This window comes from Notamacropus eugenii, chromosome 1, assembly GCF_028372415.1.
Source record: "Notamacropus eugenii isolate mMacEug1 chromosome 1, mMacEug1.pri_v2, whole genome shotgun sequence".
NCBI lineage: Eukaryota > Metazoa > Chordata > Mammalia > Diprotodontia > Macropodidae > Notamacropus > Notamacropus eugenii.
In genome coordinates, this window is record NC_092872.1 from 138,578,368 (window position 1) to 138,650,456 (window position 72,089).

The following is a 72,089-nucleotide window of genomic DNA, read 5'->3' on the forward strand; positions in this document are numbered from 1 at the left end:
TCCATGGGGACAGGTGCCATATCTAATTTAAAATTTGCACTTCTCTCCATGCCTGATGCAGTATCTCTCATACAATGTGCTTAGTAAATATTGTTGAATTGGAATTTTGAGTAAATAAACAGCTCAGTCAATCAATGGTGTAACATTTTGCTGCATGAAGAGAAACCTAGGAGAAGACCTTAAGATCATGCAGTTGCTGTCTTCATTTCATGCACCTGGTGCCAAAGGCATCAGGGCCCCAGGAAGAAATTGCAAAAGAAAAAATTCCTTAACACCCACTTTGTAACAGCTGTTCTAAGAAAAGCAGGAAGAAACAAGCCAACTCTCCCTTGAGATGTGCAATGGAACTTTGGAGTGGGCTGTGTTTGAGGACTGCAGGGAGAGATGGGCTGATCCAATTGTAATGTGCAAACAAAATGGTGACCAAAGACAGGGGACCAACACAACCAGCATCCTCAGTGTTGGGCCAAAGAGAAATTTGGAACATGTGCCGACTTTCTTAAGCCCTTACAAACAAAACTGCTGGGAAATTTGTTGTTGTTTTTTTAAGTGAAATTCCTGAATGTTGGGAAGAACCATGTAAAAATTTGTATATAGAAATGGATGATGCCAAGTTGTTTTGTGGGATGAAAAAACTAATGGGATAATCACTATTTCTAAGGTCTTTGGGGATGGGCTATATATTTAGATCTAGATCTCAGAACTCAGTATCTCATTCAGTAATTACTGCTGAAAAGATTCATGTAGGGCAGTCATAGGATGCCAGAACTAGAAGGCAAAATGGAGATCTTCTTGTCCAATCCCTTGATTCAATTCAATTTTAAAAAGCCTTTATTAAGCATGCATTCTATATTTGACACTGTGTTGGACATTGGGTGTGGGGGAAGTTAACAAACAGAAAACAAAGCAAAACAAAACAACAAAACATCCCCTGCCCTCAAGAAGCTTATATTCTACTTTGGTGGAGGTGGGGAGTGAGGGGGAGGAAGGGCTTATTCTCTTAGAAACATCATTCCAGATGAGGAAAATGAGGTTCAGAGAAGGGAAATGTCTAGCCCAGGGTCACTTTGTGAGTTAGTCAGTTAGCAGCAGATCTGAAATCTAGAAATTAGTTTTCCTTACTCCTGGACTTCCTTCCTTCCTTCCTTCCTTTCTTCTTTCCTTTCTTTTTCTTTCTTCCTTCCTTTTCCTTTCCTTCCTTTCCAGATTATGAATAAAGAGGATGGAGAAAGTGAAGAATGAGTTAGTTTCTTAATTCCTAACAAATTTTCCATATTGACTTGGCTAAAAGAGCTTGCTAAGAATGGCAACCTTTGATATATTTCCTATTTGTAACAAAAATACTTTGGAAAAAACATTTATTTTTCTTTTTTTAATTATTATACACTTCTTGATGAAGAAAAGGATCCAAAAAATGCAGTATTTTATGTTAGCTAAATAAAACAATGTAAATGTTCATTTTGGGGGTGATGGCTATTGTCTCTATAATACATCAAATATCCAAAAGATCATAGGACTTTATAGCGAGCAAGAACTATGCAAGTCATCTAACCAAATCCCTCATTTTACAGATGAATAAACTGAGGTTTGAAGAAAGGAAAATGATTTTCACAAGGTAGTTCAACAGAAGGGCTAGGATCAGCGATTGATCCATTAGATTAGAGGTGGCTCACTTCCTAATAAGTTTCTGCTTGATTTGACTTTGGGAAATTGAAAAACAACAGTCAGCTTTTTAACAACAAACCTATGGAGTTTTGGACAAAGACTCTCAATATCCTGAACTTCAACCCTCAGGGTGAGGAACATAACTGAAGTCTCTTTCCCTGACACTCCATTAAAAGGGATACAGCCATCTAGAACAGAATAGTGCCAGGTCTGTGGCAGATGGAGACATTCTGACCTTTAGATGCAAGAGTCATTCATTTGAAAAAGAGAATTGATTTCTTTCATCCTCTCCCAGCCAGAGTAGAGGTTTTCAGGATTTGGACCTTTCAAATTCGTGAGAGTAGAGCATCCAGAGGGATGGTTTTACTTATGTCATTCCACAACATTTGCACAATAGAATAACTTTGGAGTAATCTGTAACAAATCAGTTATATACACAAAGTCCATTGCCTACCCATGAATGCCAAACCCAAGTTTTAAGAGTGGCAAACACATTTTTTCAAGCTTATGAACCTGCCAGGACAACTCTATTACTTCTGAGTGATGCATTGACTTTAGCCAGAAATTGGCCACACACATTTGTAGGTCATTAGGGATTATTTCCATTAAAGGCATGACAACTATGTGACCCTAAGTTATATCTGGTTTAGGTGCTGGGTGTCCGTGTTCATAGTGTCATTGATATATCTGAGAAAGGGGTGGGGTGTGGCTAGCACTCTCAAAATAAGAGGAAGCTGTCTCAAATGGAGATTTCCTAAAAGGCAAACTTATTCATGGTACCTGGTACTACTGCCTTTATACTGTTACCCAACCAGCTTCTAGCTAACTCCTCCATACGTCTGACCTTCAGTGGATGCTCTGATGTCAAATGGGCCATCTCTAGCTGTCTTGATTTATATCTTGTCACTGAACCCAAATAGCTCTGGAGGAGAAAGTGAGGCACAGCTCTCCCTCACTTAAATTCAATTCACTTGCAAATCATGGCATCACTTTCCTGATGCCTTGGTCCTCTTTGAGAAAGAAGGACAAAGGAACAATACCTCCTGGATTTTTTATATTGGTGAATTCTAGAAGAAAGCACATTGTAGGAGAGATACTATTTCAGGCATGGGGAGAAGTGCAAATTCCAGATTAGAAATAGTAGTAGTTGTAGTAGTAGGAGTAGCAGTAGTGCAGTAGTAGTAGTAGTAGTAGTAGTAGAAGCAATAGTAGTAGAAGTAGTAGTAGTACTAGTAGTAGAAGCAGTAGTTCAATTATTCTTTTCCACTCACTGCTCAACTGTCTTTAATCACTAATGTGGTCCTCCTAGAAGGCAAAGAGATAAATCTTAATTCCCCAGATGCAATTTTTCATTCTCTCTATTTTTATCTTCATGACACCATGCTTCTATTCTCTACTTTCTACCTCCCACCTGGCTCTCTAGCTCCAATCCTGGAATACTGGTTTTCTGATTACTCACCTAAATCCATCACACTGCTGTTCACCAACCATCTTCATGCTGTGTCTCTGAGTACATACCCTTCACCCCCATCCCTTTCCACAATCAATTGTCCTGTGATTCCATTTACCTTCCAAGCCTTTCTGGCTACCACTCCCTATATGTGTTTCTTCCCTTCTTGGAATATAAGCTCCTTGAGGGTAGAGTCTGCCTTGTTTATTGCATTTGTATCACCAGTGCTAAGCATAATGCCTGGCACATAGGAGGCACTTAGATGGTTTTGTTATTATTATGGTTATCATTCATTTTTACCACTAATATCATTAGTAGTAGTGATAGTCAGGTCTCTGATTTGATTTCATTAGTGAAAGGAGCTCCTGAGCTTGGAAACTCTCTCCACCAAAGCAGATCTCTACATCTATCATTCAAAATCTTACCGGGTTATCTGAGGGCATTGAAAGGTTAAATGACTTGATTAGCCCATGATTATGTGTGTGTGTGTGAGAAGTAAGGACTGAATGCAGGTCTTCCTGACTCCAGGATCATCTCTCCATCTCTCTACCCACTATTCCACCACACTATCCCTCGGTATATATGCATATAAATATTATCTCTATACACATAAACATTGGATGCATGTATATGTGATTTACATATATATATGTACTCCTTTCATCTAACATTCTGTAAATTTCCTTATATAATAAATACATTGACAATATTTTAAGGATGAGGCAATCTAACAAAGTCATGCAAGATCCTTTTAATGAAGAAAGACCAGAAAACTCAAGTCAGCAGGCCGAATTTCTACCCCTCTTCAGTGGAGAAGTTAGTCCCAAACCTGTTTTTGCTTCTGGGGAGATGTGATTTCATCCTTCCAACCTCAGCCATTTTCTTTGTACCCATGAGAATAGTTGGATAAGGGTGGAAGAAGCTTGTTCCACCACATTAAACGCTGGCAGAGACGTTGTTCCAAAGTTGAACTGAATCAAAATGTTTTTCCAAGTTGTTTAAGGGTTCAGTAAAGCTGTTTGTTTGTTTGTTTGCCTTTAGATGTTTCACATTCCACTCTGAATTCCCTCCTCTGCTCAGCCAGAATAGGAAGTAGATACACCACATTACCAAGCAAAGAACACAGGTCTTTCAATAATCACAAGATGCTGGAAAACTTGAGGAAATTCTTCTGGGGGCAGAGATAAGAGAAAATGTCAAGAACAAAAATACAGAAAAGACGCTATGATTTAAAGTACATGGCCAAACTAAGTCATCAGTATTTAAGCAATATAGGTACTGAGAGACATTTTTTATTTCAATCCAGTATATTTTGTTTACAATTCAATAAATATTTATTAAGAACCTACTATGTACAGAGCTCTGGGAAAGATAAAAGATTAAAGCTGTTAGTCTAGCTGGAATATGATAATAACCATAATACAAATAACATAGAAGTGCATCTAAAATGTGAAAGTACAGAACTATGTAAAGTCTGATGGAAGAAAATTTCATTACCAACTGGGGAGAGGGTCAGTGAAGGTTTTATGGAGGTGTTGGTATTTGAGTTGGTATTTAAAGAATTATTAGGAATTTAGCAGTCAGGAAGAAGGTCATTTCAGGCAGGGGAAATAATGTGAGCAAAGATGCTGATGAAGGATAGTTATGCTAGGCCCGTTCCGGAAGATAAATGACAAACTGCAGATAGTGACAATTGAAGATGGTGATAAATATCTGATAGTGTAGCCCTCGCCTCCAAAGGAATTCTTCCAACCCTCTGTTTAACCTTATCTGACTCACTCATGAGTGGTGCATTTGTAACCATTGGTACATTGTAAGAAGAACCAGATTCCTTTGTTTACGTTAGTGTAAAATTTTAGAACCACTAGCATTTCTGGTCTATCCAGAGATTGGGCCATGCCTGGATAAAACCAACTTCTTGGGAACTGAAAAAGACCAAGGTCAATACCTAGAATGTAGCTATGAGGTAGAATGCACATGTCCCTTGGTTGCATTCGTGTACTTTACTCATGTACAGTGTGTAAGTCTACTTAGATTGTATATCATTCAATAAATCCTATAATTAGGTTATTTATCAGGTAAGATTTTCTATTTCGTGAAACCTGGGTCCTGACTAGCACAAGTACAGGCAAGTAGAAAGGAGGATAAGCAGTCTAGTTTGGGCTAAGGATATAGGTCCAGAGCTCAAGAAAGATAATCTGCTAAAAGCCTTCTGATTGGACCTCTATTCTAAGATGACTATAACTGCTGAACTGGTTATTGTTATTAATGATCCTAAATAAGAACGTTTTGCTATCGGCACTTTCAGACGTTGCTTGGAGTGAGGGTTTGCCTTCTGAATCTGCCATTTATCATTTGTATAACCCTGGAAAAATCTCTGATTATTTACTAGTTTTAGTTTCTTCTTCGTAAAATGATGCTAATGATATCTTTGCTTTTTCATTATTTACTGCTTTGAGGCAACAATGTGTCACGTTTTATAAGTAGTACAACATCCATAACAGACATAACGAAATGCAGGACCATGTTGTGCCTGCAGGAATGACAGTGGAAGACTCCACACCAGCACTGGGCATCTCCTTGAGGGTTAGCAAAGTTCAAAAATATTTGACACTGTACAATGGGAATCAAAGGACCAACAAAAAGATATTAATGTCTTTGTCTTTCTTCCCAGAAAAATGTAGTCATAAGTGCAGCTTGCCCTTGAGGTGGGAAAAGCAAAAGAAAATTACTCACCCTAATCCAAATAGAAGTCAGGGTTGGAGACCTTTGTGAAGAGGAGTAAGGAAGTGTCTCATAACAATTATCTCAGGAGTACTTTTGAGAGTCACTTGGGTGGAAGTGTTCATTGAAGTTTCTCATAAGAAACTGCTTGAGAGGCCATTTCAGAGGCTGAGCTGGAGGCAAGGGGGAAAGGCAGTCTAAATATATGGGTCTTTTCAAAGAGATCGCAACGACTCACATTTTAAGCACCTGCATGACAATGTTTAAATTTCTCCCAAATCCTCCAATACATAACTTGTCTTTCTTTAGGGGGAAAAATGTTTAAATTGAATTATGTAAGATTCCCTTGGAATTGTTTTAGTTTACTTTTTCCTAATCATTAGTGATTTTAAATTTTTCTGGAAATTAAGAATTTGTGGGGTTTTCTTTTTTTGTGTTTTCAAGAAATGTTTTGGCTAGCTCCCAGATTATGGGTTCCAGATGGTCCCTATAATAGCAAATTCTAACAGAACTTTAACAGGGTCCTCAGAAATCATACCTTTTGGGGAGGCAGGGAAGGGCTATGGTTTTCTCTTGTTTTATGAAGAGTTAAGAATGGTTTTATTGCAAGGATTTTTCTGTAAATTATATTTCATTAGTATGATCTTATAGGATGAGAGATGGTGTGCTGGAGTCCTATGAACTGACTGTTAAATTATCATCATGAGCATTTAACACTTCAGACATTGTCACATATTTCAGATGAGGGTGTGATTTATTGGTCTGTCGATTGTCTGGACTTAAAAAAGTGATGGAGAAAATGTTAAAGCAGATTAAACTTACAAGTTTTTAAACATTTGCCAGCACATCCCTGATTAGAGATCTAGGAAAAGGACCTTTAAGATCATCTAGTGCAATCCTCTCACTTCACAAATGAGGAAAATGAGGCCTGAAGAAGTTAATTGGCTTACCCAAGGTCACACAGGTAGTAGGTATAAAAGGAATGATTTAAACCTCAGTTTTCTAACTTGTGAGTTAAATCCTTTGCCTTTTAATTTCTGGTGATTTGTCTGGTCTATGAGTAGAGCTTGCTCTGGATAAAAACTACCATCCTTGAACATTCAAACCAAGCTTCATCATGACAAACCTCATGCTGGTGTGGCATGCTCCTGTTGCCACACTAAAAAGTAGATATCTATACCTTTATATATACATAAATATATATATATATACTTCAGATCCACTCAAAGCATCTATGCACTATTTCCTGTATTTGGAAGAAAAGTATGGGTGCAATAGAATAAATGTACAAAGACAAACATCCCATCAATTTGCTGTACTAGGTATGGAGTATAGAGGGCAGAGTTCTATCGTGGGGATGTTCTGTAGAGGACTTTTATACTCTAGGTGACAAAGCCTATTTTAGCAGAAGAACATGAAACAGCTATAATTCAACCAGCAACTATTTTTGAACCTCTATTCTATGCAAGGCATTGTGCTAGCTATTGAGGTGGAAGAATAAGATACTTATCCCTCCCTCTAAGGACTATACCACCTAGAAGAAGAAACAGGACATGTACACAAATAATTATGATAAGAAATAGAATGTGAAAATGCAGTGAGAAGGTCATCTCGGGACTTCCTGGCATCTTCCTGGCAGCCCCGGGCTCTGATGTGCCCATGAACTAGTTTGTTTGTGCACAAATGAAAGGGACCAACCGTTGCATTTTACAAGCCATGTGGTTCTCCCACTTAGCAGCTGGAAACAAATTTGATTCCTTGGCACACCAAAAAGCACGATTCGAGTCCCTTCTTTAAACTCCCCTTCTATCCAACATTGCTTTCCCAACATTAAACTCCAAAGCCACTGATTCTATTGTGTGCACTTTCTTTTCTTGTGGGGGAGAATATTTGCACATTATTGGGGAGGATATGGGGAAAATAAGTTAAAGTAAGCAGAAAGGAAAAGTACTTCGATTCTGTGGAGTGGGGTGGAATAAATGTTTGGCTGAGCAGCTTGAAGCCCAGCTGGGAAAAGGCCAAGACTAATTTAACCTTTGGTCAAATGGTTGGGAGTTAGCTAGTTTCCTTTTTCCTCTTACATCACTCTCAGAGATTCAGACAAAAATAATATGGTCCCGATTACATGACATTACAAGCTCTGAAAATACACAAGGGAGGATAGTGTTGAAACCCCTCCGAGACAAATTAATCCTAGGAAAGCAACAGCTGTTAGATTGATATAAACGGGGAAAACAATGGCAATATTGGCTCCAGGTTCATTTTAAAGATGTTTTCAATCCAAACAACAAAAAAGGGTTAAAAGGAATAATTTGGGAACAATAGTATTACTTTATAATGACCCTTTAAAAATACCCATCAATCCTTCTTGAGTTGCTGTCTACCATTTGGCACATTCTTGGTCATAATCTTTTTTTTCTCTTTAAAGCTGAAATAAATTTGAGAGTATCCTTGAATTTATCTCCATTGAGTCTGAGCTCAGACATCAGACTACCTGTTCAGCACTCATCATCATTTCTCTTGGCCATTGTCAACTCCCAACTTAAGCAGTCAGGTGCTGGGCACCTGCTCTCCTCCGAACCATCTGCAGCCATAGAGGATGCTTCAGCGTTTCCTGGAAACACAGCCTATAGACCCTGGAGTACAATCTGCAGAACTTATATGCACCATTTACACTCCAAAATCAAAATGTTTCCTCTCTCCAGGACATAGCCCTGCTTCCTCCTTCTTTCCCCACCTCTCCCAAACCCCCAACGTTATCCCTAGTTGCTTTCAACTTGGGTTCTCCCTGGAATCCCAGATTGAACCCAATCCCTGAAATCACAACTGCAGCTGAGCTAAATGGAGAGTAAGGCACCTTTTAGTGATATCCATATGTAGAGTGGGATTAGCAAACTGTGCCTCAGAGATTTGAAAGACAACAGAACTTTTTAAAGTTACCCTCAAGTTTTGTGTCTGGTCTTTCTTTCTGTTCAAAGAAGCAATAGCATATTAAAGCTGGAAAGTCATTTTTGATATTGTCTAGTCCAACCACTTTATTTTTCAGGTCATGAGACCTACCACTGGAGAAGGAAAAACCAAAATGGGAATTCACTGTTTCCTTGTTCTGCGCTGTTTCTTCAACTCTATACATTTCTGACTTATAGATTTTGTGGTCAAGAAACTTAGGAATTAGTCCAATCACAAGGTGTCATTCATAAAATCAGGAAAAAATGTCTCCAAAGGATAGGGAACAGAGTAAGCTCTGCGAGGGCAGCTGGCTTGCTTGGGGAGATACAATTTCCTCAATGGAAGATGGTATTCTGTCTTTTCTTTAAAGGATTTTCCCTTCTCTCCCTTAAAATATATGTGTTTGTGTGTGTGTGTGTGTGTGTGTGTGTGTGTGTGTGTGTGTGATTACATTTGAGAATGATAAAAAACTTTCAGGATAATCCTTTTAATGCAATTCAACAATCAATATTATTAACCAATAATTAAGCATATAGAGGCATGGGTCACTTGGTAATAATACAAAGAAAAAAAAACCATCCTGAAATAGTCCTTGCCTCAAAGAGATTACTTTCTTTTAGATTCAATTTAGCCAATGTTGCCTCCCCATGGTAACCAACTCAGCAGGCCTGCATGTGCTCTGGTCAGTCACTTGGATGAAGCCCCAGCTAAGGTGACTGAAAAAGGGGAGGTCAGAGAGGTAGTAATAGAATCAGGATAGAAAAAGGTCATGGGAACCTAGAGACAAGAGATAGGAGAGTGATAGAAATGTCAGAGGCTGCAGAGAGGTCACAAATGATAACTGTTAATTAGTCTAGATCATTGGTAACTTTGGAGAGAGAAATTTTGGTTAAATAGTGAAGCCAAAAGCCAGATTGTAGAGTTAAGAGAGTGAGAGGAAAGGAAATGAAGTCATTGTGTGAAATCTGTCATCTCAAGGAGTTTGGCTACAAATGGGAGGAGAGATGTAGGATGAAAGTTTAGCCAGGATGGATGGATGAAGCAAGTTTTTTTTTGAGGAGAGGGTGACATGGCCATATTTGTAGGCAGTAGGGAAATAGTCAATGGACAGCGAAAAATTAAAGATAAGTTGCAAGTGGGGATGACAGAGGGACCAACCTTATGGAGAAGATGGATCGGACAGGGTCATTTGTGCATGTAGAGGGGTTTGCATTTGTAAGAAGAATGGCCTGTTCTTTATATGAAACAGAGGTGAAGGAGGAGATAGTTACAGAAGACATCAGAATAGTGAGAGATGAGGACGAAAAGACAAGAGGGAATTCTTGGTATTTTTGGAATTTTTTCAGTGAAATGTGAGATGAAATTTTCAGCTGAAAGCGTTGGGGGAAAATATGGACAGGGTATGGGAGGCTTGAGGAGGGATAAAAAAGTTTGGAAAAACTGGTATGATGAGGGAGACAGTGAATTAGCTAGGAAAGTATTAACTAGGACTTGGCTTGCAACAATGAAGGCCCATTTCAGCTTATGGAATATAAATTCATATGATTTGCAGATTCTGTTTGCATGGAATATGCAGATTTCATAATGTTCTCCAGCTTTGTTCAACAGCATGTGAAGGCAATAGGTGGTGGAAGTAATCAAAGGCTGGGGCCTGACAGGACAAGATCTTCAACAGAATAAAGAGGCAAAGGACCAGAGTAGAGAGAGTTCACCAAAGGATCAAGATGGAGATAAGAGGAAAGTATAATCAATACATGGGATGATGTGGTCTATTGAAGAACTGAGGGGTTGAGGGATTGGGGGGGAGGGGGTCACAGTGAAGATGGAGAACAGGGTTTGGGGTTACAAAGCAGAGGGAGAGGTGGGATGACAACAGATTGTGATTAGAGAAGGGCATATAAGAGTTCAAGAACACTAAAATTGTGCATTTGTGGCTGATCTTGGAATATGACCACCTGAGTGTGTAGCTAAGGTGGGATGGAAATGTAGGTCATGGGAAATGAATAAGTTGAGGAATTTGGAGGTTAGTCTGAAAGCATGTCAATATGTATGCTGAAACCTTCTACTATAAGGGTATGAGTTGTAGAGGAGAGAAAAACTGAGCCAGACACAACTCATTGAGCAAAGAAGGCAATAGACAATAGTTACCAGAATTTTGATTGGCTGGTAGATATGAACTGAGTGAACTTTAAAAAAGGAGAAGAGGAAGAGGGGGAATTTGGAAGTGGCAGTGTGAAGCAAGAAATATTCCAACTCCCCTCTCTTGCCCAATGAGTCAGGGGAAATGAGTAAAAGAACAGCCAGTGCTAGAAAGGGTGGTCATGGAGACTGTGTGTCATCAGGAGGGAGCCAAGTCTCAGAGAGAGTCAAAAGATGGAAAGCGTGAGAAAGGAAAAGATCAATGAGTCAACATTTATTAAGGACCTACTATGTGCCAGATACTGGGCTAAGTGCTAGGGATACAAAAAGAGGCAAAAGATAGTTTCTGCCTCCAAGGAGTTTACAATCTAATGATGTCTCTAATGACTTGTAGGGGGTTCAGAATCAGTGTGATGGTGTGACCAATTGGGAATTTGTTAATGATTATCAAATTATCTCGTGAGGGTTATCAACATCCTTAGGGGTTTGGCTTTTCAGGCAAGATGTAAAGCAACTGAGGCGTGGTAATAGAAAATAATCCTGCAGGTAGATCAGGCCAAGAGACTGGCTGAGAGAGGATAATAGAATGGCACCTTTCTCTTCCCTGCAGTCAGGAAGATTTCAGGTTTTACTTGAGTCTAATGCATTAATATTCACATTAGGATATATCTTCCTTGAAACTGATAGTCTTGCTAAGACTCCCATTCACCCAGCTTTTTTATATTAATTGATGCACCATGAAATGATTAGAACTAGGAGAGGAATGCATATAAAGATAACGACACAGTAAAGACAAATCTTTGAAAGACTTAAGAACACTGCTCAGTGCAATGACCAGCCACAGTGCAGGGCTCTTAAGCTGAATCATGTTACTCATCTCCTGACACAGAAGATAGTCTTAAGATGAAAAAATCAGACAGCTAGAGGCTATCCTCAAAGTTTTAGTGCAGTTTCAGCTATTAAGGCTTAAAAGTGCACAAAGAATTTTGGGACATCTGATAGTTTTGGAAATCGTTCATGCAAGAATTTGTTTTGCTTGATTATGCATATTTGTTAAAAGAGTTTTGTTTTTCTTTTTTCTTTTCAATTGAGGGTGGTGTGGGAGGGAGAAAAAAACAAATACTTATTAACTGAAAACAAAATAAATCGTTTTCTTTGTGTGTGTGTGTGTGTGTGTGTGTGTGTGTTGCTGGGTTTTTAAAAAAAAAAAAAAGAATCTAAGGTAATCTCCTTTGAATAGAACTTTAGCAAAACTATTCCTTTTTTCCCTGAACCTATGATTTCAATGGCATAGGGAACTCCAAGTAAGGAAATTCCCTCTATCAATTTATATCAGCACCTTCTCTACAACCTAGGGTCTTAAAGTGTTGTTGAGAGGACTGAAAAGTCAAAGGACTTAACCATGCAGACATGATGTGCAACTAGTGGGATTTGAACCTAGGCCTTTCTGACTCTGAAGCTCACACAAGTCCATGAGGTAGGTAGTGCAGAGATTTGTGTAGCCATTTTATAAATGATATAAATGACCTCACTTTGACTTCGTGGCATACTCAGTTTTTGGTGGGTGGGGTTACAGAAAGAACCTTATTTAATTCCAGATGCACTAGATAGTACTCTGAATATTTCTAGAAACCAGCAAAAGATATGGCATGACAAGAAAAACCAAGGTGTGGAAATATTGTCCAGGGGCCACTGAGATCTAAATCCATGTGTGATTTACCCCTAACCTCTCCAAGACTTATAGAATGAGTAAGATCATCCTTCACATCCCATTTAAGCATCCATCTAGGACATTTGCTCTGCCCCCTCATACATACTTCCTCCCGTCAACTCTGGGCACAGAAATCTAATAAATTCTATAATTTTTAATCAACTCACGAATATTAGTAGGAATTTTTTTCACTTGCCTCTCAAACACTTAAAAAATGTGTGTTGAGGAAGGGAGGGATAGTGTTGGAAATAATAGCAGCACAAAGCAGTTCCATTTTGAATGCACTTGAACCCAGAGAGAGGGTAGTATTCAGACCCAAGAGAGCTCTATGAATCAACTCACCATTCCTGTGATTCTCCAGAACAAAATTCTTTTGTTCCGTTGTTTTAGTTGGGTCCAACTCTTTGTGACTGCATTTGGCAAAGATACTAAAGTGGCTTGCCATTTTCTTCTCCAACTCATTTTACAGATGAAGAAACTAAAGTAAAAAGGGTTAAGTGACTAACCCAGGATCATACAACTAGACAGTATCTGAGGTTAGATTTGAACTCAAAAATATGAGTCTTTCTTACTCCAGGCCCAACACTCTATCCACTGGACCACCTAGCTGCCCCCAAATTCCTTTACCTGGCCACCATTCCCCTATATAGATTGCCTCAATTTTGTATTTGCATGCCAAATACTTATTACATTGCCATGCACTTAGCACTTAATAAATGCTTTTACATTTATCAATCCATTAATTCTTAGTTTGGGGAAAACCAGTCCTTTAACTGGGAATTAAAAAACAGACTTCAAATGGTACTATCTCTAGGTAAACCCAGTGGCTTCTCCCCTCCACACATCTAAGTGAAAATCTTACTCTTGCCTGAGCCTTTCTCCACAGGATCTCTGGGTTGCTTTCAGTTTTTTGAAGTAAGTGGTTCTCATTTCCCCATCGGCATCCTCTCTGAAGTGGGATGTTTGGGAATGTTACATAAGAGCCCTTCCTTGACTCTTGCCCTGAGACACATATTTATTTTTGCCTGTGGATTCTCTCTCCCCAACAGGATGGGTGTGTAGCAAATGACCATATCAGATTCAGCAAAATGAACCTTCCAAGTACCTGCCTTTGCACTGAGGGCAAATCTGGACTTGGTTCCCTTGAATGGAGCATGGACTTCAAAAGCTAGGAAAGGAATTTGGGGCACTAGAATCCTCCTCCTCCTCCCCAAAGGTTCAGACCTTTGCGGCTTCAGCCACAATAGACTCTTGTAAGTTTTAGAGGAGAGAGAACCTCTGAGAGCAATGAAGAGAGAAAAATAAAGCAAATCAGTGAAGTGCTTTCTTTCTTAATGCTAAGTAAACTCTGCCCTAACCTAGTTGTGGTCCTTCGGCTCTTACTCACAGTCCTTTTTTTTTTTCCTACATGATACCATCTTTGTATGGTTCTTTGCTTATGATTCTTTTGTCCTTTTTTCTTACTTCTCAGAGTTTCATTTCTCCATTGTTTTCTTATAATTTCTTGGTTCAGTTTCTCTGTTTTGCAGTTGGAGCTTTTAGGTTCTGGTTGCTACATATTTTTTTCTCTCCCCTCTCTCCTCTCCTCACTTTGCTTCTCTCCTTGTCACCATTTGTTCTCCATCACCCTCCTTTTTGGCTGGCTGATGTTGGAAATATTTCAGGAATTTTTAATTGGAAATACCATGAGAACTCTTATCACCACTGTTTCATTGGGGAGAGAACAAACGCCTGGGAGAAGATGGCGGGTGATTCCCAGGGTGGGTGTCGTTCAGTATCTCACCCAGGTTAACTGAGGCAGCTGGGATCTTCAAACCTAAGCCTTTGGGTGGAATGTGAGAAACAAAATGTGGTTAGTGGGGAGAAACGGTGTGTTGAGAAATCAAAAATTTCTCTAAAGACTGTGAAGGTGGGGGCAAAGCACAGAATGAAGAAATGGATAAAAGAAAGAAAACTGATTATATACTTTTCCCTTTAACAAATTACCTCATAGCTTTCTGTGAGAGAAATTAACTGTAGTCTGGAACCCAGAGAGAAATCAGTAATACCCTTTTCTCAAGGTCACCTGCCCTTCTGATACTTATTACTTATCATGGTTCTATTTTCTGGACCACCGGATAAAACTGATTTATTTAGATCTCATTTTCTGGAACATGACTAATCCGCTCCCCCCCCCCCCCCCACTTTTAAATTAAAGCTTAAATTATATACAAGAGAACAGAAATATAACATTTTTTCATTATGAAACATATTATTTGATATTTCCCTTGCTAATGTCCTCATATACATATTCTTTTCTTTTCCTAAAATTCATCCTTCTATCTAAATCTTACAAGCAAATTCTCAAAGTCCTCATCTCCTGTGCATATTAATTTCCTCTTCAGAGCCTTCCGTCTCCATTTTCTTTTTCATTCTGTTTCTTACATTCCTATTCTTCTTCATTTTCACAATAATACTCTTCCAGGGATAGTATATGATGATTATGAGCCACAGAATACCACAGTCTCCAAAGGGAAGAAGTTGAGGGTCACACAAAGGTCAATGGAGAAGAGCATGGCGGCTGTGAGTAAACAATTACAAACAAGGGACTGGGTGAAGGATGTGATTACATTAACATATGTCTAGAAAAAAGAGGGTTTGGTTATTTAGCAGAAGTGAGGAATAATCAAAGGACTACTACCATGCTCCTTTGATATCCACGCAATATTGAGAAATCTACTTAGTGGCCTTTACCATATTTAGTGGACCCTCTATGACAAAAAGGGAGGAAGACATGAAAAAGAGTAATATTTTTGTTGGGATAAATTCAGAAAGTATGAATGGTTTATTTATTATCTGCATGGGTTAGGGGTTAGGGAAAATACCCATACAGAGATAAATGAGAAGGGGGGAGGAGCCAAGATGGTGGAGTAGAAAGATACAAATAGGCTTAGCTCTTACCCCACAGCCCATAAAATACCTGTAAAGAAGAATTCTCAACAAATTCTAGAGCAGCAGAAGCCACAGAACAACAGAGTGGAGGAGATTTCTGTTCCAGAGAGACCTGAAAAACCAACGGGAAAGGTCTGTCACTCACTGGGACGCAGAGCAGAGCCCAGCCCTGCCTTGGCCACGCAGCACTGAGAGGAGCAGATTCGAGCAGGTTTCAGGGACGGAATCTCCAGCAGCAGCACAGGTCCCTCAACCCACAGGCACCAAAGGTCAGTGACAGGGTCTTTTCGGCTGGCCAAGAGGGAAGTGGGATGTCCCCATAACTCAGGCCCCCTCAGGAGGCAGCAGTAGAGGCAACAGCAGATGGGGCTCCCAAAGCAGGCAGTAGCCCGCATCCATTGTTGGAGGTCTCACTGTAAACCCCCTGAGGGAACTGAGCCCTGTGTGGTGGCCCTGCCCCCACCTGAGCAGCTGAACTTAATCTCACACTGAATAGAAGCCCTGCCCCTGCTGAAAACCATTAAGGCTTGGGAGCAGCTCATTTGAGTCTCAGTCCCCAAGTGCTAGCTTGGTGGAACTGGAGGAGAGGTGGTTGTGGAGAGGAAACTCAGAAGTCAAGTAACTTGCTGGGAAAATGCCCAAAAAAGGGAAAGAAAATAAGACCAGAGAAGGTTACTTTCTTGGGGAACAGGTGTCTCCCCCCATCATTTTGGATGAGGAAGAACAAGGCATACTGTCAGAGGAAGTCAAGGCCCTTGCCTCCAAAGGGAACCTAAACTGGACTCAGGCAATAGAAGACCTTAAAAAACAATTTAGCAGCTTACTAAAGGAGAACCAAAAAAATGCTGAGGAAAATAACAGCTTTAAAAAGAGGCTAACTCAATTGGAAAAAGAGGTCCAAAAAGCCAGCGAGGAGAAGGAGGTTTTAAAAAGCAGAATTAACCAAATGGAGGAGAAGGTTCAAAAGCTCACTGAACAAAATAATTTGTTGAAAGAGAGAACTGAGTTAAGGGAAACGAATGACTATGAGTTAAACCAAGAAGTTAGTAAACAAAAACAAAAATTTGAAAAAATAGAAGATAATGTGAAACAACTCATTACAAAAACAACTGACCTGAAAAATAGATCCAGGAGAAATAATTTAAAAATTATTGGACTACCTGAAAGCCATGATTAAAAAAAGAGCCTACACATTATCTTCCATGAAATTATCAAGGAAAACTGCCCTGATGTTATAGAATCAGAGGGGAAAATGGATATTGAAAGAATTCATCAATCACCTCCTGAAAGAAACTCAAACAGAGAAACTCCTAGGAATATTGTTATTATTTTGTGGTCAAGCAGTCAAAATTCTAAGTAATTTCTTAGGATGGTCAGAACTTTATGGCAAAGGTATATGAAGAACCAATTACTTATTCTTGTCACTTCCTCTTTCCCTGGAGGTTAGTCAAGTAGCTGTGGCACAGCAAGGGAAAGGACATTATCAAGGACAGGGCCATGGCATCATGGAGCTACTCAGACTTCTCTCTTCCTCATAATCTCTAGATACATTCACAGGATTAGCAACAGGTAGAGCTGGTCAAGACATAGTCACGAACACAATATCCTCTCTGTTACTGTGGTCGACTGGAGAATACGAGGCTCCTTGACTTATTACAAACCAAATAGCTTTATGCCTAGGAGAGGAATGTTTTTGGCATATAGGTACATACACATATATGCATATACATACATATTTACATTTATATATATGTATATATACATATACATATATATTAGTTGTGTTAGAGATAAGAATCAAAGTTACAATGTCATTGCTAAAGGAAACCTCCAGATTGAGGAAATTCTTTCTGTAATTGAGAGTCTTAGTTGTCTAGAGCAGACATGTCAAATAAACAGCCCACAACAGCCTATAACAAATGTTATAGGAACCAGATTAAAATGTAATTGGGAAATATTAATTAACTAAATTACAATATAACATATATAATGTTAGTCTGTGGTTTTCTAAGTCAATATGCTGCCTTCAGGGATCCACATTCTATTTGAGTTTGACACCACTGGACTAGAACCCTGAAAGTTTAAATGACTTGCTATCAGTACATAGCTGGGAGATGGGAAAGGCAGTATCAATCTTTCCTAGTTTTGTAGCTGATTCTCTATCCACTATTCTATGCTGCCCCTATTTTGTAAAATGTAATATTAAAACCCAATTCTATTACATCCTGAATTAAGTCATGAGAAGGGAGCAGGCACACTTCAACAAACAATATCCTATAACAGATCACATGTTCATATAATTGCCTGAAAAGTGCAGAGAATCCAAGATTCCACTAAGCTTATGGGTTGCATTCTATGTTTTTTAAATTAATTACAATGATTTAGTTACAATACAAAATTCCCTTAAGCAAAATGTCTCCAGGGCCAATATCAAAATCACGGAAGATTTCTTAACAGATACAGCAACAGAGATAACTTTACTTAACAACCCTTTGATTATTAATATCAAGCAAGGTAGACGACATAGAGACATATGCTCAAAAAAAATGTTTGCTGAACTTATGGAGGATGTTCCTTGAAAGTACAAATAGAAAATATGATTCCTTTTATATATGATGAAGCCCTCCACATGCTGCTGTCTGCAATTCTTGATACTTTGAAGAATTGGTTTTTTTCAGTTCTGCTCTTTTAAAATTTTAATTTATTTATTTTCAGTTTTCAAATTCACTTCCACAAAATTTTGAATTTCAAATTTTCTCCACATCTCCCCCCTCCCACAACCCAGGATAGCATATATTCTGATTACCCTTTTCTCCAAAGCACCTTCCCTTCTATCACCTCCCCCCATCCCCTTCCCTTATATTTTCCTGCAGGGTAAGATAGATTTCTGTATGTCATTGTCTATATATTTTATTTCCTAATAGCATGTAAAAACAATTTTTAACATTTGAGTTGCGCTTTCTCTCCTGTCCCCCCTTCCCATCCACCCTCATTGAGAAGGCAAGCAATTTGATGTAGGTTACACATGTGTGGTCTTGCAAAACACTTCATAACATGACTGCTATGAAAGACTATTGTTTCCCTCCATCCTGTCCCACCCTCTATTTATTCTATTCTCTCCTTTGACCTGTACCTAAATAAAAATGTTTGCTTCTGATTACCCCTTTTCCTAATCTGTCATCCCTTCTATTATCACCCCCCCATCCCCTTCCCCCTTGCTTTCCTGTAACATAAGATAAACTTCCATAACCAACTGAGTGTGTATGTTTTTCCTCCTGAAGCCAAATCCAATGAAAAGAAGGCTCACTTACTCCCTCTCATCTTCACTTTCTTCTCCTCCATTGTAAAAGATCTTTTTTTTTGCCTCTTTTGTGTAAGATGATTTATTGCATTCTACCTCTCCCTTTCTCTTTCTCCTAGCACATTCCTCTCAATGCTTAATTTTCTTTTTTAGATATCATCCCTTCATATTCAGTTTATCCTGTGCCCTTTGCCTCCCTCTCTCTCTATGTATATACACATATACATATATATACATACACATATTATGTATATGTATATATACATGTGTAAGTGTATATATATATATATACATATACATATATACATATATATACATACATATATATATATATATATATATATATATATATATATGTATGTATTCTATTCAACTATCCTAATACTGAGAAAGGTCTCATGAGTTACAAATATCATCTTTCCTTGTAGGAATATAAATAGTTCAACTTTAATAAGTCCCTCATGGCTTCTCTTTCCTATTTACCTTTTCATGTTTCTCTTGATTCTTGTATTTGAAAGTCAAACTTTCTATTCAACACTGGTCTTTTCAACAAGAATGCTTGGAAGTCCTCTATTTCATTGTAGTTCCATTTTTTCCCCTGAAGTATTATACTCAATTTTGCTGGGTAGGTGATTCTTGGTTTTAATCCTATCTCCTTGGACCTCTGGAATATATCATATTCCAAGCTCCCCAATTCCCAAATGTAGAAGCTGCTAAATCTTGTGTTATCCTGATTGTGTTCCCACAATACTTTGAATTGTTTCGTTCTGGCTGCTTATACTATTTTCTCCTTGACCTGGGAACTCTGGAATTTGGCTACAATATTTCTAGGAGTTTTCCTTTTGGGGTCTCTTTTATGAAGTGATTGACAGGTTCTTTCTATTTCTATTTGACCCTCTGTTTCTAGAATATCAGGGCAACTTTCTTGATAATTTCTTGATAGATGATGTCTAGGCTCTTTTTTGATCATAGCTTTCAGGTAGTCCCACAATTTTGAAATTATATCTCTTGAATCCATTTTCCAGGTCAGTTGTTTCTCCAATGAGATACTGCACATTGTCTTCCATTTTTTCATTCTTTTGGTTTTGTTGTATAATTTCATGATTTCTCATAAAGTCATTAGCTTCCATTTGCTTCACTCTAATTTTTGAGGAATTATTTTCTTCAGTAGTTTCTGAATCTATTCTTCCATTTGGTCCATTCTGCTTTTTAAGGTATTCATCTACTCATTGGTTTTTTGGGCCTCTTTTGCCACTTGGATTAGTTTAATTTTAAAGCTGTTATTTTCTTCAGCATTTTTAGGTTCCTTTAGCAAGCTGTTGACTTGTTTCTCTTGCATCACTCTCACTTCTCTTTCTAATTTTTCATCCACTTCTCTTTATTTTCAAAATCCTTTTTGAGCTCTTCCATGGCCTGAGACCAATAATTCATATTTTTCTTGGAGGTTTTGGATGCAGGAGCTTTGGCTTTGTTGTCTTCTGGTTGTATGTTTTGATCTCCCTCATAATCAATGATGTGAGAAAATGGTTCTTCACAGAAAAAGTAAAAATCTATAGACTGTTTCTCCCCTCTACACACACACACACACACACACACACACACACACACACACACACACACACACATACACACACACTTTTGCTCATCTTCCCAGTCAATTACTTGACTTTTGAGCTCTTTGTTATGTGGGAGGCTGCAGAAGCAGTCTCTACTTCAGTAGTGGTTGCAGCTGCCCTGGAGCTGGGGTTGGGACTGGAGCCAGGGCAGGGCCAGGGCTGGGACTGAGGCCAGAATATACTCTCCTCTCAGCCAGATGAGAGACCCTTCCCATTGACCTTTGAAGCTGTCTTTAGCATTTGTGGGTTGAGAATTCTGGAAACCATAGCAGCTGCCAGCAATTCAGTCTGCTACAGTCTGCTCCAGTTCTGTCCATGCTGGCGTGGCCCATGCCCAGCCACTCTCCACTCTCAGTGCAGTTCAATAGATGCTTCCTTTAGATCTTCCAGATTGTCTCAGCCTGGAAATTTGCTTTAGTCTGTCATTTTGTGGCTTCTGCTGCTCTAGAATTTGTTCAGCATCATTTTTTACAGGTTTTTTGAGGAATTTAGGGGGAGAGTTCTAGCATGTACCTGCTCTGACTCCACCATCTTGTTTCTACCCCTCCAGTTCTGCTCTTTTTTTAAAAAAAAAATTATTTAGTATTTTATTTTTCCTTAGTTAAATGTAAAAGCAATTTTAGCATTCATTTTAAAAACTTTGACTTCCAAATTCTCTCCCTTCCTTCCTCCCCACTCCCCCTCATTGAGAAGGCAAGCAATTCAATATAGGTTATACATGTGTAGTCATACAAAACACTTCCATAATAGTCATGTTGTAAAAGAGTATATTTCTCTCCATCTTATCTCCCCATTTATTCTATTGTCTCTCTCCTTTCACTCTGTCCTTCCTCCAAAGTGCTTTTTTGAGGGTTTCCTTTAGCAAGCTGTTGACTTATTTTTCATGTTTTTCTTTTTCTTTTTTTTTAAATTCTAAATTATTTATTTATTTTTGGTTTTCAACATTCATTTCCACAAGATTTTGAGTTCCAAATTTTCTCCCCATCTCTCCCTCTCCCCTCCACCCACCCCAACACAGCATTCATTCTGATTACCCCTTCCCCCAATCTGCCCTCCTTTCTATCATACCCCTCCCTTCTCTTATCCCCATCCCCTCTATTTTCTTGGAGGAAAATATAGATTTCTATATCCCATTGCCTGTATATCTTATTTCCCAGTTGCATGTAAACACAATTTTTACATTCCCTTTTAAAACTTTGAGTTCCAACTTCTCTCCCTTCCTCCCTTCCCACTCATCCCCACTGAGAAGGCAAGCAATTTGATATATGTTATGCAAAAGACTTCCATAAAAGTCATGTTGTGGAAGACTACCTATATTTTCCTCCATCCTATCCTGCCCCCCCCCATTTATTTTATTCTCTCTTTTGACTCTATCCCTCCTCAAAAGTATTTACTTCTAATTATGCCCTCCTCCCATTTGTCCTCCCTTCTATCATTCTGCCCTCCCCCCTGCTTATCCCCTTCTCCCCTACTTTTTTTTAGGGCAAGATAGAGTTTTATAGCAAATTGAATATGCATGTCATTCCCTCCTTAAACTAAATGTAATGAGAGTAAGGTTCACTTTTTCCCTCTCACCTCCCCTCTCTTCGCTTCCATTGAAAAGGCTTTTTTCAACTCACCCTGTGCCCTCTGTCTATATGTATATAATCCCTCCAGCTACCCTAGTACTGAGAAAAGTCTCAAGAGTTATGAATATTATCTTTCCATGTAGGAATGTAAACAGTTCAACTTTAGTAAGTCCCTTATGATTTCTCTTTCCTGTTTACCTTTTCATACTTCCCTTGATTCTTGTGTTTGAAAAATCAAATTTTCTATTCAGCTCTGATCTTTTCATCAAGAATGCTTGAAAGTCCTCTATTTCATTGAATGACCATTTTTTCCCCTGAAGTATTATACTCAGTTTTTCTGGGTAGGTGATTCTTGGTTTTAATCTTAATTCCTTTGACTTTTGGAATATCATATTCCAAGCTCTTCGATCCCTTAATGTAGAAGCTGCTAGATCTTGTGTTACCCTGATTGTATTTCCACAATACTCGAGTTGTTTCTTTCTGGCTGCTTGACCTGGGAGCTCTAGAATTTGACTACAATATTCCTAGGAGTTTTCCTTTTGGGATCTCTTTCAGGAAATGATTGGTGAATTTTTTCAATATTTATTTTACTGTCTGGTTCTAGAATATCAGGTCAGTTTTCCTTGATAATTTCTTGAAAGATAATGATGAGGTTCTTTTTTTATCATGGATTTCAGGTAGTCCTATAATTTTTAGATTGTCTCCCCTGGATCTATTTTCCAGGTCAGTTGTTTTTCCAATGCGATATTTCACATTGTTTGCTATTTTTTCATACCTTTTATTTTGTTTTATAATTTCTTGATTTTTCATAAAGTCATTAGCTTTCATATGCTCTGTTCTAATCTTTAAGGAATTATTTTCTTCAATGAGCCTTTGGATCTCATTTTCCTTCTGGCCAATTCTGTTTTTTAGGGCATTCTTCTCTTCATTGGCTTTTTGGATCTCTTTTGTCATTTGAGTTAGTCTATTTCTTACAGTTTTATTTTCTTCAGCATTTTTTTTGGGTCTCCTTTACCAAGTAGTTGACTCATTTTTCACAAGTTTCTTGCATCACTCTCATTTTTCTTCCCAATTTTTCCTCTATTTCTCTTACTTGATTTTTAAAATCCTTTATGAGCTCTTCCATGGCCTGAGACCAATTCACACTTTTCTTGGAAGCTTTGGATGGAGAGGCTTTGACTTTGTTGTCTTCTGTTTGCATGTTTTGGTCTTTCTTGTCACCAAAGTAAGATTCTATAGTTTGATTCTTTTTCTGGTTTTTGCTCACTTAACTGGTCATTTACTTGACTTTTGAGCTCTTTGTCAAGGTAGATCTCTGTTTGCAATGGGGGTGGGGGGAGTGTACTGTCAGTCGCTTGATTGCCCCACAGTCTGTGGTCCTAGAGCTCCAGAAACAGTAGCTGTCTCTGCCACTGCTGTTGCTGTAGCTACTGTAAGGTTCTCCATCCCCTCCCCCATTCACTGTCCTGGGGCTGGGCTGGACCACTGCACTTTCCCACACTGGTCCCATAGGTTTTTTCCACTGACTTTCCAGTATGCCCTCAATGTTTTGGGATCCTGAAGTCTGGAAATTGCCACAGGTGTGAAAGATTCAGTCTCCTCAAAGCCTGTTCAGGTCCTGTCTGTGCCAGCACAGCCCATGCTGGACTGCACCCTGCCACTGCATGGCATGATAGACACTTCCCGGAAACCTTCCAGGCAGTCTTGTGACGAAGATTTGCTTCACTCTGTCACTCTGTGGGTTCTGCAGCTCCAGAATTTGTTTAGAGTCATGTTTTACAAATATTTGGTTGGGCTTGGGGACAGTGCTATAGAAAGTGCATACTGTTACTCCACCATCTTGACTCTGCCCCATTTTTCTTATTTTTCTTGGATCACTCTCATTTCTCTTCCCAATTTTTCTTCTACTTCTTTTACTTGATTTTCAAAATCTTTTTTGAGCTCTTCCATGCCCTGAGAGCAATTCATATTTTTTTTGAGACTTTGGATGTAGGAACTTTGATTTTTTCTTCTTCTGCGAGTGGGTTTTGATCTTCCTTGTCACCAAAGTAAGTTTCTATATTCAGAGATTTTTTTCCCATTTTTTGCATATTTTCCCAGCTTATTACTTGACTTGTTAACACTTTGTTAAGGTAGGGCTCTGCTTCCAATATTGAGGAGAAACTGTCCCAAGTTTCAGGGCTTTTGTGCAACTGTTTTCAGAGATACTCCTAGGGACCTGTAAGTTTTGAGTTCTTCCAAGGTGGTATGATCTAATGAGAGGTGTTTACTCCTCTTCAGGCCTATGCTTTGGTCTGTGAACAACCACAAACACTCTTTCCTGCCATGAAACTATGAGGAGGGTCCCCTCTCCATTGCTGCTACAAGCTCTGTTGTGCTAGTGTTCTTCCTAGCCCAGAAACTGTCACCCAGGACTGCTCTCCAGATCCAAGTATGGGCAAAGCAACTAAGTCCTGCTTCAGTGCTAGCAAAGAGCCCCCTATAATCTCCTTCTGATCAGTTGCTTCATCCCATTACTGTATGTGGGCTGAGAGCTCTAGAAGTAGGCACTGCCACTGATGATTCAGTCATTCCTAAGACCTGCACCTGTTTTGCTAGGGCTGGAGCCATGCTGGCATGGCCTGCACTGAACTGTGCTCCTCTCTCACCTAGGTCTGTCAGATCTTTCCTGCTGTCTATGATGTCTGCTGCCTATGATTCAGTCCCCTGAGACCTGCTCCAGTACAGGTCTGTACTGGTAAGGCCTGTGCTAGACTGTGCTCCTCTCTCAGCCTGGTGCAACAGACCTTTCCTGTCAACCTTCCAGGTTGTCTTGGGCTGGAAATTTGTTTCATTCTGTATTTTTGTGGGTTCTGCTGCTCCAGAATGTGTTTAGAGTCATATTTTTGAAGGATTTGAAGGGCTTGGGGGAGAGCTCAGGAGAGTCCCTGCCTTTACTCCACCTTCTTGACTCCACCTCCTGAAGAATCTTTTAAATGAAATCCTTGCTCACCTGGAATGATCCAGATTAACTAGCCACAGTGGAAAAGCCAAGTGGATGAAGACTTATCTGTTGTCCAAACTATCGTATTCAGTTGGATGGACAACCCAAAGACCTGGTCCGTTATGTGTATACATAAGCATACATGTATATATGCACAATACATACATACATATATATGTACATGTGTGTACACATTTATGAGTATGTATACACAAGGAATGAGCTCTTTGTATATATGTATGTATGTATGTATACATATTAGACAGTCTGATTCTATGTCCAATAAGCTAGATACAGAACTGAACAGGAGGAAGATGGTGGGCTGCATTGTCTTTAGGAAATTGTGTAATAATTTTAACTTTCTTGCTAAAACAAAGATCCATCTTTTTAACATTAATTTTTGGTGATACAAATTAACTACAAATCATGGAAAACCATAGTCTCTAAGAATTTAAGCTGTAGGTCACCCAAAAGGCAATGGAGAGGGTTATGGTGAGTTACAAGAAGCTAATAACATGTGAGTAAGAGTAAAGGAGAAACAATATAAAGGACATCAGGGAAAGGTGTGATCAGAAATAGTGGTATTTTGAGAGTGAAGGATAATCAATGGATAGGATGCATATTAACTGGTATTCATGCCATGTCAAGAGACCTAGTATATAATGTTAAGGGAATCTGGAGATCTTCCCTGCCCATTAATAGGGCACATAGAGCCCTGACACAGAGCTAATCACACTCTGAACTACAGGGAGTTTCCAGTTGATGGGACACAAGGATTTTCAAGCCCCTCGACACTCAGCCAATCAGATGCCGAGTCTTTGTTGTATATTCTGAGAGTATGGTGTTTTGCTTTGGGGGTTTCACTTATGAGGACCTTTTGATTTCCTGGATGGCCATTTTGCTAAGACCCCTCCCCCCAACTACTCAGCTGTTGCTGATGTTCTACCTTCCCATGGCATATGAAGGTTGTTGTATACTTTGATCAGACAGTAGGAGACCTATCTGTTGAACCTATGTGCTAATTTCTCTGCTTGTATTTTCTATACTCCTTTCTGTAACTACAAGAAGATTGTTGACCCCTTTAAAGTTGTCTTTCCTTTAGCAAAGCAGATCAAAGATCCTACGCTAACAGCCATCCTGGATGTGCTAGGGTGCTTGTTGTTATACCTAGTCGAAGGCCACTAGCATGTTGAATAGACTTCTTATAGAGTGTTTATGAGGCAACATATACAACTGTCACTCAGGATGAGGTGCCATGGAAAAATTGGTAGCTGTACCATTGGAAGAATTATTCACCCCAAAGCAATCACAGATTCTTTGAAGTTGGCAGTATCAAAGTCCACTGCATCCCTAAGCATGGAACATACTATGTGGTTCCCCATTTTGTCTACTCTTAGTTTCAGATCTAATGCCAGAAAAACTGTCCCTTAGTCTCTGAAGAAATTAAACTAGAAGGTACATTTTCCTAGGACCAAACCATAGACCAATTGCCAAGCAAAATATATTACATTGTTATATATGTTACAAAGAAATATAGAAAGTACTACTATCAATTTGCATGTAGCCAAAGCAATTCACAAAACCATCTCTAGGACTACATAGTTCATCTAAATATATACGTAGAAAATCCTTGTTCTTGGAACAAGCAAAATCTGCCTGGAAATACCTGCCTATCTAATACATCTTAGCACTGAACCAGCATTTAGACTGAGGCATGTCATCTTCCATATTATTTTAAGGGCTTTACAAAGTTCATAGTGCACCTTCTCACAGTATTCTAGGGAAATATTTTATAGAAATGGAGTGAAATCAGGGACCATGAAGTTAGCCTGTTAGTATTGACTTGCCAGCTCTTGCTGTGTGTTAAAGTCACTTAATAATATTTCAGTTGAGTATTTTCAGATCTATCTCCTCTAATTTATTTTTTTCTCCTATAACTTATTAAGAATAGGACTTAGTCTGTGATTTTACTGATATAGGAAACTCTCAGAGGAGGGAATTGACTTTCCTAAGGCAGGTCATCACCTTCTCTGCCATTGAGAGACTTGTAGCATTGCCTAAGGCATCGAGAGACTCTCTGATTTGCCCAGGGTCATGCAGTGAGAAAAGGTCAAGGTGAGATTTGAACCTAGGCTTTTCTAGCTTTCCTTTACCCTATGCAGCTTCTTATTAAATAAGAGTAAAACCGGGAATAAAATGAATGAAAAATTGAGAGAAAAGGGAAAATTCAAAAGGACATCATATAGAACAAAACAGTAATGCAAGAAAATGAAAATTCCAATAACAAGGATATTGTTTAGTGTATAAAACCAATCATGGAATGTTGAAGCCAGACAACCTTTAGAGAACATTAGGTCCAATTCCATCAATGGCTTTCCCATCCAAAGACCTCAAGATAGAACCTTAAGGACTTAAAACTCTGCCTAGAACACTTGGTCAAAGTGGGACCAGCATTACTTCTTCACTATATCGTCTCTAACCTAGTGTGTCACGTGGGTTACTATGCTAACACATGGTGTTTTCTTTTTCCTGAAACAAAATATCATCACCTGATCTTAGTTAAGTAACTGTGAACTTGTAAAAGTCTGTTTGTTGCTCCCCAGAGAACCATTTGAATGGGTTTTCCGATGAACTTACACATACAAACACTTTGCAATGTTTGCTTAATAATTTCTCACAGCCTCATTGTGAGGGATATTCACAGTTTCCTCTACCTAACTATTTTACAGATGGGTAAACTGATATCTCGAGAGTGGGTCATTGCCAAGTCTTCCTAGGACCTCAATATGAGTGACAAAAATAAAGTCCATTCCTCAGGTTCCCTTCAATCTAATGTCTTATAGATAGGTTCTAAACAGGAAGCATCTGCAGTATTCAGAGATCTGACATTTCAAGCCAAGCCCAAGCCATTAGATGTTGGGGTTGATTTGTGTTTGGCCAGAGATGAAGTAATCTTACTTTTTAAAAAAAGACACACACAGTTTTCAGCATCTGGACCACCTGCAAATTTCAGGTATTTAGAAGTATGGAGTTAGATTCAGAGACATAACTAGCATGTGCCAAAAGAAAATTTGCTCCAGGGTACAAATATTTTGCAAGGCCAAGATTTGGGAAGGGGATGATGTCTTGTGCTTTCTCCCTTTCTCTTCAAGAGGATGTACTCCTTCCCTTGGTGATCCCAAGCTCTTACCCTAGGGTTCTTCCCTGTGGTTACCACCACTAGGGCCCCACTTCTATGGGACCCTTCTTTTGGATCTGCCCCTCATTCCCTCTCCCACTACAATTGCATTTGTGGTAGAACTACTTTGTGCTGTTGTTATCATCCTCAACTCTCTGTCTCTCTCTATCTCTCTGTCTCTGTCTCTGTCTCTATCTTTTATTGCACTTGAAAAAAATTCTAATCTTGTCCTTGAATCTATTTAAAAGAGGAATATTGTGTTCCTAGGAAAGGACTTTAAAATTTTGCAATTTAAAAGAAAAACTACTAATAAAAATGCTTTCTGTGTTTAATTTACTTCCAAAATCCTGAAAAACTATTCAGGACTCTTCCTTATTTCTAATGAGGTTTATTCTAACTCAGGGCCTTAAAAATATAAGTAAGAAGTGCTGGCAAGTTTGTTCAATTGACAATGGGACGTAGAGAACCTGTCCATCTCCCGCACAGCTGAGCGTCAGGCCTTAGAATCAATGGAGAAATAGAGTTGCTACACTTATATTTTAACCTCATTTTGTAGGTGGAGGAGCTAGAGTGGATAGTCATAAAGAGAACATTCGGGCACAAGAGACTGTCAAAGGCAAGAAATAGCTTATGAAGCGAGTTTCTACAGGCAGTAAAGAAAGAAGAATGGGAGCTGCTAAAAAAGCAAGTGATGGATAAAAACCAGTGAAAACTAGAACCCCTGATGAAAGTGTAGGTGTCAAGGCAAGGGAAAGGATGAAAGAAAGGAAAGGAAATGGAAGGAAAAGGAAAAGAAAGGAAGGGAAGGGAACAGGAGGGAAGGGAGGGGAAGGGAAGGAAGTATAACTTTCTGGGGGAATGGGTGCATGATGCAGTATTTTTCGAAAGCTCTCAGGGGCAACCATATCAACCCCTACCCCTCTTTGCTACTGGTTTATCTCCTTACTCATTCTTTCTTTCTTTCTAGGTTCAAAGGCAGTCTAGTAGATATACCCTGGAACACCAAAATTACAGAAACTTAAGCTCTAATTTGCTTAGCTCTGACACTAGAATGGCACGAGAGCAATGATTTCTCTCATGGGATATCTTCCTCTCTCACAATGTTAAACTGCAAACTTATAGGCTTAGGGTAAATTACTACTAATGACCATCTTAGCAGTATCAAGTAACAGAAAAATGCAGATAGATATTTAAATACCTTCTCATCGAGTCTGAGGGGTGGGAGTGCAGTTTGAAGAAAGGGATTTAGACAAATTCAGAAAATCAGAAGGAAGCGATGAACTGCTGGAAGACCTTTACTTAGAAAAAACGGGGGCAAGGGAGGGAAAAATGGAATTATTTCCCATATCAGCTGTTCTAAACCTTCTCTTTTATTTTAAGTGCTTAACACCTCCCTCTCCCACCTTTCCCTTATCAAAAACCAAAATTATCTGCTCTGGATTCTCTTTTTCCCTATTCTACATCTCAACAAGAAGGAAAGAATATTTCTTCTTAAGAAGCAGACTTTCCTTCTTTCAAACTCAAGGTCTCCAAGGCCTCTTCTATCTCTAAATCTATGAGTCTTCCCTTCCCTTCATTTTCCTTCTTTTATTTCTTCCTTTTTTATTTACTTCCTTCCAAAAAAGGTACACCTCTTACTTGCAGAGGTTGCCTTGACCATGTTGTACGTTTTTCCAATCCGCTCCTTTCTTTTCCCAGAGCTTTACCAGTTGATCATTTTCTATCTTTTTCATTCTCTCCTTACCTAGGAGTGTTTTTGTAGTCTGTAAACATTCTCAGATCTCCTTCATCCTTCAAAAAATTTCACATGCTTTTACCATCCTCAAAAGTTAATAAAACACTACATTTTAAGTGGCGAAATAAAGATTAGATGTGTTGCAAAAATTTAGAAGGAGAGAGTAATATGAGCTGAAGCAGTTGGGAGATATTTCTTGAAGAATGTAGCTTGACCTGGGCTCTCCACAATCCATCCCTTACACTGGGCATGCATGCCAGGCTGCGACAGCTCTACATGATGCAGTGATAGTGTCAGCCCCACACCCATAAAATTGACAAAAATGAAAAAAGCAACAAACTTAATGATGGTGTAGCTGAGGAGAAACAGATGTACTCATTCGTTGCTAACGGAGTTTAAACTAGTAGGGTCTTTTTTTGAGACCAATCTGGTAGAACATGGCAAAAGTAAAAAAGACAATTATATTATTTGACTCCATGACTCCATTTTTGGAAATATCCCCTGAAATTGTTATTAAAAAACAAATATCTTTTCAAAAATATTTCATAAGTCTTATTTGTAATTACACGAAAATAGAAGCAACTTCAATATTCTATAATGGAATAAATAAAAGGTAGTATATTGATGCAATAAATACAATTATTTAACTAATGTTGAGTATAGTCATACCAAAATATAGAAGTGCCTTTATTAAATAATGCACAATGGAAACAAGTAGAATCAGAAAGTCAGAGCCCATGCTATCTAGAGTCACACAAGGAAAAGTGAATGAGAAGAAATAAATAAAAGAACCCTAGTCAAAACTTATAGAGAGTGGCTAAAAATTAATTATGAAATTTTATGCTTCAGAATTAATTTATTTAAATGAAAAGTTGATTCAAAGAAAGCTTAAATGATTGCATTGAAGACTAATGTTGTTTATGTCAGTTTTTAAAATGAGATTGAGTGCTAGCCATGGAGTCAGGAAGACCCAAGTTCAAATCCAGTCTCCTACATTTAACATCTGTGTAACCCTGGGCAAGTCACTTAAACTCTGCCTCTGTTTCCTCACTTGCAAAATGCAGATAATCATGAAACCTAACTCATAGGGTTGTCATGAGGATCATATAAGATAATATTTATAAAGCCCTCAACACCATGTCTGGCACATAATAGGTGCCTAATAAATACTTGTTCCCTATCCCCCTTAATAAGGAGAGGTTACTTTCACAAATTTCATTCCACTTCTAAATCGGATTTTCCCAACAAGTTAGTGAAATAAAGTCACCAAGGGTGCTTGTCCTGGGGGGCAGCTTCCCTTTCTTTCTTCCCACTGACCCTTCATCTTACCTGCTGTGACACCTTGGAGCAGCTCACCCACCCATTTCCTCATCTTTCCCATCCCTTACTCCTCACCCCTATCTTGCCTGGGTTTAAACCCTGTTGGACTCTGCAGTTTTCAACAGGGTGGGGCTAGTTTTGGCATAGGCCTCTGTAGTTGTTTTGCACATCTCACTTCAAACATACTCCTGCTGGCTTTAATTAGGCCTTGGGAGTGTCCCTAGGGTCTGGCCCTCATGAAATGAGGTGACCCTGCTCACCAGGTCTGTTCCCCTGGGTCCTCCCAGCTCTGTGCCTAGCACAACAATTTCTGTTTCCCATTTCCCATTCTGCACTGGACTACGATCTGCTCTTGAAAATAACCTTTGCAAGTACAAGAACTTCAGCTATTAGAATGTCACTCAAAGGGATCAGTTTTATCAAATATTCTCAAAATTCAGACTCTCCTTGCAGGGGAGCCTCACATTTTGGTAGTAAATGATGATAACTCTTGGGCAAGTCAAACCAGCACATAATTGTGGAATCAGAAAAGTTTGTCTTTGGCCATTGACTTGTTTCCCCTTCCAAGAGTTGATTCCTACCTTCCACCTCTTCCTAGGGTTTCCTTCTCTTGCCCTTATTGGTCTGTTAAACTATTCCCCAACTAAAATATTAGCCGATAAGAACTTATGGCCTTTGTCCTCTTAGGGATGTTTACATTTTAATAGGGGTCTGGTAAAGACCAAAAAAGGTTCAAGATTTAAAGGAATGGACTTTTCCTGAGGGAATTGTAGGCATCAGTGACAAATGGTTAGGGAGATAGGCTGGGGAATGGACCAGGGCAGGGGAAGGTACTTCCTGGTGCCCTTCACATTGCATGATATAGACAACCGACTTCTATGACCTCTGTTAAGACCTGTCCTGTTGCTTTGAGTCTATAGGTAAGCACCTCACCCAGAGGACAGGTCTGAATTGGCTAATTGGAGAGGTCAGTCACAAATTTAAGATAACTAAGTAGTGATATGATAAAACAACATGAGAGAGCCGCAAAATGTGACGTAATATGTGGGTTCAGGAAAGAGAAAAGAGAAATCTGCAATGGAATTGTTGAGAAGGCCTCCTGGGGAAGGTGGCACTTGATTTAGGTTGTTCTATTTGGATGAGGGAGAGAAGAAGGAGAAGATTCTAGGTTGATGGTAGGGTGGGGACAGCATAAGTAAAGTCAAATCTGCAAAGAACATGAAATATTGAGGTAATGAGGAAACTGACCTGACAAACAGAAACCTCTTCTGAGTTCATCTTAGGGATTCTGATTTTTAATTTGACATGGAATTCTCAAGATTTTTTTTTTTATTAGTCTGAAGTATCCTATAGATGCCATGCAGGTGACCTCACACTGGAGCATGTTTTCTTCCAGGGTGGCAGGATGAATCTTATACCTTGATACTTCTATGAATATATGATTGGGTATCCCTTGGTAGTGAACTGGAGTTGACTCATACTGACTAGAGATTTTTAAATTATCAGTGTAAGTATTTAAACTCTAGAAATTAGCAAATAATACAAATCCAAAAATACAAGGGCTTGATTTATTGTTTCAATTATTGAGATTTTAGAAAGTGATGGAAAATGTGCTAATAATTCAAATTAAACTGAAAAGTGTATTATATATAGATTAAATGCTATATAGTACATGTTTAATGTTATATATACACATATTCATATATGCAAACACACATACATATATACATATATATATGTATGTATGTGTCTGTGTATGAGAGAGCTATTTGTTAAACATTTACCAGTATAATTTTGGTGCTCCCTCCTTTGATGTACACCACTGTGATTCTTCTATATGTTCTTCCATAAATCTTCCACAAAGGATTTCTCCAATGCACCTTCTCTCCTGGGTGTTTTAATATTTCATAAATAACAATACAACTAGCACATGGGCCATCATTTCTCTCCCCTGCTGCATGAGCAGCCATTTTACCAGCTATATACCAGTTGTATGTGTGATTACTTTCTGGTCATACATGTCTCTGATGACATCTTTTACTTCTGTGTATGTCATCATTCAAAGTCTATTGTTTCTTAATTATGCCCATCAAGGATCTTTCTATTGTCATTTGGGTCATTCACAAATTTAGATTTTTTTGTAATGGTGTGGGTCATTGTTCTTAGTCATTAGCATTATGGATTTCCTTACTAGGAGTTCCCTAAGCCAATGAAAGGACAGGTATGGTTTAAAAAGTGTAAGGCACTATACTAGATGCCAGTGGTACAAAGACAAAAATGAAACAGTCTTTCCCTTCATAAAGCTTTCTTTTACTGGATGGTACATGGTCCCTGCCTTCAAAGAGTTTGCATTCTAGTAGGAAGACAACACGTACAGATATCTATATTATAAACTGGCAGCAGCTAAGTGGTACAATGGCACAATGGATAGAATACTGGACCTGAAGTCTGGAAGATTCATCTTCCTGAGTTCAAATCTGGCCTCAGAAACAAGCTGGGCAAGTCATTTAACCTGCTTGCCTCAATTTAATCATCTGTAAAATGAGCTGGAGAAGGAAAGAGCAAACTACTACAGTATCTTTGCCAAGAAAACCTCAAACAGGGCCATGAAGAGTCAGACATGACTGAATGACTAAACAACAGATACTATGAATCAAGTCACTTAACCCCAATTGCCTCATCCTGGGTCATCTCCAGTCATCCTGATGAATATCTGGTCACTGGATTCAGATGGCTCTGGAGGAGAAGTGAGGCTGGTGACCTGCACAGCCCTCTCTCACTCAAAACAAAGTCAAGTGCAAGTCATGTCATTATTTCTCTGATGGCATGGTCTTCAGCAACGAAGGGCAAACACACACACACACACACACACACACACACACACACACACACACACACACACATACACTCTATGAAATAAGACATAATGGCTGTGTAAGAAAAGTGTTCTGTGATCCAAAGGAGGGAAAATATTATTGGTTGATCAGAAAGCTGGGAAACCTTTATGGAGAAAGTTGTATTTGCATTAGAGACTCCATGACCAACAGTCACCACTGAGGGTGGTATCGTGGATTCTGGAAACCTCTCAAGAGCTCAGAGTGCCAACTGATAGATTTAACCTTTCACCAAAGGGCCATCTACACACCTGTTTTCACTAAATAGTTTCAGCTAGAAAAGTATCTGGATGTTTTCAGTGGATTTATGCCAGGATATCTTTAAATACTTGGATTGCCATGATAAATGGACTGCCTGGTCTAGCTAGATTCAAGCTTAACCAAGTTTTTTTTGCTTGTTTGCCTGTTTTCAAAGTTTCAATGCAATTTGATCCTAAAGGCCAAATGCTATTCTAAAGTATAGGCAATGGATTTTAACATTGATGATTTTGCATCATTGCTAAAATAGGTTCAGTATGAACTTGGCAAATGGACTTTGACTCTGATGTTTTAGCATACTTCACACCTCACCAAGTGTTTGTCCCTTTGATGTCTCTATAGCCTCTTTTTCTTGAAGAAACTTTCGACTGGCATGGCTTTAGCATCTACATAGCTTAATAAATGTGTATTTCCTTCCTTCCCTCCTTCTTAGGTCCAATTCTATAGTTCTCATTTTTATCTTTCATCCAGAAACCCGCCTTGTATTTCAAGCTTTCTTCAGGAAATTTCCATTTGAATATCTCATTCTCGTCTAAGACCCAACATGTATGTGAACTCATTTTCTTTCCCAGAACAATTCCACCTCCCTGTGCCTATTAATGGCAACATATTCTTTTTCACCTCTTCCCTATTTATCGCCATTAACTAATCTGTCATTGTCTTAGCATTTCTTCCTTTAAAATATATTTATACTCATCAGGTTCTCCCTTTTATTCACCATACACCTTGCTCATCACCTCACATCTCGACTCTAATAATAGTTTCTTACCTGGTCTCTTTGATTCTAGTTTGTTTGTTTTTTTCTGAAATCCAACCTGCACACTCCTATCCCAATAATCTACTTAATTTGACCAGATTGCCTAGTCAAGAACAAACAATGCTATTAACTACCACATGAAAGAATGCTCCAAACCTTTAATAATATGAGAGATGAAGATCAAAACAAGTCCATGGTTTCACTTTATACCCAAAGAATTGACAAAGATGACAAAAGATGATCCATGTTGGGGGTGTTGTGTAATCCACTGTTTGGTGGAGTTATAAATTTGTATAATCTGGCCCAAATTGGTCTAATCATCCTGGAAAGTCATTTGGAATTATGCAACTAAAGTGGCTACTATGTTCATATCCTTAATCTAGAGATTCTGCTGTTAGGCACATTCCTCAAGGAGATCATTATTAAAAAGAAAGGACTCACATACACTAATATATTTATGTATACATATATATACATATATATATACACACACACACACACATACACACACACATATATATAGTAGCACTTTTATTATGACAATGAACAAGGACCAATGTGGATGCCCATTGATTGGAGAATGGCTAAACAAATTGTGATATACAAACTAACAGGATATTACTTTGCTGTAAGAAATTATAAACTTGAAAATGGAAAGGCATGGAAAGACCTACCTGAATTGATGCAAAATGAAATAGAGGAAAGAAAGAAGGAAACAAAAATTTATTGTGCACCTAGAATGAGCCAGTTTCTATGCTAAACATTTTACAAATATTTTCTCATTCAATCCTCACAACAACCCTTAGAGGTAGGTGCTGTTATTATCCCATTTTACAGTTGAGGAAACTAAGACAAACAGAGGCTAAGTGACTTGCCCAGAGTCACCTGGCTGGTCAGTATCTCAGGTCATAACCCATACCATCTAACTACAGAGCCAGGAAAATGACATACAAAATAAGTAAAACAATGTAATTGGAAAAAAATAACAACTGCAAATCAGTCCAACATGAATGTTGTGGCACGGTAAAGAACAAACACGGCTCCAGAAGAGAAATGAGGTTCTTCACTCTTGCGGGTTGGGGGACATGGGGACTTATGGATGTGAAATGCTGCATACACTGTAAGATTCTTTTAGATATATTTATCAGTTTTGCAATTTCTCCCCTCCTCCTCCTCTTTATTTAAAAGCAAATCCTTTGTTGGTAGAAATTTTCCTCTGAGATGGGAGAGGGGAAGGAATAATAGGGTATATCTGGTAATATAAAAACAAAAGATATCAACTACAATCTATTAAAATGGACAAAAATTAATTCCCTGTTTCCTCTTGGACCAAGTCCAGATTCCCCATTCTACCATCCAAAGCTCTCATGATCTAATCATCTAAGTTCCATCTTATCTTTCACATCTCCCTACTGCATGTGGTCAACCTATTCTCCTCTGAGGACTCCTTCCTTATTACCATGACAAAGCCTTTGTATATCGTCTTTCTGTTAACTATTATACCTGTGTCTGAGCCCTCTATCTATTCAAATCCTATTCCTTCTTGAAGATTCATTTCACGCTCGCCTCCATGAAACCTTATATGACCACTCTAGCCAGCACTGATTTCTCCCCTTCCACACCACACATAGTTCTTACTGGTCGTAGCATGCACTCCGGCACTTAATTATAGATTGACTTTTATTGTACTCTATTTCCTTGTGCTTGAGATCCAGCTCCCCAACAGCATTGTAAGCTCTCCTAGGTCAAGGATAAGGTTTTATATTTCACTTATACTCCTCAGTGCTTAACACAGAGCTGGGCTATGTGCCCAGCAATACAAATTACTCTCTAAATTGGGGTTGGATTGATGGTCTAGTCAACAGAGCACTGAATTCAGAATCAAGGGAACTCTGGGACCAATTCTTGCTTCCAGCTAGTGGGCTGATCACTGTCAAATAAGTTCTTCTCTTTGAGACTCAGTTTCCTTAGGTGTAAAGAAGTATCAGTCTCTAAGATCCTGGCTCTAATAATCCACGATTCTATGAATCAAATTGAAGGTCCATTCAATTCAATTCACAAGACACATAGGATAATAAGATCATAGTAGTATAATAGTAAGATCATTATATCATAATAAAGTCATACTAAGATTTAGAGTTGGAAGTGACCCCAGAGGCCATCTAGTTCAATGTCCTCATTTTACAGAAAAGGAAACTGAGACCTAGGGAGATTAAGTGAATTATTCAGGGTCACAAAAGAACAGAGATACATCCAGGTAAGTTAATGTAAGTTATATACAAAGCATTGCAAAGGAATCCCCAGATATTGACAGCACCAACAATCTGGGAGAATTCAGGCTTCTGCTAGGCGGTCACCACCTGAGTTGTGCTTTGAAGGAAGCACATGTCTATCACATCCACCCTTTTTTTCTTTCAAGTAACTCAAAAGATGCGTTTGACATGAACTACTTTTTTGAAATGAACTACTAAAATATACCCCCCCCCTTTTTTTTTTTATCACTATGAGCTGCAAAGTAGCTGCCTATTTGCTTGGGTGGAGGGAGATTCCTCATCAAGAGTTCCCCTTACCAATGGAATTGTAGGTCGCATCTCCCAAGTCATTTTCCATGTTTTGGATGAATCTACTGATATTATATTTGCAAGTAAAGTTCTTTGTGTTCAAAGTTCATTCAGACAATCTAATGTCCAGAGAAAATCTCATCTCAGATACCTAAATCTCCAGCTGAGAGGAGTGGCAGCCATTTCCATGATATATAGCTGTTTTCTTATTTCAAATTCTACAGGAATCCTAGCACTAGGTAAACACTCCCTCTCAAAAAAAACCTACCAAAAAAAACCCAAAAAACCAAACCAAAACCAAGATTGCAGACTTTTCTTATTTTATTTCATCTCAAAGAGCTCTTACAGAAAGTACTGAAACTAAAGACAATAACCTCATTGCCTACAAATGAGAAAAACAACCTAAGAATCACCGATATCCTTAATAAACAACAAACATCCTCTCCTTCTCCCCTTTCCTTAACCTAGGATATATCATAGCAGATGCTGGCTGAATTGAATGAAACATAGAAAGAGAGCACACTCAAATCTCCATTTGTCTGGACTTGGTAGGATATTTGTTCACAGGGGAGGAGAAGTTGCTGGATTTAGGCATTCTTCTAGGATATTTCTAATTAGCTGGCTGCCTCAGCTTTATTTCTTCATGAAAGGAAGACTTTTAAACAACATCCTTCCACAGTTTCCAGAGTGTTTGCGAGGCCATAAAGGAAGGTATACAGAGGGTAGACCCAGACCAATTGTGAAGCAGGAGAGATCTGTCTGTGAGAGCCATCTTGTGTCCTTCTTGGGGGGACCTCCCCTTTTTCTGCTCTCTTCTCTACTTTCAGGACCCTAGCGCCTGATGGCATGATTTCTTTGGTTTTTGTCTTTTGCTGCTAAACTCAGCCTAGATCTTTTTTTCTGTGCATCTCTGCTGTATAGTTCTTTTTCAATCTCTTATTCCTTCCAAATTTTGTCTTTCTTTTGTCCTTTTCCCTCAGGATTCTGATCTCTTTTACCTGTGCCAATAAAGTAATCCATGCTGATGCTGATCTCTCCCAAGAAATGTATTTGCATGTTAACTGGTGGTTTCTGGAGTCAGAATGTTTTATTTTAAGGAAAGTACTTAACTGATGGTGCTTTCAGTCTCTTGGTAAACTGCTAGATGAGCTATCTAAGGAAGGTAGAATTTGTGACACTCTTCTAATAATACCTTTAAAATGTATTTAACACTAGACACCATGCTAATCCTGGACAGGATTAAATGGATCAATTCAAGTATTGCTGCCATAAGCATTTATTAAGTACCTACTGTATGTGGGGCACTGTGCTAAGAACTCATATTCCTCACAACAACCCTGAAAAGTAGGTGCTATTTAATAATAGAACAAGGATAATTTCTTGTTCTATTCCAAATCTTCATATAGACTATTTGTGACTGACCTGCGGTAGAGCCTTCCCATCTTGTATTGGTCTGATCAGCTGCAGTCGCACTTACTGTACATTGACCCCTACAAAGTGATGCCATTTTGTTCCCCTTCAAATACAAAGGACAACAACAACTCTCCCTTGACAGTTGAGGAAACTGAGGCAAACAGAAGTTAAGTGACTTGCCCAATGTCACATAGCTAATAGAGTGTGAGGCTAGATATGAACTCTATCCGCTGCCACTTTGCTGCCTGAACCACCTAAGCTAGCCCTGGCGTAAGGGCTATTTCATTCCCTCTCCTCTGTCCTCTTTCTCCCATCTTCTTTGCCTTTCCTCTACTCCTTTTTCTTCCTACCCTTTCTCCAACTACAGAGAGGCAAATCACCTTGCCTTACTGAAAAGATAGGCTATCAGGTGTGAGCTCCACTTCCACATCTGGATATAGCAATCCATGCCTATGTGTAGGCCGACTGATGCCTTACTCTGAGCTTCAGTAGGGCTAAACTGCTAGACACTCAGTCCATTACCAGCATGATGAGGCATCCACCAAACTGTCTAAGGACAGGTGGAAGATGGAGCAGCTCAAAGCTTCTGTGCAGATAAGCAATGGGTCCACAAGTACATTTCTGGTCTGGGAAGGATAGGAAGACCCAGTTTCAAAGAAAATCCCCAAACCCAAAACAAACAAAAACCCCCCATTTTTAGTGTGTACATTCATTCTCTATTTTTCCTTCTTGTACCAGAAGAATAGGCCTCCTTTTTCTTTCTAAAGCTGATCTCTCTATTTCCATACTTGATTGCATCCCTAGTTTGATTCCCCCAGGGTCTTACTCCCACAATTATTCCTTCACTCTCAGGTCTTCAATCTCCACCAGCTTCTTTCCCTCTGCCTCAAGCCATCTCAAATTTTACCTACTTAAAAACAAAACACAAAAATGAACCTTCATTTGGCTCTCCTGTCTCTGTAGCTACTATCCTATTTCTCCTCTTGCTTTCACTGACAAATTTTTTGAATAAGTGACCTAAAGTTGCTATGTCTACTTCATTACCCCCTGTCTTCTTAAATCAAGGGTATGCTGAAGATTGGTTCATGAGAGCCAACTGTCAAATTTTCAGTGCGAGCATTTACACTATGGAAATGCCACAAAACAGAACTCGATGATTTATTGTTCTGTTGATATCTAGACTTAAGTGATGGAGAAAATGTTCATACTGTAAATTAAACATAAAAATGTGATGTTCATTTCAGAAAGCAGATTGTTAAACATTTAGCACATTGCTCTCTTAAATCTTGCTGATCTGATGTCAGTCACCTCCAGTCACTTTACACTTTTGTCCCACAATTTGTGATTTATTGAAGGACCTTTCCTCAGTCTTCATCATCCTTGACTTCTCTGCTGTCTGTGGATCTTTCCATTCTATTTTAAACTAGCTTTTTAGCTTGTAGGGAATCTCCCTAGAAAAGTTTGTAGTGGATTTGTGGGAAAATACATGTAAACTTGGGTACATGAAGTGTGTACTCCAACACCTTATCTCATCAAAGTGGGTACTCCTTCCAAAGAAATATATAGTGGCATCTCCTCCATTTTCTCCCTTAAACCTTCTGCAGAAGAACTGTCCAACATACTGTCTATTGACCAACTAAAGGCTTTCCACTAAATCTTTTACTATTCCTTGAGGACTACTGCAGTGCTTGGAAAGCTCATAGAATTTTCTTTACTTTCACTACACAAATGTTCTACCTTCTTCTCTGATCCTTTACTTGCTGGATAATATTTTATAGGCCACTTTTTGCTCATAGACATTGGCAAAATACTGTAGCCTACTTACACCTTCCGTTGTCCTGTAGGTCCTTTATTTTATCTTCTTGCACTTCTCTCCATGAACTTTATAATTCGGGAGTCCAACGTAGTCAGGCCTCCTTTTAAGGAAGATCACTTTGACAGCAGAGTAGAGGACAGACTGGCATGGCTAGGGATAAGAAGCTAGGTCAGGCTAAGTGTACAGAGAACACATTTCTGCAATAGGGAGCAAAATTTTGGTAAAACCTACTTTTCATAGACAGCTATATGGTACAATGGATATATGTGTGTGTGTGTGTGTGTGTGTGTATGTATGTGTGTATATGCATGCATGCATGTATTCCTGGCTTTCAGGATCTCTCTCAGTTCTTCCTAGATTTTTTTTTCTACCTCTTTCTATTTTGCAACAGATGTTGGCCCATAACCTGCAATTATCTTCATGGTGGTCTATTTGTTTATGTCCATCCTGAGCACCACATGGCAAGATGACCAAATGTCCCATGAAATGAAGTTTCTTGTTGCCTCTTGGCTCACAATGAAATTAATTTTGCCAACTTTTTTATTTGTCTCTCCATAAAGAATCTGTGAAGCACCCTCACTTAACTGTGATTTCCTTATATTATCTGACTTTGTTTGTAGTAAGAATGTAAGATTTCCTCTAGTAGTACGTCAGCTTGATGACCCTTGGACAAAATCTTACAAGTAGAGTCTGGGATGAATCATCCTTATACTAAAGCATATCTACAACTGGTTTGCAGCTCATAGTCAGAGTTGTTTGGGATATTGAGAAATTAAGTGATATATCAGTGGTTATACACTGAGTATATGTCAGGAGGAGGTCTTGAAGCCAAGACTTCTTAACTCTATGGCAAGCCTTCTATCCACCATATCAGGCTATCATCCCCATTCTGAGTACCAACAGTTAAATTTAGGTTTATAGGTAGTCTAGAGATGTGATTTAGAAGCTTTTGGTTCCCTTACAGGCACTGCCACTGTCACTGTATGGCAAAGAAGTATTGTAAGACTAAAAGTTTTTTTGTTTTGTTTTGGGGTTACCTTGGCTAAATAATGCATTCTGTGGTCACATTACTGGTTTCTTCATTTTAACTAGGTAGATCCTTGGACAGCAGGCAGTTTGTCACCTGGACCATACTCAAAGACATTCCAGCTTCATAGAACCCACAAGAGCTTGTCATTTGCTGGTAAAATCTTTGAACACTCAAGTTCACATCATGCCATGATTAGACAGTATGTAAAATTTTTCTGAAGTTTTGGGGGTGGGAAGGAGGAAGCGTATAATAATAACAGGTGTATAACAGAGGCTTAAGTCATGTCATTTTCAGGACAGTGCAATGATCACAGGATGATTAATTTACAGTTGAAAATGAGTTCAGAATAGTCTAGTCCAATACACCCATTTCATATTTGAGAAAACAGAGGCCCAGAAAGATTAAATAACTTGCCCACATTCACCCCAAACTCTCTAAGCTTCAGTTTCCTTATCTTTAAAATGGGGATAAACATTTGCTCTAACCACCTCATTCCATCATTGTGAAGACTAATATGTGTGAACATCTCTTGGAAATTGTAAGTCTTTATAGAAAAGTACAATATTATTATAATTTTGTAAAATAGAAGAAAAAGATTGCATGTTTAAATACATAATGATTCTTAATAGGTTTGCTTTTACACAGGTACATTTTTCTTTCCAATTTCTAACAGCATCTTAGCAAAAAAAGAAAAAGCTCCCCATCTGGTCCTTAGCTTTGTAAACCACTCATTGACTTGGTTTAAAGCCCGGGATAGATTTCACTAGTTCATTCTCTGTCAACAAGAAGAAGTATATCAAAGTACACGAAGTATCCTACCTCAGGAGAGACAGGATTGGTAATCCCTAAACTCACTGAGATAGGTTTGTGGTAAATCAGACTGAGGACAAAAGAGGTACAAAATGGAGAAAGTGAGAAGGTCCCTGTGCTTTCACTGGAGAATTAGGTGAAGTATATGCACACTGCCACTCTACTATTTCTGATTACAGCTGGGTCCCTATTAGTGCTAATTAGGAATCCTGTGAAGTAGTAGCATTATTTGAATCTACACTACCTATGTCCATTCACCTGGGACCAATGACTATATATTACATAGTTGTATTAACTTCAAATAGTGCAAATTTGAATATATGCAATTCCCTTCATGGGATTCATTATTTGTAGTAATCAGTACCTAACTTTATGATATTCATATGCTTTAATGCTTCAGTGGATATTCAGTGACATTTAATGTAGAGGGCAAGGGGAGATAGGACAGAGAGAAAATAGACTTGGATTAATTGAAAAAACCTAACATTACATAAAGTCTAAAATAATAGATAGATAGATCGACAGATAGACAGATGGATTAGACAGACATAAATAGATGAGTAGATTAGATGGATAGATAGATGCTTATTGACTAACTGAAGAAAGTCATACAAGATGGACAGATGGGCTGCTATCTTCACTGTTGGAGGGTATATTCACATTTATGAAATCACAGATCCAGTGGAGGACTGGGGTATTCTTTAGGTAAAGAAAGCTCCACGGGTGACAAATCATGGAATACCACAATTCCAAAGAAACAAAACTGTTGGTAGCCCAAAGGCCAATAAAGAAATCCATGGTAGGGTTCAGTGAGTTATTATGGGTAATATTAACAATAAAAGCTGGTCTGCAAGAAGTTACATAAAAGATAACATCCAGGAAACATGATCAGAATGGGAGATGGAATCACGTCTGTCCTTAAAATATTCAAAGACAGCAAGCACTAGGAAACAATCCATTTGGGAGACAAAAGATCTCATTGATTGACTTTTTGAATTCCCTATCCAACGCAACGGTTTTATGAAAGACAAAGATAAAATTGCTTTTATAGAGCATGGAAAAATAGAATATCGAGAATAGCCATTTGCACCTGCTCTTCCCCATCTCTGTCTGATGAATGGGGAGAACCAAGTTGAGATTTCAAAGAAATTGCTTGATGGTTTTTCTTTTAACGTCTGTTCTGCATCCAGGCTGTGTTTAGTAGGGAAGGGGGGGTGCCAGAAGCTCAGGTTTCACAAAGAAGGTCTCAAGGAGGCAGGAAGCTCCAGGGGCTAAAATTCTTCCATTCCCTCTCCAGCCTGCACTCTGCAAATCTCCTTCCTCTTTTTTCTTTTGGATTTCCCTTTCCCTGGATGCTGGCACAATAAAAGCTTGGCAGGCCCTGAAGTCAAGTTTACTTGGGCTGAGTAAACAGTTATATGAGGTTTTATTTTTTGTTTCTGCTCTGACTTGGAGGGGAGAGAGGTTAAAGTACTAAGCCTCGTCTCTAGGGAGGCTATTACACAATTCCTCTATCCCTCCTGGAGAATTTCTTATAAATATCCCGTATTTACAATATCCTTAAATAAATTGCCAATATGCTGAGAAAAATCAGGAGGTCAATTCATACAAAAGAGGCGAACAAATTGAATGAAATGTGCCTGGGGCTGAATCTGGAGAAGGACAGATCCCTCTTTTTCTAAAGCCAAGTCTGCCCAGCAGGGCTCTGCCTGGGTCTGCCTACTTTTTTGTTCCTTCTCCTAAATAGAAATGCTGTCTTGGAAGAGAGCAATTAGGCTAAAAAGTAGATTCTCACAAGTTAAGGAGGTTGTTACTGTCCAAAACAATTCCCAAGAAAGAAATGACTGAGATTGTCTCTATGTAAAGATTTGCTTATCAAGGATTCCCTTCAGGAAATAACCCTAAAATAACAAGGTTGGAAGTTATCTGAAGGGATTATCTGGTCTAGTAGTGTCTCACTCAAACAGAAATGTTGTTGTTGTTCAGTTGCCTCTGATTCTCTGTGACCCCATTTGAAATTTTCTCGGTAAAGATACTGAAACGGTTTGTCATTTCCTTTTCTGGCTCATTTTACAGAGAAGGAAACTGAGGCAAACAGGGTCAAGTGACTTGCCCAAGGTCACATGGATAGTAAATGTCTGAGGCTGCTTTTGAACTCAGTTCTTCCTGACTCCAGGTCTGGAACTCTATCTAGTGCACCATCCAACCAGTTACTAAACTGCACATAACGATCAGTAGAGTCCAAAGTGAATGTCAATAGTAATAGTTTCTCTTCTAAACACTAACCTTGAGGCTCCTGCCCCTCCCAGAGTGATTTATCCATTTATTTGTTTCTTTTCTATTAAACAGGCCATCCCCCCTGACTACCTTAAAGAGGGCTCATCTCCAGTCATCCTGATGAATATCTGGTCACTGGATCCAGATGGCTCTGGAGGAGAAGTGAGGCTGGTGACCTGCACAGCCCTCCCTCCCTCAAAACAAAGTCAAGTGCCAGTCATGTCATCATTTCTCTGATGGCATGGTCCTCTTTGAAAATGAAGGACAAACACAAGAACAACATAAGGATCATTGCAAGACCTGTACTGACTTAGAAAAGCACGTATTATTATCATAATATCTCTGTTCTATTGTATTTTTATTGATTTTGTTAAATATTTCCAAATTACCTTTTTATCTGGTTGCTGTGGCATTCTGGAGTGTGTCTGATATTCCTGTTGGTACACTGATTTCAGCTGTGTGTTGTAGAGGGGGAAGGGAACAAGCCTTTTATTAAGCACCTACTATGTACTAGGCTCTGCGCTAAGAGCTTTACAAATATTTTCTTGCTTGATGGTCACAACACCCCTGGGAGGTAGGTGCTCTTACTCTCCTCGTTTTCTGAATGAGGAAACTGAAGCAGACAGAGGTCATGCCACTGACCTGCTTAGGCCTTCAGTTAGAGAGGAAACTTCTTTAGGCAGCTAGGTGGTAGAATGACCTGAGTTCAGATTCTTGCAGATACCACCTACCTTGAGAAAGTGACTTAATCTCTGCTTCCTCATCTATAAAATGGCAATAATAATGGAACCTACTTCACAGAGTGCTTTTGAGGATTAAATGAGCTAATAAAGTGCTTTACTGAACCTAAAGCGTATGTGGACCTAGTTATTATTCTTGTCAGTGGCTCTGTGAAGTCCAGAGGGTTTCTTTTTTTTTTTTAACCTGGAAGATGGAGTAAAGATGGGTGGAAATTACGATGGGAAAGGAGAAAAGATAGTTGGAAAAAGTGTGGGGAATAAAGCTACTCAGAGCTGGAAGGAGGGGAAGTTCCCATTCCCTCTCGCCTTTCCCTCTCACCTTATCTTTCTCTCCAATCCAAAAAATAAAGTTGGAAACTCTTCCAGGGCTTTCTGTTCCTTGAATGTTGAGTCAGACCAGTGGAAGAGGGAATGTGTCTCCCCTCAAATGTGGCGAAGGTGTGAAATATCAGAGGCCTAAGTGAACCCCAAATGAAGTCTCAGCTCTCTGACTTTCTGTTTCCTTCCATGAGTAAAGCAGCCTGAGAAAACAGTCCTGAGAAATAGGCCTCTGCTTCCTAAGTCTGAGAGGTCCTGAGCTGGGTAACAGCTGTGCAGCATTTGTGGGTCACCCAGGAAGTTAGAACTGGGGCTGAGTCCGGAACACTTGAATTCAATTCCTTCCTCGGACACTTACTAGCCATGTGACTAGAGCAAGTCATTTAATCTCTTTGTCCCTCAGTTTCCTCATCTATAAAACAGGGATAATAATAGTCCCTACCTCACAAAGTGCGTATGAGTTAACATGGAAAGTGCTTTGCAAATCTCAAAATTCTATGGAAGACCTTTGATATTCAGTCTTTTCTGACTCTTCATGACCCTATTTGGGGTTTTCTTGGCAAAGATACTGGAGTGGTTTGCCATTTCCTTCTCCAAGCTCATTTTAGAGATGAGAAAACTGAGGAAAATAGGGTAAAGTGACTTCCCCAGGGTCACACAGCTAAGTTAGTGTCCAAGGCCGGATTTGGACTCAGGTCTTCCTGACTCCAAGCCTGGGACTCTATCCACTGAGCCACTTAGTTGCCCTTGCTCATAGTATGTACATATTAAATGTAGTGAGTGCATATTAAATGTATGTTGAATTGAATTGTATAGTCTTAATGGAAAGAGAATTGGAAAATAATTTTTAAAATGCATGCACAGTTGTGTGGGTCCAAGTAAAATGGTGGTGAAATGAGAGGACAGGGAATTTAAAGACACATCAGTATGTATATTGACAGCACTATAAAAGAAAAGGGTGGAGAGAGAAAGAGAGAGAGCAAAAGCAAGAGAGAGACAGAGAGAGAGGAGGAAGAAAAAAGGAAAGGAAGGAAGGAAAAAGTGAGGGAGAGGAGGAAAGAGAGAAAAAAAGAGGAGAAGAAAAGAGGCAGAAGAAGGAGATGAAGGAAGAAATGGAAAAAAAGAAAGGAAGGAAGGAAGGAAGGAAGGAAGAAAGAAAGAAAGAAAGAAAGAAAGAAAGAAAGAAAGAAAGAAAGAAAGAAAGAAAGAAGGAAAGAAGGAAAGAAAGAAAGAAAGAAAGGAAGACTGAACAGGAAATCAGAAGAAAGATCTAGATTCTAGCTCCAACACTGCTGTTAATTAACTGTGAGTTTGGACTAGTCAGATTAACTCTGTATTTAGGGTTACTTCAATATAAACTTAAGAGTGTTACATCAGATCAGGTTCCTTCCAACTCCAACATTCTGGGGTACTACCTGGGAAACTGAGGAATAAGTATTTTCTTGTAGAAGAAACAAGTGAGATAAATCAACTGTTTACTCATCAGACAAACTTCCTCCATCTGTTGGAGAGTAAATTTCAAAAACACTCCATCATCTCTGTGGACCTAGAAAGAAACAAATGGCATTTCCTCCTCCTCTTTTGGTTTGCAGTCCCCAAAGTCCCCAGAGCCCTATGCAGAATGCTCTATTAATGTTTCCTCACTCGTGGCTGATAATAATGATGGTAATGATAATGATAATGTAATTATCTTAGTTTATTGATGTCAAGTGCACACTGATTACAAATGGGACAGGAAGTCTGTACTTGAGCCTTGCTCTTCCAAGCCTGTTGTGAAATAGGAGTCCAGCTTCGGAGCAAGCACATAGCTTGCACCTTTCATAATGGTAATGGAGTCCAGATGTGACTGCGTCCCATGGAGCCATGTGATGAAAGCAGTAAATAGGTCCCATGCATAAGCTCTTTGCCCAGGTGGAGCCCACTTCCAATTCCCACTCTGGGAGCCAATATTGTTTTGCATTTTCTCCAAATTACTTAGATGATGTAAAAAGTTTAAAATGTGCCCTTTGGCTACTCAGTACAGTACCTTGCACATAGTAGGAACTCAGTAAATCTCTACTAATCGATCATCAGAACTGTAAGAAGGAATTTTTGTTCCTGAGGCTGGAGGCAGAAAGGATCTAGAAGGGATCTTTAAGGTCATCTCATCTTATCCTCTCTTTAACAGAGGCTCAGGGAAGTTAGGAAAGTTTCTCCCAGTTTCTCCCAGTTTCTCCCAGTGCCACAGGTAATAAGGAACAAAGCTAGAATTTGAACACAGATCCAAAATCCAGCAGTCTTTCCATTGTACCAAGCTGCTCATTTCTAGACCTCCTCAATTTAGATGGGGGAAGTTGGGTAGAAGACACAGAATCCAACCTCAAAGACATGTGGCATAGTTCACCCCATGGATCTTCTATTTGTTTCTAATTTAACACAATCCAGCCCAACTCAACCAGCATTTAGTGAATTCTGCTTATATTTAAAGGACTATGCTAAGTACTAAAGATATAAAGACAAATGGAAAATAGTTCCTGCCCTACAGAAACTTACACTGTACTTGGGAGAAGAGGTAGAAAATGCAGTATATAAACAGGTAATATATGTAACTATGTACATGTATGTATATATATGTACATACACACAACATATATATAATGAAGAGGCAAAATGAATAGATAGCCTTGGAATCAGAAAGTCCTGGAATCAAATCCCACATTTCACATATACTGGCTATGTAACTCTGAGCCTATTTTACTATTTAAAGAGTCCCCCATCCCCACTCCCAGGCAATTCTCTAAGTCATAAGTGGTAGAAAGGTTGCTGACCTTCATCAGTTAAGAAAATTTCCTGCCATGATGAGTACTACCAAATAGATTAGGAAAAGGGTTGCTGTAAAACCTGATGCATAATCTGTGTTTTGAAGGAAGTTATGGATTCTAAAAGGTGAAGGTGACCAGTATGTGTATTTCAGGTCAGGAGTGGGGGGGTGGGGGGGTATCTATGCAAAGGTGCAGAGGTGGGAGATTGAATTCTGAGTTCAGGACACAACAAGCTGATCATCCAATAGTATAGTTTGAACAGCTTAGTACAGTACCTGGCACATAGTAGATGTTTAATAAATGATTATTGAACTGAAATTTAAAACTAATAGCAATCTAAATGAGACATATTGGAAAGGTTCTATTTAAAATATCACCTGGGCCCAAAGGCTATGGTTTTTCTTACTTTTCTCACAGCAGGTTGAAGTGCTATGTGCTTTCGTGTTCAAAGGCGTGCCATAATGTTTCAGCGGACAGTAATTCTTCATTCATTCACCATCATTGAGGAGAAAGAGTTTCCACACAGGTGTCTTTTCCAGACACTAACCCCCTCTGGGTACCTGGACTTAGTTTTAGCACTTTTATTGGTAATCTCTCTAAATATTTTATGTGCTCCCTGGTCTTCTTAAGAAAGGATATATGATACAATTCAACTAAACATTTTCTGAGGGAGCAGTGAGGAAAGACCACTGAACCAGATTCTGGTCTTGGCTCTGACATGACTAGACATGGGACTTTGGACCACTTAGTTATTCTCTCTGGTCCCTCAATTACTTCATCTCTAAAATGAGGGAATTGGATTAGAATAAGGGATCTTAACTTTTTTGTGTTGTGGAACCATTTGGAAGTCTGGTAATTGTTCTTCCAGTAGAAATAGTCTATGACTGTGATTCTGCAGCCAGTTTTTTGTTACAGTTTTAATAACAAGAAAGGCTTTCATTTTAATACTATTGTGTAGTCGATAGAGGATTAGAATTGGCATCAGAAAGGCCCAGCTTTATATATCTGGTCTCAGATACTTACTGTTGTGTGGCCTTAGGGAAGTCATTTAACCTCTTGGTGTATCATCTTCCTCATTTGCAAAATAGAATCTATGGCCTCTAAGGTTTTTTCCATGTCCGTATCTATGATCTTATGATCAAATAATCCTTTCATTAGACAGATGAGCAAACTGTGACCCAGAGAATTTGATTGGCCCAAATTAACAAAGCTTGCTAATGGTTGAGCTAGGGCTGAGATCCAACATCTCTAGACGTTCCCCTAAAATGAAGTCTTGCTACCTCAATGGTAGTATTAGCACAGGTAGTTCAATTCTCTTAAAATTCCTGTTAGAATTCCATATGTTTACGGGCTATGGAAATAGGAGGACTTTCAAGTCACATGGCAATGTGACTTCTGAAGGAAAAAGTTATTTTCCATGTGTTTTTTTACCAGAAAAATCACTTTAGTATGCTCATCTCTGCCTAGACCACAGTATTACAAAAATTCTCAGCATTTCAGTTACATTTTTTGATTGCTTTTGATGAGAAAAAGTCTTAGACCAGAGATATGAGTCATGTAATCAATCAATCAACAAGCATTTATTGAATGCTTTCTATTTGCCAAATAGTGCTAGATACTAAGGATATAAACAAGAAAAAAGGAAATAGTTCTTGCCCTCAGTTTTGAGCTTTGAGTTTTGTTAGGTAGTGGGAGGAAGGAGGAATATACCATGTAGACATTTAAGTTATACAAAATAAAGACAAGGCAACTGGCTGGAAGGAGAAGGCACTAACAACTTAGAGGACCAAGAAAGGTTTCATGTAGAATGTGACTTTTGAACTGAATTTTGAAGGAAACAGATTCTAAGAAGCAGAGATGAGGTTGGACTGCATTCCAGTCCATGCAGCAGCATGGAGAAAGGAGATGGAATGTTATGTGTGAGGAACAATCCAAAAGCCAGATTGACTGAGTTGTAGAATGAATAGAGGGGAAACAATGTGTCGGGAGACTGGGGAAGGTAGGTTGGAGCCAGGTGGTGAAGGTCTTTTAGTACCCTCTATGGAACTTGTTTTACATTCCTGCTTTCAAGTCCACATCTTGTATGGAAAAGGAAACCTATTCCAATGTGTTATGCGTTTCCCATGGATAGAAAAAATTCTACTAGTTTTAGAAGTGAAGAATGCAGACAGAACAAAAAAAAATGTTCAACATAACTCATGATTCATTTTCCCATACGAGATGGAAGGACCTTTCTCAGTGTCAATTTCAGCCTTGCTAGGAGGGAAAGCACACACACACCGGACAGAAGTATTTTGTCATTATTTCAGTCATTTCCAGTTGTGTCTGACTCTTTGAGACCTCATTTAGGGTTTTCTTGGCAGAGACACTAAAGTGGTTTGCCATTTCCTTTTCCAGCTCATTTTACAGATGAGGAAACTGAGGCAAACAGGGTTAAGTGACTTGACTAGCATCATACAGATAGTAAGTGTCTGAGGGAAGATTTGAACTCATGAAGATGAGTCTTCTTGAGTCCAGAGCCACTGTGCCATCTTGCTGCCCTCAGCAGAAGTATAAGATCATAAAATTTAGAGTTAGAGGAGACTGAAAATCAATAAGTTGTCTTTTTTTGCCATCTTACTTTATTTTACAGATGAGGACCCTGAAGTTCAGAATGTGTAAATGATTACCCAAGTTCACAGAGGGTCTAAGAGACAGAACCAGCAAGGACTCAAGCATGGATCTTAAGATACCACATTCGAGGGTCAGCATGATTCTTAGTTTCTGATCCTGGCTCTTTCACGTACTAGCTAGATAGCCTGGACAAGTCTTTTTCTGAGACTTAATTTGATCTATAAGATAGGTTTCTGATCCCTACTCTGCCCAACTTCTCAGATTTGTTGGAAGGAACAAATAAGATAATGTAGACTAGAAAGTGAAATTACTTTGATAACTATAATGCAAGGGACCATATTAATTCTGAGAAAATGCCTAGAACTTTAAAATAGTATAATATCATAACTGAAGACTTTCGTTTCAAAAAAAATTGTTTCACTATTTAGTACCGTTTTGAGGCACAGAACACTATAGTTCCCCAAAAAACTGAAAGTCAGGATGCCCCAGAGGGCATGAAGAAATGAACGGTGTGTGTGACAAGTTGGTTAACACATTACAAAGGAGAAGACTAAAGAATGACATAAAAGAAATGTATAAATTAAAAAGAAGCTGCATTGGAATACTATCACACTATCGGAAATGATGAACAAGATGATTTCAGAAAAAACTGGACCTACATGAACTGATGCAGAGTAGAATGAGCAGAAACAGAAGAACCTTGAACACAATAACAGCAATGTTGTACAATGAACAATCAATGACAGCTCAGAAATAACATGAGATAAGAGTGTGAGGTAACTGATAAACAGTCCATTACAATGCTTTCAATGGCCAAAGAGGTCTCAGAAGGTTCTGGGACTTGAACACAGAACTTCTGATTCCAAGGCTGTCTTTCCATTCTGCCTCTTTATCACGTATATACTTATCTGTTTACATATCATATTCTCCACTCTCTCTCCTTGTGATCCCCTCATAGAAGGGTAAGAATTATCCTTTACCCTTTTCATGGCTAAGAATCATACAGCCTGGGGAGGTATGGATAGATAGATGATAGAATCATATAGCTAGAACTAGAGGTGACTTCAGAGGTCATTTATTCCACTTCCCTCGATTGAAAGAGAGAAAAGTGCAAGGATGTGCCCACTGAAAGAAACATACATAGTAAATAGTAGAATTGGGATTTGAACTCAGATCCCCTAATTCCAAGTTCCAGATACCTTTCATGTTTACAGAACCGTAAGTACAAATCATACATAAAGTGATACAAATTAATGTCAAGGAGTCAAAACAATGTAGCACAGTGGACAAGGTAAATCTATGTGACCCTGGGCATGTCACTTAATCTCTCAATTCTAAAGGAAGCATATCAAGACTGTAAGTTACAGATGAGTGGCTGATCTGTATTGATGTAGGGAATTTCCATACTGGCTGCTCCTTATAGCAATAAAAATAAAGGTTTTGGCCAAAAATAGAGAGGAAAAAGCCCTAGCACCATAGGAAAACCCTTATGTAGGAGGTATCTGTAAAGCTTTTCTTTGAAGGAAGATAAGGATTCTAAGAGATGGAGGTGAGGAAGGAATGCAGTCCAGAAATGGGGAGTCTGTTCAAAGAAGGGAGGTGGGAAATAGAGGGTTATTTACTGACATTAAATAAATTAGCTTGGAGTGGAGGAGGCATGAAAAGGAGGAAAATGGATAAAATAATGACCAAACCAGTTGAATACCACCTGCTTGGCAGCCTTGCTCCATACCTATAGTCTTTACTGAGATCCTCATAAACATTATGTCCAGGTGGAATTTGCATGGTGGGAAGGACTTGTAGAGTCAGAAAACATGGGTTATTCTTGGCTCTCTCACTAACTAGCTGCCTTGCAGCTTCTCATCATTTTAGTCTCTTTTCACCAGTGAGAAAGAGAGGGCAGACACTATATACCAACTTAATATATGAGAAAACTGAGGCTGGGGGAGACGGTGAAGAGTCTTGGTCAAATCCCATAAGGTTGTGAGGAAGATCAGATAAAATGATGACTAGAATTTGTAAATCACAAAACATACTAGAATTCAAGGACTATTGTTACCCAACTATATAAGTCAGGAGAGCCAAAGTCAGGTTTGTATCTTCTATAAATAATTTCCATGTTGCTTTTGGACACCTACCTCAATGGTGCCTTCTATTCTTGGGCAGTTCTAAAGTTTACATTTTTGCCATTTCTGCCTTTCACTTTTCCATTTTTTTTAAACTGTTGTTTTTCAAAGTTACATTAAAGGCTCTTATGAGGCTTATGGGGAAAGTTTATTTTCCATCCCCTCAAAGGATGGTGCAGGAACTGCCCAAGTTTAAGGGAACGGTTTTAAATTGTATTAGGAGGAATTTTGGCTGTGGAGAAAGATGACTTCCTGACACTTTGGTTTATCAGACACTTGTCTGTGGAGTTGTCTTAGCAGGACATCTTTAAACATACACATGTTTCTCTCCAGTGAGTGAGTATGTCTGCACTCATCTGACCTCTGGAGGTTCTCCCTCATTCTCAAGGTCATATGGTATAGTGGACAGAGCCTGGGAAGCAGGATGAGCATTCTGATCAGTTACGGTCCCAGCTCTGACATTTATAGCTTGTAGGAGCTTGGGAAAGTCAACATGCCTCTAAGAACTTTACTTTCCTATTTTGTAAAATGGGGTTGCTATTAACTCTAGTGTTGAGCTCACAGGGTCCAAAAAGATCATCTATGCAAAGCTCTTTGCTAATCTTCAAGTGTTATATGAACATCACTTCTTAACAATTCCCCTCCCCTAGAGTCCCCTCAGCTCTTTATTCTCTCATCTATATTCTCTTGGATACTGCCAGATTCTTTTAATTAATACAAGTATTATGAGGACTCACTAAGATAATCGCTGTGAAAATTCTTTGAAAAGATGAATATGTGCCACCAGATATAGTAGTGGTTTTCTTCTTAATTAACTAATCAGTATTTATTAAGTAATTACAACATACAAAGGTTCTGGATCTATGAAGGCAGACGAAAAAGAAACAGTCTCTGTTCTCTTGCTTACATATTGAGAGAATTCTCACCCTCTAACCACATGAGTAGTTGACAGAGAAGACTGCACTAAGACAAGATGGCAGGGGGGAGAGGGAGGGAGCAGGTAATGAAGAAAGGGGGAAGTCAGTGGGTCTAGAGAAGTTATCAAAATGTAGTCCAAAGACCCCTGGATGAGGATGAGGGGTGAGGGGGTCTGCAAGTTCAAAGCCATTTTCATAATAATCCTAAAACATTATTTGCCTGTTAAATTACTTTTTCTGTTCCAGCTAAGCATCTGTGAGAAGGGGCAGCTAGGTGTACAGTGGATAGAGTACCAGGCCTGAAGTCAGGAAGATTCCTCTTCCTGAATTCATCTCTGGCCTCAGACACTCACTAACAATGTGACTCTAGGCTAGTCACCTAATTGTGTTTGTCTCAGTTTCCTCATCTGTAAAATGAGTTGGAAAATAAAACAGCAAAGTACTCCACTATTATAAAATTCCAAGTGGGGCCATGAAGGGCCAGACACTACTGAAAAGACTGAACAACAAATCTGTGTGAAGTCAGATATCCTTCACATATTTCAACAAAAAAAAAGGTATGTCAACAGATTGAACGCAAAAGCAGATATGACCTTCCAGCTATTTTCTATTAAGCTGGACATTAAAAAGATTTGTAAAAATATGTTTTTAAAAATGCCAGTCTTCTCAGCAATTTCTTTTTGTTTTGGAAAGTAGCTATTTTCCATTAAACCAATCTTTTTTTGTATTAACACACGATGAGTTTATTATTATTATTTTTAAATGAATTAATAAGTTTTCAACTTTTATCAGTTTTAATTTTTAATGTAGTAAATGTCAATAGACATAATGCAAATAAACAAAGCTCTTTGGGGTCCTCAATAATTTTTAAGAGTGCAAAGGGATCATGAGACCAAATTGAGAACTACTAATCTAGAACTATATAGTAGGAAGTTGATCATGGGATTCCAGTTGAAGATATTTCAGGGCCAGGATCTTTGTTAGAAAAAATCCAGTTAGGCATGCATCCTGGCCCCTTGATGAAGATCTGTACTTTGCTGAAATGTCATCATGTCAGGACACGAAACTCATTTTTAGTCCCTGTGGCTGGAAGTGGGACTGGGAGTGGATAGGTTGCACTTAAGATTATTAATGCTTAAGTCAGAAAGTCAACCACTCTGTGGCCCATTAGAAGAATAAGGAAGTGGTCTCTACCTCCATTTTGGGCCCTTCTTTTGGTGCTCATGATTCCTGTAGCTTCCAGCAAGGTGGAAAGGTAGGATATTTCCTTCCTACCCTCCACCCTGACCAGTGATAATGGCAGCCACAAGCACATAATAGCTACAATATGTGCTTGATTAGATGAGCCTGGGCAAAATTTTATATTTCCTTCCCTGAACACAGGTGATCAACTAGCAGTTCTGAGAAATGGACCTTTCTAATTTTGGTGGTAAGTTAATAGATTGAAAATTCCTGATGGGTGGCAGTTGCCCCAAGGGAAGTGATTGCCATAAGTTCACTTCTCGGGAGAGAAGAATGCCATTTCCATGAGACAGGTAGAGCTGAAAGGATGAGGCAGATAGACAGAGAGACAGAGAAACAGAGAGAAAGAGACAGAGGGAAAGAGACACAGAGAGACAGAGAGAGGAGGGAGGGGAATAAAAGGGGAAGAGAGGAAAGAGAGAAAAAGGGAGAAAAAAGAGAAAGAGAGGGAGAGAGAAAGAGAAAGGAAAATAGAAGGAGGGGGAGATAATTGGGGAGAGAGATGGGGAAAGGAAAAAAAGGGGAAGAGAAAGGAGTAAGAGATTAGGGAGACAGGAGGAAGAGTGAAGAAGCCTGAACCCCTTCTCTTTGGAGCTGGGACCCCCAGCCTGAACCCAGACTTAATTGGATCAATGACAGCTCAAGGGGTAGATACTTTACAACAGAAAACAGATGCCACCTTTGTTTTGAAAGTCCTCCCTGAATCTAGGGCTGGACAACCCTTTTCTGGATTTCAGCTGGTATGCCAAATGCACACAGTAAAATTTAAAAATAATCAAGGTCTTTAAAAAAAAAAGTCCAGTTACAGTATTATCTTGATGACCTTCATCAAGTTTGGATTCCTCAAGTGAAAGGGCATTGAAGCAAAGACAAGAATCAACTCTTTCCATCAACAATTTCTTTAAAACAGCCTGGGAGATTTTTTTTTTCAATTCCTGCAGAATTTATCTCAGATTTTCAAAGTTTATAATTCTCACTTACAAAAAATTTCTCTCCCTCATCACCTGACCCAGCTTCTTCCTCTTATTAAAGACTGGCATTTAAGAAAGACAAAATTTAGATCCATTTGTTACTAGGAAAAAATGACCTGGGTAGAACTTTTCTCCAGGTTTCCATGAAGACATGGTACTTCTGAGTTTAGACTTTAGAATACCTGAAGTCCATTGAGTTCTCAAAGTGAGATAGGAATAATCAAGCAAGATTTGTCAAGACAAGAGGTTAGAAGACTGTCATGGAGTTAAATAATCTATTTAATCACTCAGCAGGGCCAAAGATTCTCATAGACAAACTCATAAAGAATTGGAGCGGGATGTGACATTTACCAGCTACTTGATGAATTCAAATGAATGGAACTGAATTGGATTGCACTGGATTTATACAAATTTGTCGATTCCAACCCATTTTATAGATGATCCAAGAGCATTCATAAGACTCATTTAGGAAACTAAGAGGAGGGCCTTCTTATTAATTAATGTATGGCCTGATTAATTAGTAAGTTCCCTGTTATGAAAAATATTTAAGCAAAAACTCAAGGACCATTTGTTAGGGCTATTGTAGAGGAGATTCTGGCATTCAATGTGGGTCTGGACTGTAATAATAATAATAGATAGTATCTATAAAGTGTTTTAAGGTTTGGGAAGCACTTTATAAGAGAGATCTCCCTTGATTGAGGAGAATAACGCTGTTAGGTAGGCATTATTCTCCCTCTCATTTTGTAGAAGAGGAAACTGGAGCCCAGGAAAGTTAAGGTACTTGCCTAGGGTCATGCAGCTAGTAAACGTCTGAGACAGGATTTTAAGTCAGATCTTTTTGACTTCAGGTTTAGCATTCTTTCTCCTACATCCCTTAGCTGCTTCAGTTAGATGATATGAAAGATTCTTTCCCACTCAAAGATTTTGTATTTTCAGAACTTGACATTTAGTATTTTTTGCCATCTAAAGTACATTAGAATAAGTGAAAAGAGTAGGCAACCACACCTTAAAGGGATGAGAACTGAAGCTGAGGTTGTTGGGGCAGTCATGTGGTGTCTTTTGTTCTCCATCTCCCATAGGAGGTCCCGTTCCATCATGGAACTGGGGCATTTGATCTCATGTCAAAGTTTTAGGTTTATAGCTTCAGCATCTTAGAGGCTGGGTTTTTTTTTATCTTTACAAAAAACATCTTTTATTAACAATTAGAGTATCCTGCCACCAGCAGAGCAGGCAGTGATGTCTCCATCAGAGTCATGTGGTCTTCAAAACTTATGTTTATGCCACAGGGATGTTTTGCTTGAGATTTTTCCACCTTTTTAAAAAAATGAAAATAAGACCTTTTGCTGAAATATTTGATTATTTATTCATTCATTTGGTTAGCATTTATTGGCATCTACTATGTGTCAGGTACTGTGCTAATGTAAAGATCTTTTCAAAAGATAGTATTTTTAAAGTGTTTTAAAATACACTAAGATTCAGAAAAGATCATATTTGTAAAGTGTTTTGCAAACCTTAAAGGGGTAAAGCAAACGACAGCCTTAGTCCTCAAGAAACTTACAATCTTATATGGGGGGGGGGAATGCAAATATATACAAAACAAACTATACAAGTGATGACGATATTTAACACATATAACTCCTTAAAGCTGGCAAAGCACTTTACCTGGATTATCTCTTTGGATCCTCACAATAGCCTTGCGAAGTAGGTGCTATGATTTTCCTCATTTTACATGTGAGAAAAGTGAAACCCAGGTTAAGTGACTTCCCTGGGATGGGAGGTGGGGGTGCCACACAGCTAGTAAAGGTCTGAGGCAGGATTTGAAAGCAAATCGTCCTGACTCCAGATCGATCCACTAGGCCACACCATTTGCTTCATCCAGCTAAATGACATGTAAAATGTAGCTGCCAGATTAAATCATCCTAAATTTCTGCTTTGATCATGTAACTGACCTACTCGGTAACTTTCATTGCCTTTTTCCTGACTTCCAATGGCTTATAGACATGGTCTATACTTCTTACTGTGGTATTTAAGGCCTCCTATAATCTGGCCCCAATGGATCTTTTCAGTTTTTTCTTTCTTTTTATACTTCTAAAAGAACTCTCTTTTTCAGCTAAACTTGACTATTTCCAGATAAGCCTTGTTCATTCTTTGCTTCCTGATTTGGGTTATCATTCCATCTACTTTGAATTATGTTCCACCCCTTTCTGCCTTATCCATGTCATATCCAATTTTTAAACCTTAGTTCATACCCTATTTTCTCCTTTAAAAGTCTGGACTAAAGTGACCATTTAACTCCAATAGCAATCATTGTTTATTCATTTATCATTTGGCAATTAATGATACTCTGCCTTATGATGTTATTAACTGTTTGCCTAAGTTGCTATTGATAGTTTTTATTCCTATTTAAACAATCACAAGTTTATACTTCATCTACTTGAATCCTTGGAGAAAAGAGACAGCTTTTTGTATTTCTTTTTATAATACTGTGTTTTTTATAATAGGTACTTGACAGATGTTTGTTGATTTGACCTTGTTGATCCTATAGAGTAAAATGTTAAAAGAATTATATGGCTAGATATCATTTCAGTAACTTTCACACTAATCTCAGTTGCTAGGCTCCTTCTATGCAAACTACCCAGTTTTTAACTATTTTACATTTATATATACTTATCATATAAAGACAGCAAAGTGGCAAAGTAGATAGAACACAGGACCCGGAACCAGGAAAATATGAGTTCTGATTCTGCCTGAGATGCTACCTGTGGAACCCTACAAAATATTCTAAACCTGAGTTTTCTCATCTGTGAAAGGCGGAGAATAAGAGCTTCTACCTTCCAGAGTTGTTAAAGATATGAAAAAGGTAATATTTTAAAGTATTTTAAAAACCTTTCAAGGCACTTTATAAATGCATCAATCACAGTTTAATTTAATCCTTATCTTAACCCTAGCTAGGAGGCTCCATTGTAACCTACAACGAATCTTGGAATCAAACAGCAATGAGGTTTTATACAGTTTGGGACTTTTGGCCAACTTGTTATTAAAAGCTGTTGCAGGTTGTCTCTGTTGCTCTTTCAAAGCCTGCCACTGCCACTGACACAAATCCCTACAACTTCCTTCTTTTTCAGAATTCCTCTTTCTTTACTTCTAGGTAGCAAAAGCCAAAAGAGAGAGACAGAGACACAGAGAGAAAGAGACAGAGAGAGACAAAGACAGAGAGACAGAGAGAGAGACAGAGAGAGAAATTACATAAGTCATCCCTATGCAGAAGGCATAATTTTCCCTATAACTAGATTTTTTTCAAACCAAAAGAAGTAACCTATTTTAGTCATAAATAAAAGTGAAGCATCTTTATTGTCAATTTTCTTGTTAAAAGCTGAAAGTAAACAGTGACTTGACCCTGTATTACTACTTCTGGCCTCTAAGATCAAATATAAAATGCTGTTTGGCATCCAAAGTCGTTCGTAAGCAAATCCCCTCCCTTCTTTCCAGTCTTCTTACACCTTACTCCCCTATTTATAATCTTGAATCCAGTCACATTGGCCTCCTGGTTGTGCACCAAACAAGACACTCAGTCTCTCAGCTCTAGGTAGTTTCTCTGGCAGTCTGCTATACCCAGAATGCCCTCCCAACTCCAACACTGATTTTTGCAGCTTACTTTAAGTGCCAACTAAAATCCCACCTCTCATAGGAAGCCTTCCCCAACCTTTCTTAATTCCAATGCCTTCTCTCCATTAATTATTTCCTATTTATCTTGTGTATAACTTGCTTTGTATACATTTTTTGCATGTTGTCTCATCTAGTAGATTATAAGCTTTTTGAGGGGAGGGTCTATCTTTTGCCCTTTTTTATGTCCCACTGTTTAGCACAGTGCTTTGCACATAGTAGGCACTTAATAAAAAGTTTATTGAATTGAAAAGAGTGGAATCAAAGGTCCTTGTGTGCACAAAATGGGAAGGAGTTCAAGGCAATGACCCTCCTGAACATATACTTAGGAGCAGGGCTCTGGGTGGGGTAGCACAAGCTACAAACAGATAATGAAGAAGGTCTTAGACTCTGGATGAAAAGAGTACTCAGAGGAGGGGAGCCTCTGAGGGCAGTTGTGAGGAGAAGCCAAAGAGAAAAATACTGTAAAAAAACATTTCTCTTAAGTGGCAAAACCAGCAGCTGTACTAGATTAGCTGTTCCTTCTCCTTTCCTATTTTTGGACTTGGAAAGAAAATGTGCAAAATGATTTCTGTTTTGGAGAGAATTAGAGAAGGAGGCCAGATTGGAGGGATGGGGGAGTGCAGGACATGGGACTCTGGACTGAGAAAATGGATATGATAGCAAGGACCAAATCAGAGAAAGGCAGGAGCAGCAAGAGGAAATAAAAGGCTGGAAGCCTGAGGGACCTCCTTCCCTGTGAGCACTGATGAAATCACCAATGCCTTTCATTCCAGCAACATGGAGGAAAACACTTCCATGGCTAGAGGTGGGGCACAACCCAAGGATAAATGCCAAACATATGGATCTAACAAGGGCAACATACAAAGCCTTGGGGTAGACCTACCAGGGATAGTGCCTTAGTAGCAAAAAGAGACATAACTAGGGAGGGGTAGTTGGAACTTTGCTTCAGGTTGCCAACATCAGGGAAATATACTTTATTGGAGTGAGAGGATATTAGCCTTTCCCCCCGAATTGGTCCAGAGACTGCTATCTCTGCCTCACAGTCATCTTCTATCTTCAGGATGTGCTCATCCTGCTTCCTCTCTGGCTCGAGGTTGCCACCCTCAGGATCCCATCACCATGGCACCCCTCTTTTGGACCTACCTGCCTTCTCCCCCAAGACTCCTAGGAGGTCAGATCTTCTGGTAGACAGACTGCCCTCTATCCTCACTCAACTCTGATCATGATCAGATTAGACCAGGGGTGGGAAACCTACAGCCTTGAGGTCCTCGGGTGTGATCTTTTGACTGAGTCCAAGTTTTACAGAACAAATCCTTTTATTAAGGGGAATTATTCTGTGAAGTTTGGATTCAGTCAAAGGGCTATACTTAAGGACCTAGAGAGCCACATGGCTGCAGGTTCCCCACCCCAGACTAGACTGTTCTGTGCACAGCTACTATGATCTACTCCATTCAACTGTTTTTAATCCAGGTTAAAAAAAAATATTTCTAGTTATGGTTGTGACTTCAAGGCACATGGAAAATCAAATAATCAGGTGGAGTCATGGACAAAATGGTGAAGTATGTAAAGTTCATTTTTTGGTGACTCCAGTATCTGTTTCTGTACACTTGCTTCCTTAAGTGCCTTAGGGGATGAGTTTAAACAAAAGATACTCCAGACTTATCAGCCTAACTGAGAGTCATGGCTGACTATTCCATTTAAACTGGATTACTAGCTATAAACTTAATCTCACCCTCTTCTTTCTGCCTCTGTGTACTTCTATGGCCATTCCCTAAAATCAAATCAATTCATAAAGTTTACTATCTACTGTGTATTAACCATTTAGGGTACTATCAGTACAGAGACAAAAGCAATAGTTCCTGCATTTGCGGAGTTCATATTCTCATGGAGGAGATAAAACATGTACATATGTAGGACATGGGGGCACCCTCATCAACTTACCCAGTAAGTCCCCTAGACAAGTTTATCCTTGGTCAATGTACTATGTAGGGCTACATCTACTCAAAACCGTAGTTCATGAGCCCCCACTAATGTGTTTACTTTTGCTAGTCAGACGGACATATATTAGTTTAAAACAAAGACATTCAAAGAAGTTGTTTAGAGTTTTTAAAAGGAGAAATAGGTCCCCATGAACCTGGGACACACTTTCTCATAAATAAACACACCATAATTTAAAAGAATGGACTCATAAACTCTAAAGAATACACATGAATGAGCATACATGTAGGGAACATACATGTAGAGGGGCTGCTTAAATCTCTGATGATGCAGAGCCCAATTTTCTGGTGATGTCACCAGGCTGCTGTCACTGAATTTGCTTTGGGAGGATCTCACATAGAGTTCAGACTCTTGTGGACATGTGGATACAGCATGTAGTCTAAAACAGACACAGGGATTTCCTGACATAGCTATGTTGCTTTTTTGGCCAACAGTTGCTGCCACTTCCCTGCCAGGCGTGGATCCACTGGGCGTGAAGAAAGAGAAATTTTCTTCACTTCCAACTTCTGACTTCTGCTTGAGCCCCCAGCTGATGTCTTTCCTTGTGAAAGGAGAAGTGGGTCCTGCCATGACTCTTCTAGCTAAAAGCACAGAAGCCTTGTGTTATCGTGTTTTTTTAAATGGGAAATCAAAATCTTAAGATTCCCAGTCTTGAGACTGGGGACAGGGGAGAAACCTTAGCTGCTTTCCCCCCAAAATTAATGGTGGCAGAGGAGATGTGTCTGTTTCTCTGGGTCTGACTAGAAAGTGCATTTCCTGTCAGAAGAAGATCTCTCATCTAAGATATCAAACATTTAGAAACATTAGACAACATTAAGTTGGCTTTAGGTTTGTCTACTTTTTAAACTCTGCTTCCAAGGGCGTCTCTTAAGGGCTTCACTCTGACTTAGAATTAGAAAGTCCTTGTGGCTCTCCACTTAACTAAACTATATTAAGGCCACATTTTTTTTTTAGAGGCTGCCTTCCTAATTAAATGTGGAGGGCTCCTTAAGTTTATTGTTTCTGTTTAAGACATGTTGAATTTGAGAGGCTGAGAGAACATGGAAATTTCCAGTAGGAAACTTGCAATGTGAACTTGAAGTTCATGAGACAAAGTAGGGTTAGGAACCCAGATTTTGGAGACAGCTACATGAAAATGACACTTGAACATATAGGTGTTGGTGAGATCACTGTGGGAGAGAATGCAGAGTGAAAACAAGACTCCATGGACAAATTCTTAAGGGATATTCATCCTTAGGAGGCAGCATAAGAATTATGAACCAATAAAGTAGATTGAAAAGAAGTGGTTCAATAGCTAGAATAATCAGAAAATGTGTGTGGTCATCCTTCATTGCCGAAGACCATGTCATCAGAGAAATGAAGATATGACTTGCACTTGACTTTGTTTTGAGTGAGGGAGGCTGTGCAGGTCACCAGCCTCACTTCTCCTCCAGAGCCATCTGAATCTAGTGACCAGATATTCATCAGGATGACTGGAGATGACCCAGAATGAGGCAGTTGAGGTTAAGTGACTTGCCCAAGGTCACACAGCTAGTGAGTGTCAAGTGTCTGAGGTTAGATTTGAACTCAGGTCCTCCTGACTCCTGCCCTGATGTTCTATATAGCAGTGCCATGGAAGAGGACATAGAGTATAGGAAGAAAATGTAGTCAAGAATGTCAAGAGTTATGAGGACTGAGAAAGGCCATCAGGTTGACTAGTTAATATGTCATTAGTTGGGAGAGTGGCTTTGTCTAAAAGATGTTGTCAGGCTAATGAGGAAGTGGAGGCGGTGGGGAGAGGAGCTAGCTGGTAATGATGGAGCAGAGACAGAAAGATAAGTTTGCAAGGGGCTGGGAGGATGCCAGGGTCATGGGAAGGAGCTGCTGGTTTTTCAGGGGGAGTGTGGGTGAGACCTAGACCTGCTTATAGGCAGCAGCAGAGAACAGAAAAGGAAATGAGAGACAGAGAGACTCAGAGAGAGATGTGAGACACAGAGAGACAGAGGAAGAGAAACACAGAGGAACAAAGACAGAGAGAAAGAGAGAGAGAGACAGACAGACAGACAGAGACAGAGAGACAGCGAGAGAGACAGAGAGAGAAAGACAGAGAGAGAAACAGCGAGACAGAAAGAGAGAGAGAGACAGAGACAGAGACAGAGAGACAGAGAGAGAGAGGAAAACAAAGGTCAAAGGGGAAAGCTTCTAGAGAAAAGAAAGAAGACAGAGTTGGCCTTAGTATGAAGAAGGACTGCTTACTTCACAGACACTGACAAGAATACAGGAGGCAAGATGCAGAGAGGTTTTCGGGTGTGTAACAGGAGAGAAGAGGGCGTTTACAGTAGATGGCTTCTATTTTCTCAATAAACAGAAATCGATGAACTGAGAGGGAGGGGTCAGGAAATATAGGAAGCTTAAGAGGAAAGAGAATCGGGAACAGTTGCTGAGGGGAATGTTATAGTCAATCAGTAAAGAATAAAAGTTTTGCTGCACAGGAATCAAGCCCTGGTTGAGAACAGAAAACATAAATTGGTGAAAGATCAGATTGTCACAGTGGTGCATTCAACATCATTGTAGGAGCAAAGAAGACTTTTCATTATTTTTAATCTTGAATTTTACAATTTGTGCTGCTATTTTCCATCACCTACATTTCCCAAATCACCTCTCTCCCTCCCGGAGAACCTCTTACTCATTTCTAACAAACTTGAGCAAAGTTGGATTGGTGGAGATTTCTTCCACAGGAGAAGGAAAGGATGCAAAAAGGGCTAGACACCAGAATACAGCCACAATGGTATCAGTGCCAAGAAACTATTAAAATATCCTCAGTCCCTCATTATCTTAATGATGCTGGCTTACCTTTCTCTAAAGCAAACTTTGCCCCACGCAACATGTTTTACGTCTGTTCCATCCCATGAGATCATGGAAAGTTCATCTCCAGCAAATGAATTCTGCAGTATTTTTATGAGTTCTGCAATTGTTTCACTCCACATCTGTGCATCGGGATGAAGTGGGTTATATCTCTCCTGCATCTGCTCGGGAGAGGCCAGTGTCTCTAGTCTTGAACAGAAGACCCTCTCTGGGCTGCTGCACCTGTTGAAGATTTTGTTTTTTTATGGTTCTTTTTCATGTTGATGGCCTGGAGCCAGACATACCCAAGGAAGTAAGTCCCAGAGAGCAGGAGGTAGGCAGGGATGCTCTGGGAAGGCCAAAGGTGAAAGCTGAGAAACCCTAATGGGATGCTGACCCAGTAGAAGCATTTCCTCTCATTGTTCCTCCACCTCTGGCTGAATGGTGTTGCCATCCATCCTGCCTCTCTCAAGGAGATTTTTTTTTTGCCTCTTCCAGCTGGTGTGTTCCCTTGTGAAAAGTATATTAATAAACCCAAAGTGCCAAACTCTCTCTTTCCCCAGCAGACACACATTTGGTGTTGCATACAAACAGCTGGAGTTGCATTTGCAAACTCAGAGCCAGGGATGTTTATGTGTAATGTCAAAATTCAGTTGTATTCTTTCATAAATAGACCTAAATCTTTTTTCAAAGAAGTATATCCAGTATAATTTATATAGGCATTATCATTTTTATATTATTATAATAATTATTTTATTATATAATCATATAATTATATTTCATAATTATAAAATTATTATATTTTATATAAAACAATATGAGACAGTAATAGATTAGAATCTCAGACATTCGATATTAGAGCTGCAAAAAACCTGGACATAGAGACTTTAAGGGAATGGGGGGGAGGAGGTGGCATGCGGGGGCAAGTAGACCAAAACAGTGAGCAGAGACAAGTGGCATGAAAGCAGGTCAAGGCCTTGGAGTATTACTGAAACGTGCCAGAAGATAGTAGGGGCAAGGCCAGGGAGGAACTCATCTGGGGTACAGCAATCTCATCTGATAATTTCCCATTAAAATTAATTATTACTAGTAACTAGGTACTGAACCTAGTTGTTTTTATGATGGTGAAGGAATGTAGATTCTGTTTTAGTGCCCGAGAAAAAAAAAGCCTCAACTGCTCTGCCCTTATTATAGCTCTTCCTAGAGACCATTTGATCAAATTCCATACATTTTTGGTTCCAAATAACAGTAAGTTTTGTATTTTCCTCCTTCTGTATTTCCATGCTTAGAACACCTTCCCTCCCCATGTGAATTTATCCCAGGGCTTGAAACTTAAAAATAAAATCCAATTTCTTACTAGGTTACCATAATAATTGCAATGAATACTTTTTCAATTATCCACAAAAGCTAAGGACTCACCCAAGCCTTGAACCTCTTGGCTAAAATGTCCTGAGATAGTTTCTGTTGTTGTTGGTATTTTCCAGGAAGGGCCGGCTGCAGTGAGTTGAATCTCCAGAAGGGAGAGAAAAGCAAAACTATAGGCCTGCCCTCAAGGAATTCACATTCTAATGGAAGAGACTATATGCATTCAAGACATACACTGTAAAAATAAACCCACATAAATCTTCTGCCTTCCTATATACTAGCAACAAAGTCCAACAGCAAGAGATAGAAAGAGAAATACCATTTAAAGCTAGGGTAGACAGTATAAAATACTTAGGAGTCTACCTGCCAAAACAAACCCAGGGATTATATGAACACAATTACAAGACACCTTTTGCACAAATAAAGTCAGACTTAAGTAAGTGGAAAAACATTAGCTGCTCATGGGTAGGCCGTGCTAATATAATAAAAATGACAATTCTACCCAAATTAATATACTTATTTAGTGCCATACCAATTAAACTATCAGACAATTACTTTCTAGAGCTGGATAAAATAATATCAAAATTCATTTGGAAAAACAAAAGGTCCAGAATATCAAAGGGACTAATGAAAAGAAATGCTTGGGAAGGTGGCCTAGCGCTACCAGACCTCAAACTCTACTATAAAGCAGCAATTATCAAAACCACTTGGTATTGGCTAAGAAACAGAGAGGTAGACAAGTGGAATAGACTTGGCACTCAAGATGCAGTAGGCAAGGAATATAGCAACCTTCTGTTTGATAAACCCAAGGACCCCAGCTTCTGGGATAAGAACTCATTGTTTGACAAAAATTGCTGGGAAAACTGGATAACAGTGTGGCGGAAATTAGGCATAGACCCATACCTGACACTGTACACAAGAATAAAGTCCAAATGGGTACATGATTTAGGTATAAAGATTGATACCATGAATAAACTGGAGAAACAAGGAATAGTGTATTTATCAGATCTATGGAGAAGGGAAGAATTCTTTACTAAAGGAGAGATAGAAAGCATTATGAAATGCAAAATGGATAACTTTGATTACATTAAACTGAGAAGTTTTTGCACAACCAAACCCAATGCAACCAAAATCCGGAGGGATGTAGTAAATTGGGAAAGAATTTTTACAGCTAAGCTCAGGGATAAAGGCCTCATTTCTAGAATATATAGAGAACTGACCCAAATGTATAATCATACAAGTCATTCCCCAATTGATAAATGGTCAAAGGATATGAACAGGCAATTTTCAGAGGAAGAAATTAAAGATATCTATAATCATATGAAAAAATGCTCTAAATCACTATTGATTAGAGAGATGCAAATCAAAACAACTCTTGAGGTACCACATCACACCTATAAGATTGGCAAACATGACAGAACAAGAGAATGATAAATGCTGGAGAGGATGTGGGAGAGTTGGAACACTAATTCATTGCTGGTGGAGCTGCGAGCACATCCAACCATTCTGGAGAGCAATTTGGAACTATGCCCAAAGGGCTACAAAAATGTGCATACCCTTTGACCCAGCAATATCACTACTAGGACTATATCCCCAAGAGATCATAAAAATGGGAAAGGGTCCCACATGTACAAAAATATTTATAGCAGCACTCTATGTAGTTGCCAAAAACTGGAAGTCAAGGGGATGTCCATCAATTGGGGAATGGCTGAATAAATTATGGTATATGAATGTAATGGAGTACTATTGTGCCATAAGAAATGATGAACAAGAAGACTTCAGAGAGGCCTGGAAGGACTTATATGATCTGATGCTGAGTGAAAGGAGCAGAACCAGGAGAACTTTGTGACAGCAACGACCACAGTGTGTGAGAGTTTTTTCTGTTAGACTTGGATTTTTGTAATAACGCAAAAACTTCTTATAAAAAAAAAAAATCCCAAAGGCGGTTCTCAAGGCAAAATGCCTTCCACACTCAGAGAGAGAAATATGGAAGTCACTCACAAAATGTAGCAGATCATGTTTGTGTATGTGTATGTGTTTGTGTATCATGTTCTGATTTGTTATACGATTTCTTTCATTTATCTTAGTCTGACTACATAGCATGACTATAGTGAAAATATACTCAATAAGAAAGTATATGTAGAATCTATACAGAATTGTATGCAGTCGTGGGGAGGGAAGGGGGTAGTGGGGGATAGGTGGGGGGGGATAAAATCGCAATTGTATGGCAGTGATTGTTAAACATTAAAAAATAAAAAAATAAAAAATAAATTAAAAAAAAAAGACATACACTGTAAATGGTAGGTAAGACCAAAGGGGAAAAAGGAGCAGCAGAAAGGATGCTCTTTCATAGGATGGAATCTAAACTTAGTCTTGAAAAAAGGCTAGGAAACCAAGAGATGGAAGTGATCAACAGTATCAAAGGCTGAAGAGAACTTAAAAAGGATGGGGATTTAGAAAAGCCTATTAGATTGGCAATTAAGAGATCATGGGTAGCTTTGGAGAGATGAGTTTCCATTGAGTGATGAGGTTGGAAGCTAGATTGCAGAAGAGTTAGAAGAGCTTGAAAGGAATAGAAGGGGAGGCACCTAATGTAGATGACTTTCTCAACAACATTAGTCAAAAAGGGAAGCAGAGGCATAGGATGAAACTTATGAAGGATGGTTGAGCTTTTTTTTAACTGACGGGGAAAACATGAGTTTTCATAGACAGTAAAGAAGGAACTAATAGGGAGGAGTTATAAATTAGAGTAGAGATGATGATGGAGGTGATCTGCTGGAGATGCCAAGAGAAGGTAAGATCTAGGATGCATGTCATAATTGGCCTTGGCAAGAAAAAGAAAAAGAACCATCTCTTCATGAAAGATAAAGGTGAAGGAAAAGATAGTGGGAGATGATGCCTTAGTGACGTGTAATGCAGAGAAGAGAGAATTCCAAGCAAATGACCACAATCTTTTGGTGAAGCATGAGGTGAGATACTCAGTTGAAAGGGTGAGGGCAGGGAGAGACTTGAGAAGGTACAAAAAGCTTTGGAACTACTTCTGAATAAGCTATCACAAGATCTATTGGTCTCAATTAAAAAAGCTATGATTTAAAAATTATAAACAGAAATTAAGATGTCTTTCCAAATTGTCCATCCTCTAGTGCTGGGTTAATCATTTACTTCCATTATGAGTAAGGACAGTCTCAGTCATATAAACTGCACACATTCCTTCTTTTCTCCCTCCCAGTATAGCATCTAGATTCTTTTTTATTTATTTATTTATTTATTTTTTTTATTAAATTTATTTATTTAACTTTTAACATTCATTTTCACAAAATTTTGGGTTACAAATTTTCTCCCCTTTTATCCCCTCCCCCCCCAAACACCAAGCATTCTAATTGCCCCTATGACCAATCTGCTCTCTCTTCTATCATCCCTCTCTGCCCTTGTCTCCATCTTTTCTTTTGTCCTGTAGGGGCAGATAGCTTTCTATACCCCTTTACCTGTTTTTCTTATTTCCTAGTGGCAAGAACATTACTCGACAGTTGATCCTAACACTTTGAGTTCCACCTTCTTTACCTCCCTCCCTCTCCACCCCTTCCCTTTGGAAGGCAAGCAATTCAATATAGGCCAAATCTGTGTAGTTTTGCAAATGACTTCCATAATAGTTGTGCTGTATAGGACTAACTATATTTCCCTCCAACCTATCCTGTCCCCCATTACTTCTATTCTCTTTTGATCCTATCCCTCCCCATGAGTGTCGACCTCGAATTGCACTCTCCTCTTCATGCCCTCCCTTCTATCATCCCCCCCACCCTGCTTGTCCCCTTATCCCCCACTTTCCTGTATTGTGAGATAGGTTTTCCTACCAAAATGAGTGTGCACTTTATTCTTTTCTTTAGTGGAATGTGATGAGAGTAGACTTCATGTTTTTCTCTCACCTCCCCTCTTTATCCCTCCACTAATGAGTCTTTTGATTGCCTCTTTTATGAGAGATAATTTGCCCCATTCAATTTCTCCCTTTCTCTTCCCAATATATTTCTCTCTCACTGCTTGATTTCATTTTGTTTTAAGGATATGATCCCATCCTATTCAATTCACTCTGTGTACTCTGTCTCTGTGTATGTGAGCGTGTGTGCATGTGTAATCCCACCCAGTACCCAGATACTGAAATGTTTCAAGAGTTACAAATATTGTCTTTCCATGTAGGAATGTAAACAGTTCAGCTTTAGTAAGTCCCTTATGACTTCACTTTGCTGTTCACCTTTTCATGGTTCTCTTCATTCTTGTGTTTGAAAGTCAAATTTTCTTTTCAGCTCTGGTCTTTTCATCAAGAATACTTGAAAATCCTCTATTTCATTGAAAGACCAATTTTTCCCCTGAAGTATTATACTCAGTTTTGCTGGGTAGGTGATTCTTGGTTTTAGTCCTAGTTCCTTTGACTTCTGGAATATACTGTTCCATGCCCTTCGATCCCTTAATGTAGAGGCTGCTAGATCTTGTGTTATCCTGATTGTATTTCCACAATACTTGAATTGTTTCTTTCTAGCTGCCTGCAGTATTTTCTCCTTGACCTGGGAACTCTGGAATTTGGCCACAATGTTCCTAGGAGTTTCTCTTTTTGGATCTCTTTCAGGCGGTGTTCTGTGGATTCCTTGGATATTTATTTTGCCCTCTGGTTCTAGAATCTCAGGGCAGTTTTCCTTGATAATTTCATGAAAGATGATGTCTAGGCTCTTCTTTTGATCATGGCTTTCAGGTAGTCCCATAATTTTTAAATTGTCTCTCCTGGATCTATTTTCCAGGTCTGTTGTTTTTCCAATGAGATATTTCACATTATCTTCCATTTTTCCATTCTTCTCTCTTTGTTCTGTGATTTCTTGGTTTTGCATAAAGTCATTAGCCTCCATCTGTGCCATTCTAATTTTGAAAGAACTATTTTCTTCAGTGAGCTTTTGAATCTCCTTTTCCATTTGGCTAATTCTGCTTTTGAAAGCATTCTTCTCCTCATTGGCTTTTTGAACCTCTTTTGCCAATTGAGTTAGGCTAGTTTTCAAGGTGTTAATTTCTTCAACATTTTTTTGGGTCTCCCTTAGCAGGGAGCTGATCTGCTGTTCATGCTTTGACTTCATGTCTCTCATTTCTCTTCCCAGCTTTTCCTCCACCTTTCTAACTTGATTTTCAAAATTCTTTTTGAGCTCTTCCATGGCCTGAGCCCATTGGGTGGGCTGGGACACAGAAGCCTTGATTTCTGTGTCTTTGCCTGATGGTAAACATTGTTCTTCCTCATCAGAAAGGAAGGGAGGAAATGCCTGTTCGCCAAGAAAGTAACCTTCTATAGTCTTATTTCTTTTCCCTTTTCTGGGTATTTTCCCAGCCAGTGACTTGACCTCTGAATATTTTCCTCACACCCACCTCACCTCCTGATCCTCCCAGCCAGT

General features: G+C 39.0%; 1 long non-coding RNA gene across 1 annotated transcript; it reads right to left on the minus strand.

Moving 5' to 3' along the window:
- Positions 1-3,851: 3,851 nt before the first annotated feature.
- LOC140507821 (uncharacterized) lies at positions 3,852-46,453 on the minus strand. Its single transcript, XR_011968285.1, has 3 exons — positions 46,146-46,453; positions 5,852-6,012; positions 3,852-4,286 (listed from the first exon to the last, which is right to left on the minus strand). It is a non-coding gene; the product is annotated as an uncharacterized lncRNA (long non-coding RNA).
- Positions 46,454-72,089: the final 25,636 nt, after the last annotated feature.